This window comes from Rhinoraja longicauda, chromosome 9 (assembly GCF_053455715.1).
Source record: "Rhinoraja longicauda isolate Sanriku21f chromosome 9, sRhiLon1.1, whole genome shotgun sequence".
In the NCBI taxonomy this organism is placed as follows: Eukaryota; Metazoa; Chordata; class Chondrichthyes; order Rajiformes; family Arhynchobatidae; genus Rhinoraja; species Rhinoraja longicauda.
Window position 1 is genome coordinate 29,847,421 of NC_135961.1, and position 60,948 is coordinate 29,908,368.

At 43.8% G+C, this 60,948-nt stretch overlaps 2 protein-coding genes across 3 annotated transcripts; one reads left to right on the forward strand and one right to left on the reverse strand.

Moving 5' to 3' along the window:
* Positions 1 to 10,326: 10,326 nt before the first annotated feature.
* LOC144597050 (uncharacterized) lies at positions 10,327 to 10,928 on the reverse strand. The gene is made up of 2 exons (XM_078405964.1): positions 10,785 to 10,928; positions 10,327 to 10,671 (listed from the first exon to the last, which is right to left on the reverse strand). The coding sequence occupies exons 1-2, from the start codon at positions 10,926 to 10,928 to the stop codon at positions 10,456 to 10,458; spliced, it is 360 nt and encodes a 119-aa protein (XP_078262090.1). The 3' UTR covers positions 10,327 to 10,455.
* Positions 10,929 to 19,961: 9,033 nt separating this feature from the next.
* Positions 19,962 to 59,551, forward strand: msh2 (mutS homolog 2 (E. coli)). Of its 2 annotated transcripts, XM_078405018.1 has the most exons (16): positions 19,962 to 20,276; positions 24,559 to 24,713; positions 25,314 to 25,592; positions 28,686 to 28,832; positions 29,821 to 29,970; positions 32,342 to 32,475; positions 38,211 to 38,410; positions 41,081 to 41,190; positions 43,178 to 43,301; positions 43,692 to 43,842; positions 45,702 to 45,799; positions 49,300 to 49,545; positions 50,670 to 50,874; positions 52,123 to 52,370; positions 56,663 to 56,835; positions 59,026 to 59,551. In XM_078405018.1, exons 1-16 carry the CDS (start codon positions 20,063 to 20,065, stop codon positions 59,200 to 59,202), a joined length of 2,811 nt encoding a protein of 936 aa, XP_078261144.1. In that variant the 5' UTR covers positions 19,962 to 20,062; the 3' UTR covers positions 59,203 to 59,551. The 2 variants fall into 2 exon arrangements, with proteins under 2 accessions (XP_078261144.1, XP_078261145.1); XM_078405019.1 differs by lacking the exon at positions 24,559 to 24,713 and having other exon boundaries at positions 19,984 to 20,276.
* Positions 59,552 to 60,948: the final 1,397 nt, after the last annotated feature.

Sequence of the window (60,948 nt, forward strand, 5' to 3'; positions counted from 1 at the left end):
ATGAAAAGCGCTATATAAATGTAATGTATTATTATTATTATTATAAAAACATGTCAGAGAATCCCTGAAGACCTCATGAACATAATCAGGAAGAAAGGTATTCTAATATAAATATTGTACAAATTCTGGGAAGTTCAACTTTTGACCTTGTCAGCTGACAAGGATTTTGAGGGTTCCTCTGGTTCCCTTCAAAAGATTATTAGCATCCTCCATCAGCTTGTCAGAGACATGCAAGTAGTAATCCTCGCCTACAGATTCACCTCCAACCTACATTTCAGTGCAGATCTGAGTCGAGCTAGATTGTGTCATTGCTTCTACCCTCTCAAAACCTTGTGAACAACTTCACCTCACCCCCACCAAGCTCCCTGCTGGTGTGAAATTATCCTAAAGAACAAATGGGTAAACTATCCAACGTTGGTCACCTCAACTTCAGAACCAAGAACTTCATATACAAAATCATGAGAGGAGTAGATCGAGTAGACATAGTTTCTTGCCCAGAGTAGTGGAATCATGAACCAGTGGACATAGGTTTAAGGTGAGGGGGGGAAAGATTTAATAAGAACCTGAGGGGTAACTTTTTCACACAAAGGGTGGTGGGTGTATGGAACGAGCTGCCAGTGGGGGTAGTTGAGGCAGGTACCATCTCAACATTTAAAGATACATTTAGACAGGTACATGGATAGGACAGGTTTAGAGGGATATGGGCCAAAAGCAGGCAGATGGGACTAGTGGAGATGGCACATGTTGGTTGGTGTGGCCAGGTTCAGCTGAAGGGCCTGTTCCCACGCTGTATGACTTATAAATCTGTAAAGATTTATTTTTACGTTAGATGCATGTGTGTTCTTTTTAAGGCTCCAAGGCAAAGATCTACGATGGTCGATATGAATCACTTTCCCTTTCCTAGGAGCCACCTCTGAGACAGGCACCAAAATCCATAATGTTGGCTACATGGGAGCAACGTGAGGAGAATGTTTAATAATTGTTCTTCCGTACCTATGGCAGAGTGTACAAATCCCACAACAGGCCCATCAGCTCAGAACCTACAGAGCTGGAGTGAATGCTACATCGACGACTCCCTCAGGGCTGTCTCCTGCACCCTTACAAAACTCATAGATCTCATTAGCCTCACCACTAACTTCTGCCCTGTCCTCAAATTCACCTGGACTATCCCTGACACCCGTTCTTGATCTCTCTGTCGCCATCAAAGGGGACAGACTATCGACTGGCGTCTACTGGAAAACCTACCGACTCCCAGTTATCTAGACTACACCTCCTCCCACCATGCCTTTTGCAAATATGCTGTCCCCTGCAATCAATTCCCCTGTCTCCATCACATCTGCCTCCAAGATGAGACTTTCCATGCATATTCACATCCAGCTGGTTGCTGCCTGACCTGCTGAGTTACTCCAGCATTTTGTGAATAAATACCTTCGATTTGTACCAGCATCTGCAGTTATTTTCTTACTCCAGCTGGTTTGTCAAAGTATCTGAAGAATTTCAGTGATTAAGGGAGGACATGATTAAGGTATATAAAAATACAAGGGCCACAGATAGAGTAGACAGCAGAAAATTTGCTCCCTTAGAAAGAGAGGGATATGGGCCAAACATGGGCAAGTGGGACTTGCATAAATGGGGCATTTTAGTCAGCAGGGGCAAGTTGGATCAAAGGGCCTTTTTCTCGTGCTGCATGGCTTTATGATTCTATATCAGAGGTCACGACACACGAGGACATTAATTTAGGGAAAGGGATGAGAGATTTAGAAGGGAGAGTGGTAAGTACCTGGGATGCATAGAAGGACAGAATGGTGGAAGCAGTGTTGCTGACAGCATTTAAGAAGTGTCCACACAAGCACCTGAATCACTTAGGTATATAGGCAACAGGTCAAGTGTTCGTTGGCATGGACATGGTAGGCTGAATGTCCCATTGTCATGCTGTCTGGCAATATCACTCTGTCTACATGGTCTCTCATTATTCTTTCTGCCACAATACCTCACATTGCTTGAATTAAATTTTGGTTGCGAATTGTTTGGCCATTCAGTCAACTTACCTATATCATTTGAAAGTCAATTACCAGCCTCACTACTTACCACAATTTCACCCATTATCAAAAACATGGGACCAGAAAGGTGGACAACGCATGTCGTAAACTGTAGACACAAGGAACTGCAAATGCTGGTTCTGAAGAGGAGTCCCGAGCCTTAACTTCATCTTTTTTTTTCAGAAGTGCTGCCTGATCCGCTGAGTTACTCCAGCACTGTGAGTCTTTTGTCATGCCATTAACTGTTGGTTGCGATTTAAACCAGCATCTGCTGTTCTTTCCTACACAACTGTTGGTTGTGAATGTTTAAAGTGAGTTAATAGTGAACATAACAGGCCCTTTGGCCCACTATATCTATGCTGAACATGATACCAAATTAAACCAATCCCTTTTGCCTGTACCTGATTCATATCCCTCCATTCCACACATATCCATGTGCCTGTCTAACAGCCTATTATATATCACTTTTGCATCTACTTCCATCACGTTCCAGTATGTTCCAGGCACTTGCCACTCTCTGTGTATAAAAAAATTGCTCCATACGTCACCAACCAAGTGCTTATTCAGCACCTTATATTTTGCTTTGTCACCTTACACCCCAGAGGTATGAATATTGACTTCTCTAACTTCAAGTAACCCTTGCTTTCCCTCTCTCCATCCCTCCTCCTTCCCAATTCTCTAACCTATCTGACTGTCACCGATGTTTGCTTTGTTGTCACCTTATCCTAGCTAACAATGATCTATTCTACATCTTCCTTGACCTGCATCTCTTTTGATGTCTCATTTTCACACCTTACCCTTCCTTACCTCTGTGTCTCCCTCTCCCCTGACTCAGTCTGAGGAAGGGTCTCGACCCGAAATGTTACTCATTCCTTCTATCTCGAGATGCTGCCTGTCCCGCTGAGTTACTCCAGCATTCGCCAAGTCTGTCGCATCCTTTTCTTTCTTTGTTGTTTTTAGTATGTTGTTAAATGTATGCTTTAGTGTATCTTTAGCTTTGTCTTATGTGGGGCGTGGGGTTTGGGGAAACTTTTTAAAATCTCTTTCCTCGACGGAGATGCGTTTTTTTACCATATCGTATCTCCGTCCGCGCTGCGGCCTAACATTGAGGAGCTGGCGGCCTCTTGCTGGGTATCGACATTGGGAGCTCCAACAGTGGGAGCCTGTGGACAACATCATGGAGCTGGCAGTCCCTTTTTCAGGGATCGACCTCGGGAGCTCCAACCCCAGGAACCAGCGGACTTAACATCGTGGAACTCATGGTTTCTTGGTTAGGGACCGACTTCGGGAGCTCCAAGCCGCAGGAGCTTCGACCACCCCGATCAATCTTCGATCGCCCTGACGCGGGAACTTTGATCGCCGGCTGTGGGAGCTTCAATCGCCCCAACTGCGGATGGTTCGACTGCCCTAATTGCGGAAGAATAAGGAGGAAAGAAGATAAGACTTTATTGCTTTCCATCACAGTGAGGAATGTGGGGAAGCCGCTGTGGTGGATGTTTATGTCAACTTTTATGTAATTGTGTGGCTTGTTGCTTTTTTCTGATATGACTATGGTAAATCAAATTGCACTGTACCTTAAATGGTACATGTGACAATAAAGGACCATTGAACCATTTTGTGTCTATCTTCAGTGTAAACCAGCATCTGCAGTGCCTTCTTGCACATACTGCTTATTTTCTTTCTATTTTTAAAGCTGCTGATGAAAAGTTAATTATTAATGTTCTGTGCATGAATGCAGTATATAGAGAGATCACAATGTTTCCTGCCTGAATTTTACTTTAGCTTAAGCTGAATTATTTTGCAATATTGAATTTTCTGGTACAAAATACCATCAGTTATTATTTTTACCTTTCAACCTACTGGTTAAATAAGGTGTTCTGAATAGTTTGTAGATCAATTAGTTAATCCGTTATCAAGAATAAACCAAGATATTGTTTCAGCTCCAAGTTTTGCTTTCAACAAACATTTGACCACTCAGGAAGGAAATTCATGGGACATTGAGCATCTGTAAAGATGAGTTAAATATTGCCTGGACATCCTTCAACTCCAAAGGTAAATGGAGGCTAAATGAAATCCTGAATAGGGAAGTACAAACATTAGTGGGGGGATGGGGCAGGAGGGGGGAAGGGAAGAGAACTAAAGAATCATGAATGTTGACTTCGCTCACACAGTGGGTATTGGTGGATTAAACAGGCTGCAGGTAGGTTTCTTTTGAAAAACTAGAAAGAGATGAAAACTGGATTTGAAAATTTGTCCTTGCAGAAAAAATGAAAATAATGAAGGCAAATTAAATAAGGCAGTGTTGGGCAAGGGAAGAATATGCTTGCCGTAAGGAAGGGTGAGGAAAAGTAAAAAGGTACAACATTTAAAATCAAGAAATGCGGCAGTGCTTCCACTTCCCCTTTTCATGTCTATTGTGTGTTTCTAGCATTTGCTGCTTTTATTTTAGGTTATCCTCCCCTCCACCTTTCCCCTCTTCCCACCAGCCCATTTTTAAGTTTATTCAATTTAATTTGTTGGTGCCACAGGGAGTAGGAGAAGCTGGGAGACAGTTTACGGCTTAGCACTGTGAGAGTCACCGTCTGCATCAACTTATTATACCACAACGGACACAGGAACAGGCAGTAAATTTGAGGGATATAGATTGATTACAGGCATGCGTGCAGTTTAAATTGGCATCATGTTCAGCAAGGAACCTATGGGCTGAAGGGCCTGTTCCTGTGCTTAACTGTCCTATGCAACAGTTGAGGTTGACTTTTTGTCTTTTGTCCCTTGCCATTACATCAAGTCAAGTCAAGTCAAGTCAATTTTATTTGTATAGCACATTTAAAAACAACCCACGTTGACCAAAGTGCTGTACATCTGATTAGGTACTAAGGAAAAAAAAGAAACATACAGTAGCACGCAAACATAACAGCACATACAAAACAGTTCACAGCGCCTCCTCAATGAGCCTCAAACGCTAGGGAGTAGAAATAGGTTTTGAGCCTGGACTTAAAGGAGTCGATGGAGGGGGCAGTTCTGATGGGGAGAGGGATGCTGTTCCACAGTCTAGGAGCTGCAACCGCAAAAGCGCGGTCACCCCTGAGCTTAAGCCTAGACCGCGGGATAGTGAGTAGCCCCAAGTCGGCCGACCTGAGGGACCTGGAGTTAGAGAGGTGGGTTAGAAGATTTTTGATGTAGGGGGGGGAATGTCCATTTAGGGCTTTATACGTGAATAGGAGGAGCTTGAAGTTGATTCTGTACCGTACAGGGAGCCAGTGGAGAGAGACCAGAATCGGCGTGATGTGGTCCCTTTTAAGGGTACCCGTCAGGAGTCTCGTTGCGGCGTTTTGGACCAGTTGCAGGCGGGACAGGGAAGATTGGCTGATCCCAGTGTATAGGGAGTTGCAGTAGTCTAGGCGGGAGGAAATGAAAGCATGAATGATTTTTTCAGTGTCGTCGAATTGGAGGAAAGGTTTGATTTTAGCTATGGTACGAAGTTGGAAGAAGCTGGCTTTTACCACAGCGTTGACTTGCTTGTCAAATTTTAATGCAGAGTCAAATATCACGCCGAGGTTTTTGACATGCGGTTTGACTAGGCAGGATAGGCTTCCAAGACTGCCTGTTATCAATTTGATGGAGTCGGGGGGGCCGAATAGGATGACCTCAGACTTGCTCTCGTTTAATTGGAGGAAGTTCTGTGCCATCCAACATTTTATGTCCTCAAGGCAGTGTAAGAGGCTGTTTAAATTTGACTGGTTGTTGGGTTTCAGGGGGAGGTAAAGCTGAGTGTCATCGGCATAGCAGTGGAAAGAAATGCCGTGCCTTTGAATGATTTGGCCAAGGGGGAGCATGTATAGAGAGAAGAGAATGGGGCCTAGGATGGAGCCTTGTGGAACTCCGCAGGAGAGGCTAGCTGGAGCAGAGGAATAACTGCCTATGTTGATGGCGAAACTCCTATCTTTGAGGTAGGAAGCGAACCAGCTCAGGGCAGTGCCATCAATGCCAACTGCGTACCGGAGACGGTCAATAAGGATGGTGTGGTCCACTGTATCGAACGCTGCGCTGAGGTCGAGAACTCAAGAACTCCGTTTGACAAGACCATATGGTGGCTGGTGAGCAACCGTCAACCCGCATTAAAAAAGCTCACATAGAGACATCATCCTATCCTCAGACTGCGGTAGACGCACACATTCCTCAATCCTGAGTGATGGAAGAAGAATCCAGTTCAATTTCTAGGTGAAGAAACCGAGCAAAGGTTTCAACATTGGCTCAGGCTGCTTGAGAGTGGTCACAAGGAATTCAATGGGAACTTTTCCTTAGTTTAGTTTAGAAATACAGTGTGGAAACAGGCCCTTCGGCCCACTGTGTCCATGCGGACCAATGATCATCTGTACACTAATACTATCCTACACACTAGGGGCAATTTACATATGTCAATAAACCTACAAACCTGCCCGTCCTTGGAATGTGGGAGGAAACCAAAACACCTGGAGAAAACCCACGCGGTCATAGGCACGTACAAACCTTGTACAGACGGCACCAGTAGTCAAGATCGAACCTATGTCTCAAGCACTATAAGGCAACAACTCTACCGCTGTACCACTGTGCCGCCAGAGAGTAGAGAATCTCTGGAATCCTCTACCCTGTTGTGGAGGTAGATCATTTGGGAATGTTTAAAGAGGAAGTAGATAAATGAAATATCTGAGAATGGAAAGTTCGGGGTTAGTAGCACGGAAGAGGGAGATGGTTCCTGGGGCAGGCCAGATAATACTGTGTGGTCACACTAAATGGTGAGGCAGGATTGAAGGGGGCAAGTGATCTATCCCTGCTCCTATTTTCTTGTGTTTTTATGAATTACTGAATAAGTGTGGAGTAAGAGGTGCCGGACTATTGCAAAATGGTTGCATTTCCTCGAGTGCACTTGTCACATTTCTACAATTCCCAACTGCAGTTTATTGATGCATCTAAAGAGATTCCATTAAACAAATTGGCAATCACAAAAAGCTGAAGTAACTCAGCAGGTCAGGCAGCATCTCAGGAGAGAAGGAATGGGTGACGTTTCAGGTCGAGACCCTTCTTCAGACAAACAAATTGGCAAAGTAGTTCTCAGCTAAGATAAACAGAAATTAAATAAATGTCCACAGAGGAGGTTTCTGAAACTCACCATAACCATTGTGCTGTGTACAGATATTTTCTGCTTATGATGCTGGTGTGCACCTCACTACAGCAACTTCCTAATGTCAGCACAATAATTCCCAGCAGCAACTTCTCTTTGAGGTTGGTCACCACTCAGTGAACAGTTCCCTTGTGTTGCAGTCCCAGTATCTTTACAATGAGCCAAGTCAAGTCAAGTCAAGTCAAATTTATTTGTCACATACACATACACGAAATGAAAATGGCAATGCCTGCGGATTGTGCACAAAAAAAGAATTGCAGTTACAGCATATAAATAAAGTTAATAAGTTACTATAGTGTAGACAAAAATTTAGTCTCTGGAGTTATAAAAGTTGACAGTCCTGATGGCCTGTGGGAAGAAACTCCGTCTCATCCTCTCCGTTTTCACAGCGTGACAGTGGAGGCGTTTGCCTGACCGTAGCATCTGGAACAGTCCGTTACTGGGGTGGCAGGGGTCCCTCATGATCTTGCTTGCTCTGGATCTGCACCTCCTGATATATAGGTCCTGCAGGGGGACGAGTGTAGTTCCCATGGTGCGTTCTGCCGAACGCACTACTCTCTGCAGGGCCATCCTGTCCTGGGCAGAGCTGTTCCCAAACCAGACTGTAATGTTGCCGGACAGGATGCTCTCTACAGCCCCAGAGTAGAAGCAATGAAGGATCCTCAGAGACACTCTGAATTTCCTCAGTTGTCTAAGGTGGTAAAGGCGCTGCTTTGCCTTACCCACCAGTGCGGCAATGTGCGTTGCCCTCGTCAGATCCTCTGTGATGCGGACTCCCAAGTATTTAAAACTGCTCACCCTATCCACAGTAGACCCATTTATCTCCAGTGGCGTGTACGTCCTTGGATGTTTAGCCCTTCTGAAGTCCACAATCAGCTCCTTCGTTTTAGTGACATTCAAGAGGAGGCTATTGTCCTGACACCAGAGTGCCAGATCAGCCACCTCCTCCCGGTAGGCCTTCTCATCGTTGTTGGAGATCCGGCCCACCACCACAGTGTCATCAGCAAACGTGATGATGGAGTTTGAGCTGAACCTGGCCCCACAGTCATGTGTGTACAGGGAGTACAGTAGGGGGCTAAGGACGCAACCCTGCGGGGATCCTATGTTCAGGATGAGGGAGCTAGATGTGTGTTCCCCCATCCTGACCACTTGGGGCCTGACGGTGAGAAAGTCCAGGACCCAGGCACAAAGAGGGGTGCTAAGCCCCAGTTCCAGCAGCTTCTCAACCAGTCTGCTGGGGACTATTGTGTTGAATGCTGAACTAAAGTCAATGAACAGCATCCTCACATAGCCCCCCTGGCTGTCCAGATGAGAGAGAGCGGTGTGCAGAACCTGGGAGACCGCATCATCCGTGGACCTGTTCGGACGGTATGCGAACTGCAGTGGGTCCATGTTGCGAGGAAGGACAAACTTTATTCACAAACTATTTTTGTAATAAAAATCTTTCTACCTTTCCCATTCATTCATTCTGATGGGTACATCATCACGTTTTAAATTTATTCGCTGGGATTTAGTTGCCATTGGCAATGCATTGCCGAGACCCTTTGTAAGATAAAGAATTTCACTGTGTTAGCACTTTGCACATGTGACAATAAAAGCATCATTGGACCATTGAGACTAAATTGACCTTGAGTAAGCCCCGGATCTCTCTACCGAGAGGCACTATGGATAGTTCATGATCCTGAGATGGTTGATAGTAAGACAACAGCCTCTCCCTCAATGTCAGCAAGACAAAGGAGATCAACTTCAGGAAGTGAAGTGGCATACAAATCCCAATATTCGTTGATGGTGCCGGTAGAGATGGTTGATAGGTTCAAGTTCTTCGGAATAAATATCACCAGCAATTTGTCCAAGACTAAGTTTTTAGTTCTGCTGAAGATTAGCTTTATTTCCATGGGATGAACATGAGATAGAGAGAAACGTTTGCAGGGCGTCAAATTGAAGGAGTGCGCTTCACAGTCCCTCCTGGTTAATGGTGCTGAAGGTTTAGCAAGGTCAATAAAGGTCATGTGTGGTGGCTTCTTCTTGCAGTTTGGGGGGAATTGTGTGATAAATATCAAGACCATTGTGCATCAAGTTAGGCATAATCCACACAGTGATTCGGGAAAGAGCCCATCAGTAATGGAGGAGTGTTACCGAACTTCTAAATTCATTGGGGTGGAACACTCCAAGGCAGATGTAAAGCCCACCGTTTGACCTGTTTTTACAAAATGTTAAATGGTCAGCTCGACATAGATTAGCACATCTACACCAAACCCAAACTTATCAGGAGTAGACGAGGGCATTCGATTCAATTTGAGGTACCAGCTATCAAGGCAGATGTGTGTAGCAATTCATTCTTCCCTCACACAATTAAAGCATGGAATAGTCTTCACCCTATTATAGTTATTCAACCAGACGCAACTAAATTTAAGGCAGCTCTTCTCCAAGAAGCCCTCCTTGCTTAAGTCCATACCCTACCACCTCCAGTTTAAATTCCATTTGGAATATTTTGGAGGACCAAGAACCAAGAGGAGACACTTGAAAATTCAGATGTTGACTTTCTGAGTGACAGATTCAAGGGGAACCTCTGTAGTTGGTTTGATGACTGAACCTCACTACCAGCAAATTTTCGAACTGCAGTGGGATATCTACCGTCTGCTCCCAAAACCTTGTTTATTCAGTTGGGATACAGTCTTTCAAGTTATTGTTAGCCAGGAATGGCAGCAAAGGTGGATTAAAGAGTTAGCTGTGGCATGGAGTTAAGGCCGATCACATCAAGGACAGAGCCAAGGTGGTGGAGTTCTGTGGTGTTTCTTCCATTGACCTTTGAATACGTTCTGTCCTTGATGAGTTCACCTCTGTTCTTGGCTTCCGTGGAGTGGAGCTTGAGTAGATGATCAGTGCATGTCCTAGCTGCCAGTGTGTTGCTGGTTCTCCTGCACTCCTTTCATCCACTATCTGTTCATTAGGTCACACATTCTCTTCGGGTCCTCTGCTTTCAGGTGTCCACAGAGCTGCACAATAGAAGAATCTACTTGTAAACTGGTAGGATCTCTCTCTGCTTTGGAATGTTTGTGCGCACCATTTACACAACTCTGTTGAAACTTGTTTCAAGGGAGTGTGATCACCAGCATTCAGTGTTCTCTTTGACTTTTGCAGGATTGTGATATCATCCAATAAGTGAGTGAAGAATGAAAAAAAAAATTATGAATTGGTTGCAGAAAACCTCTTGGTTCCCTTGGTGCTTCCATTTTAGGATCACATTTTCTGAGCTCAACGGTCAGCATCAAGTGTGAGGTGTTCCAACAACTGCCACTCTTTCTCTTCTTTTGTAAATTCATTTTCAGCTTTGCCTTTTCTGGTTCTTTCCTCCTTGTGGATTTGACAATGTGGTGGTCCTGTCAGTGGCGTCTGTTGTGGTGGTCCCATCAGTCCCATCTGTGCCTGTCCCATCTGCTGTTGCCCTATGTATCCCATCTGCTGCAGAGTCTGCAACACACATGAATTCATTGTGAATATTTCATACAAAAATATAAATTTTAAGGTCAAATATTAAAGTCAAATGTCCCCAAAATTCCACACAAATTACTTAAAATATTTACCGGCTGGGAGAAGTTATGGGCCATCATCATGGCAGCGACGGTGTAGTTGAACCACACGTTCTCTGGAATCTTGAGCAGCTCATTCTTTAAGAATCCCAGGAAGGTGTCAACAGCCCTCTCATGTGGTATCTGGGGCTGTGTCATGGCCTGCCTGAACTCCCTGGCCTATGTTGCATGAGCTGCAACATAAATAAGTATGATACAGGTAAGTAAATTTGGAATAAAAAAGAAGTTGGATGGATCGATGAGAAGAGAAATCTGCCAAAAATGTCCCCAAAAGTACTTGCCTCTCTCTCCTCAACCTCAATTGCTGTTGTGGTGGAGCCTGCAGTGGAGCTGGCAGTGGTCCTGCTCCTCTTGCTGTGCTGCTGACTGGTGGAGGGAGTGGATTCAAAGGTTCCCTCAAGTGGATCAAACACCTCTTCACTCGACATACTGGGCAGTGGCTTCTTGTCAAACTCGAAGAAAATAAATGTGTTTCACAAACTTTCAAGACCATCGGGACATGGCAAGCAAGATGACAATCAAAATATCAATTTCACAATAACTGTTTTGTAATAATTACCTTAGTGTTCCGTCTACTCTCAACTCATACTATATGTGAATTGATAAAGGCCCATTTGTCGATGATCCACTGCTGTCTCTGGGTCAATTTTTTGCCACCAGACCCTTTGTTCGCACTCTGAGACAGCTTGCCATATCTTGTTCTCTGGCTTTTGAACCACATACAGAGTTGGGCATCTGTAAAAAATAAATAAATAAAGACCAGTGTGAATTGCCTGCCCGCAAGAGAATGGAAGAGCTACTGTTAGAAACTTGCTAGTTTTTACAGACTGTACATGTTACCAAATATGAAAAAAATACACAGAAAAAAAATAACCCCCAAATATACAAAATGCAACAGGTAGGCAAAATGTACAGGCAAACTTGCTGGCGGCTTATGGCACTATTATGGCGCATAGTATAAAAAATAAAGTGGATGAGCTTGAGGCTCAGTTAGTCATGGGCAAGTATGATGTTGTAGGGATCACTGAGACATGGCTACAAGAGGACCAGGGATGGGAACTGAATATTCAGGGGTACACAACGTATAGAAAAGACAGACAGGTGGGCAGAGGGGGTGGGGTTGCTCTGCTGGTAAGGAATTATATTCATTCCCTTGCAAGGGGTGACATAGAATCAGGAGATGTTGAATCAGTATGGATAGAAATGAGGAATTGTAAGGGTAAAAAGACCCTAATGGGAATTATCTATAGGCCCCCAAACAGTAGCCTCGTCATAGGGTGCAAGTTGAATCAGGAGATAAAATTGGCGTGTCACAAATGTAATGCTACGGTGGTTATGGGAGATTTCAACATGCAGGTAGACTGGGAAAATCAGGCTGGAAATGGACCCCAGGAAAGAGAGTTTGTAGAGTGCCTTCGAGATGGATTCTTAGAACAGCTTGTACTGGAGCCTACCAGGGAGAAGGCAATTCTGGATTTAGTGTTGTGTAATGATCCTGATCTGATAAGGGGACTAGAGGTAAAAGAGCCATTAGGAGGCAGTGATCACAACATGATAAGTTTTACTCTGCAAATGGAAAGGCAGAAGGGAAAATCGGAAGTGTCAGTATTACAGTATAGCAAAGGGGATTACAGAGGCATGAGGCAGGAGCAGGCCAAAATTGACTGGAAGGAGGCCCTAGCAGGGAAGACGGTAGAACAGCAATGGCAGGTATTCCTGGGAATAATGCAGAGGTTGCAGGATCAATTTATCCCAAAGAGGCGGAAAGACTCTAAGGGGAGTAAGAGACACCTGTGGCTGACAAGGGAAGTCAAGGACAGCATAAAAATTAAGGAGAGGAAGTATAACATAGCAAAGAAGAGTGGGAAGACAGAGGATTGGGACTCTTTTAAAGAGCAACAAAAGTTAACTAAAAAGGCAATACGGGGAGAAAAGATGAGGTACGAGGGTAAACTAGCCAATAATATAAAGGAGGATAGCAAAAGTTTTTTTAGGTACATGAAGAGGAAAAAAATAGTCAAGGCAAATGTGGGTCCCTTGAAGACAGAAGCTGGGGAATTTATTATGGGGAACAAAGAAATGGCAGACGAGTTAAACCGTTACTTTGGATCTGTCTTCACTGAGGAAGATACACACAATCTCCCAAATGTTCTAGGGGCCAGAGAACCCAGGGTGATGGAAGAACTGAAGGAAATCCACATTAGGCAGGATATGGTTTTGGGTAGACTGATGGGACTGAAGGCTGATAAATCCCCAGGGCCTGATGGTCTGCATCCCAGAGTACTTAAGGAGGTGGCTCTAGAAATAGTGGAAGCATTGGAGATCATTTTTCAATGTTCTATAGATTCAGGATCAGTTCCTGTGGATTGGAGGGTAGCTAATGTTATCCCACTTTTTAAGAAAGGAGGGAGAGAGAAAACGGGTAATTATAGACCAGTTAGTCTGACATCAGTGGTGGGGAAGATGCTGGAGTCAATTATAAAAGACGAAATTGCTGAGCATTTGGATAGCAGTAACAGGATCATTCCGAGTCAGCATGGATTTACGAAGGGGAAATCATGCTTGACAAATCTACTGGAATTTTTTGAGGATGTAACTAGGAAAATTGACAGGGGAGAGTCGGTGGATGTGGTGTACCTCGACTTTCAGAAAGCCTTCGACAAGGTCCCACATAGGAGATTAGTGGGCAAAATTAGAGCACATGGTATTGGGGGTAGGGTACTGACATGGATAGAAAATTGGTTGACAGACAGAAAGCAAAGAGTGGGGATAAATGGGTCCCTTTCGGAATGGCAGGCAGTGACCAGTGGGGTACTGCAAGGTTCGGTGCTGGGACCCCAGCTATTTACGATATACATTAATGACTTAGATGAAGGGATTAAAAGTACCATTAGCAAATTTGCAGATGATACTAAGTTGGGGGGTAGTGTGAATTGTGAGGAAGATGCAATAAGGCTGCAGGGTGACTTGGACAGGTTGTGTGAGTGGGCGGATACATGGCAGATGCAGTTTAATGTAGATAAGTGTGAGGTTATTCACTTTGGAAGTAAGAATAGAAAGGCAGATTATTATCTGAATGGTGTCAAGTTAGGAAGAGGGGATGTTCAACGAGATCTGGGTGTCCTAGTGCATCAGTCACTGAAAGGAAGCATGCAGGTACAGCAGGCAGTGAAGAAAGCCAATGGAATGTTGGCCTTCATAACAAGAGGAGTTGAGTATAGGAGCAAAGAGGTCCTTCTAGAGTTGTACCGGGTCCTGGTGAGACCGCACCTGGAGTACTGTGTGCAGTTTTGGTCTCCAAATTTGAGGAAGGATATTCTTGCTATTGAGGGCGTGCAGCGTAGGTTCACTAGGTTAATTCCCGGAATGGCGGGACTGTCGTATGTTGAAAGGCTGGAGCAATTAGGCTTGTATACACTGGAATTTAGAAGGATGTAAGGGGTTTCTGCGCCGACCTTTCGCCCGACCTAAGGTCCCCGTGCCTTCCTCTGATCCCTTGACCAGGCCGTGCACACTGGTTCCCCGTGAGTGGTTCGACCCACTCACCCCTTACGGTTCTAGACACTGGACTTAGATACAGGAGCTCTTATAGTGCAGAAAAATTCCACCAGACCAGATTTGAAAACCAGGGTTTAAATGAAAAGGCTTTTATTCAGCACTTGGGACTATTGTCCTTGAATATTTATACATTGCTATATGACATACCTATTAAACACGTACCGAATCACACGAATACTTATAACTATGAATCATTAAACACACACAGTTCCACAGGACATATACCCGAATACCTTTTACTTATGAATTCTTAAACACACAGTTCCACAAGACATATACACGAATACCCTTTACTTATGAATTCTTAAACACACAGTTCTACAAGACATATACACGACTGTAAGATGGGAAACGTTCGACGCATCGCAACATTGACCAACACATATTTCAATACACACCCAACGTTTATTAACAACCACCCTCCCCTCTACACTAAACTATGTCCAGGATATGCAGGATTTGGAGTACATGCTCACCATGGGGCTATTACGGGGGTTACTGGCTGTTCGTTTTGCAGTATTTCTTCTCGAGTTGCGTGCCTGTTCCTCTCTCTTGCATCCGTTCTTCTTGCCTGTCGTTTCTTCCTCCTGCATTCGTTTGACTTCCTTCTGACTCTCTTCTTGACTTCAGTTGACTTAACTTCCAGTATTTCTTCTTCCAGTATTTCTTCTTGAGTTTAAAACCCAAAAGTCGTGGCCAGTTATACTATTCTGACCCGTCCTATCTCCTGCCAGATCTTGGAATCTCTTTGTTTAAAAAGATATGTATGAGTTTTCTCTCTGATCTGCGCTTATGTCCGGGGATACCGGGGATGGCCAGACGGTGTATTTCGTTGCAAGGTGATGGGTTTAACTGGTTTCCCATCACCTACCAGGTAGTTTTCTATGGGCTATTGTGCCCCCTTAACGAGATTAACTGTGTAGGTTGGCTTGGGTCATTGTGAGTATGCTGATGTCAGTGCCCCAGTGTCTGGACTTCGACCTGGTTTCGCAAGCTTCTGCATGGCCAATACCCATCCATTGTTCTGGCCGTGGCTTTGCAGAAACCTAGAGACTGGGTTGTAAGGTTTTTGCTTTTGTGGCTGGTCCCTTGGAAAAAACCGACCGCAGCCTTTCTCCGCTATCAGCCCCAGTCTCCCGTTTAAAATGTCCAAACTGCAGCTCTTTGGTTTTGTGTTGCTTTCAGAATGAGGGAAAACTTCTCAAATCTTACAAGGATGAGGGGGAATCTTATTGAAACATATAAGATAATTAGGGGATTGGACACATTAGAGGCAGGAAACATGTTCCCAATGTTGGGGGAGTCCAGAACAAGGGGCCACAGTTTAAGAATAAGGGGTAGGCCATTTAGAGCGGAGATGAGGAAGAACTTTTTCAGTCAGAGAGTGGTGAAGGTGTGGAATTCTCTGCCTCAGAGGGCAGTGGAGGCCAGTTCGTTGGATGCTTTCAAGAGAGAGTTGGATAGAGCTCTTAAGGATAGCGGAGTGAGGGGGTATGGGGAGAAGGCAGGAACGGGGTACTGATTGAGAGTGATCAGCCATGATCGCATTGAATGGCGGTGCTGGCTCGAAGGGCTGAATGGCCTACTCCTGCACCTATTGTCTATTGTCTATTGTCTATTATCTGTCCACAATTTAATGTCGTGGCAAACAAGATGACAAAACAAATTTTTGTTTTCATTATATTTATTCTGGATAAGAAGTCAGTAGCCACACAACATGAAGTTGGTACTCACAGATGCAGTCAGGGAACTCCTTGGCCTTGGTGTCAAATAGTTTGTTCTTCCTGTCCTTGTTCCTGTACTGTTGGTGGTACTTGTCATACAACTATGGATATGACTGATACCACTCGACCAGCTCTCCTTCTTGTTCATTGCTGAACTCGTAAGGAGCTACCTTGGGTCTCCTGACAATTGAGGCATCAGTGTCCTGAGCATTATCTGATGCTGACTCTGCGCCTGTGCTGCCCTAGCAGCTGCGGCCTACCTGCAGTCCGTCTGTCTTTGTGTTTTTATGTTGTTTTTTTGTCTTAATTGTACTGTAAATTTGATGTAGTTTTTTTTGGGTTGTGTACTATGGGGGGGGAGTGGCGGGAACTGTTTCCGGGTCGTGTCTCCGTTCCCACTGCGGCCTACCATCGGCCAAACCCCTGGAGCTGGCGGCCTCCACCTGGGACTCGCCTGTGGAGGCTCCGGCCGCGTGGACGTCGGAAGCCCGCACCCTGGGTGGGGGCCGACATCGGGAGCTCCGGCAGCGGCAGCGTCTTCGCCCGCCCCAAATCGCGGGGCTTGGGTCGGCCTGCCGCAGACCTTTCACCGTCCGGTGCGGCCTGAAATAGGTCGCGGGATTTTCTCCGCCCGGCGGGGGCTTCAATGTCGGGAACCACGACCGCCCCGACAAGCAGCGGCAGCGTCTTCGCCCGCCTTGAGTCGCGGAGCTTGGATTGGCTCGTTGCGGACCTTTCACCATCTAGCGCGGCCTGGAACGTGGCAAATTCAACAGCCTGACCGCGGGAGAAGACGGCAGGGGAAGAGAAAAGACATTCTGGCCTTCCATCACCGTGAGGAGATGACTGGAGGAGACTCACTGTGATGGATGTTTCTTTTTGTTTGATTGTGTGTGTTATTGCTTATTTTTATTGCTCTTATTGTTGGACTGTGTGTAATCTTTCATTTCACTGCACATTTATGTGTATGTGTCAAATAAACTTGACTTGACTTGGGTCAGCAGCAGCAGCAGTACCTGTAGTCTTGGCAGGGAAGCCAGTCTGGGCTGGGGTAGTGGTGGGGACAAGGGCCACCTCCCTGGTCTCCTCCTGGGCCTCCTCCTCCTGGTTCCCCTCAGTCTCCACTTGCCTGGTGGGTGAGTATGGGGGTTGGACCCTGCCCTTGGGTTGCCCCGTCCTTCTCCTTGGAGCCATGTTGCATTACTCGATGTCCAATATCCACAACATAAAACGCACAATGTCCATGCACTATAGTCGCATGATCACGGGCGATTCCCACGGAGGTGCCACTGACGTAGCCTGGCGTTGCTAGTCGCGTCAACTGTCACCGATGGTAGCCAGGTCTCGTAGGTTGTCGCCGGTATGGTCGTAGCTTGTCGTCGGTATGGTCGTACATTGTCGTAGAATGTCGCTGATATAGGCGTACATGGACTTCATTCATCAGCATCGCGACTGGCTGTTGTAGCTTGACTTCTGTGGACTTGGGTTTTCCCAATGCCTGTCGCAACTTGACTTCTCTTGACGCTGGTACCTGTCGCCGGTTGACTTAGGTAGTCGCCAATAGAATTCACCGAAGTCAGCACCGGCGACAACCTACGTCACGTGGTGACAACCTATGACAGCAACTACGTCAGGAGATGTCAAGCTACGTTCATTGGCGTCAAACCCACTGTCGCCGAAAAAATTACAACATTCTGAAACTCCAGCTGCGACCAGAAAGACGCTTCGACTCTTTGGGCGACTGAGGAGACTACTCACGACCATACAGGCGACACCCCCATGATGACGGTGCACCCCGGCTCCACCTTCCAGGGTGACGATAGGATGAGTTGTGACCACAGGGTGAGTTGTGTAGGAAAATAACTGCAGATACTGGTACAAATCGAAGGTATCGCAAAATGCTGGAGTAACTCAGCAGGTCAGGCAGCATCTAGGAGAGAAGGAATGGGTTTTTTATTCACAAAATGCTGGAGTAACTCAGCAGGTCAGGCAGCATCTCGGGAGTGAAGGAACGGGTGACGTTTTGGGTCGAGACCCTTCTTCAGACTGATGTCAGGGGGGCGGGACAAAGGAAGGATATAGGTGGAGACAGGAAGATAGAGGGAGATCTGGGAAGGAGGAGGGAAAGGAGGGACAGAGGAACTATCTAAAGTTGGAGAAGTCGATGTTCATACCACTGGGCAGCAAACTGCCCAGGCGAAATATGAGGTGCTGTTCCTCCAATTTCCGGTGGGCCTCACTATGGCATTGGAGGAGGCCCATGACGGAAAGGTCAGACCGGGAATGGGAGGGGGAGTTGAAGTGCTCGGCCATCAGGAGATCAGTTTGGTCAATGCGGACCGAGCGCAGGTGTTCAGCGAAGCGATCGCCGAGCCTGCGCTTGGTTTCGCCGATGTAAATAAGTTGACATCTAGAGCAGCGGATGCAATAGATGAGTTTGGAGGAGGTGCAGGTGAACCTTTGTCTCACCCGGAAAGACTGTTTAGGTCCTTGGATGGAGTTGAGGGGGGAGGTAAAGGGACAGGTGGTGCATCTCGTGCGGTTGCAGGGGAAAGTGCCTGGGGTTGGGGTGGTTTGGATAGGAAGGGACGAGTGGACCAGGGAGTTATGGAGGGAACGGTCTCTGCGGAACGCAGTGAGGGGAGGGGATGGGAAGATATGGCCAGTGGTGGGGTCCCGTTGTAGGTGACGGAAATGTTGGTGGATGATTTGTTGGATCCGCTGGCTGGTGGGGTGGAAGGTGAGAACGAGGGGGATTCTGTCCATGTTGCGAGTGGGGTAGGGGGAGCAAGAGCGGAGCTGCGGGATGTAGAAGAGACCCTAGTCTCTATAATGGAGGAGGGAAAGCCCCGTTTCCTGAAGAACGAGGACATCTCTGAAGCCCTAGTGTGAAACACCTCATCCCGGGCGCATATGCGGCGTAGACGGAGGAATTGGGAGATGGGGATAGACTTTTTGCAGGGGACCGGGTGGGAAGAAGTGTAGTCCAGATAGCTGTGCGAGTCAGTGGGTTTATAGTAAATGTCCGTCACTAGTCTGTCTCCTGTGATGGCGATGGTGAGGGAGGGAGATGTCGGAGATAGTCCAGGTATATTTAAGGGCAGGATGGAAATTGGAGGTGAAGTGTATGAAGTCAGTGAGTTCTGCATGGGTACAAGAGGTAGCACCAATGCAGTCGTCGATGTAGCGGAGGTAGAGTTCGGGGATGGGGCCGGTGTACGTCCGGAACAGGGATTGTTCGACGTACCCGACAAAGAGGCAGGCGTAGCTAGGGCCCATGCGAGTGCCCATAGCTACGCCTCTGGTTTGGAGGAAGTGGGAGGAGTCAAAGGAGAAGTTGTTGAGGCTAAGAACCAGCTCTGCTAGGCGGAGGAGAGTGTTAGTAGATGGGGATTGGCTGGTTCTACGGTCGAGGAAGAAACGGAGGGCTTCGAGACCATCCTTGTGGGGGATGGAAGTGTAGAGTGACTGGACATCCATGGTAAAGATGAGGGAGTGCGGGCCTGGAAACCGGAGGTTATCGAGGAGATGGAGAGCGTGTGAGGTGTCATGGACGTAGGTGGGGAGGGATTTAACCAGGGGGGGATAGGATGGAGTCGAGGTAGGTGGAGATAAGTTCGGTGGGACATGAGTTCGGTGGGGAATGGGTGACGTTTCAGGTCGAGACCCTTCTTCAGACGTGGGTGAGTGCTGGACTCCGCCCCCATAGTGACGACACGACATAGGCCCTGCCTCCAGGGGAGGGGAAGATTGAACCCTGGCCCCACCTCCTGGTGGACGGCAGGATCTAGACCCCGCCCCCACGATGACGCCTGTACCTGAGGCCCCGCCCACAGGGTGGCGGCGGGACCGAGTTCCGCCCCCGAGGGGGAGGGGCGGTCGGACACAGCGCATCTCCATGATGCCGAGGTCCCGCCCCCCGCTGGATCTCCCGCGCTGCGGCCGCTGACCCGCTCGCGCTCTGTGACCGCGCAGCAAAGCCGCGAGAAGATGGCGGTGCAGCCGCGCGATCGGCTAGGCGGTGCGGACGGCGGACAGGATGGCGGCGCCTTCGTGGCCTTTTACAGATCCATGCCCGAGCAGCCTGCCACCACGTTCCGCGTCTTCGACCGCAACGACTATTACACGGTGCACGGGAAGGACGCACTGTTCGCCGCCAAAGAAGTCTTCAAAACCAACGGTGTCATCAAGAACCTGGGCTCAGGTGAGACCGTGGGCAGGGTCCAGGGACGAAGTCGGGGCCGCTGCCCGGCTGGGAGCAGTGTTTATGGGGCTGCATTTCATTCATTGCAACCCGGTGGAGATTCCAGCCGGCTGAATTGGCGGGTTCGAACATGACCTGGAATCAATCACTGCCGTTTGTTGCTTCACCTGCAGAGATGCACATACACAAGTTGCTTTATATATTTGTAGCCCCTATTATTGAGGCAAACATTTTCAATCTGCTGTCATTGCCATCTGCATCGTGACTTAACCTTATACACACGCTGCTCAATCGGGAATCCGTTTCTAAAATCCGCCTCTTCCTGTTTATTGGAGGCACGAGGAGCCGTGTCTTGAGCAAAGTGCTGGAGTTACTCAGCGGGTCAGGCAACATCTGTTTCGGGAATGGACAGGCATCGTTTCGGATCGAGATCCTTCAGCACAGAAATAAACATGCGGGTCATAAGTATTCAGTGTCAATCCTATTCCCCAACCTCGACCTTAGAAATGTCTTAGACAATAGGTACAGGAGGAGGCCATTCGGCCCTTCGAGCCAGCACCACCATTCATAATAATAATAATAATAATATTCATTTATTGTCATTGCAACGAGTACAACGAAATTAAAAAAACAGCCAATCCTGACGGTGCGTACAAACATATATGCAATAATGCAAAAACAAATAAATACATAAATACAATTAAATTAAGTACAAGATTTTTTAACGGTGTTGCCTAGTGCACAGGTAGTGTTCAGTTCTCGTATGGCCCTGGGGTAAAAACTGTTCTTAAGTCTGTTTGTTCGGGATTTGATTGACCTGAAACGTCGACCAGAGGGCAGATGAACAAACAGACGGTGGCCGGGGTGGGATGGATCTTTTATTATTTTGCCTGCTCTACTGAGGCAGCGCAGGCTGAACAGGTGCTCCAGGGAGGGCAGTGAGCAGCCGATGATTTTCTGGGCCGTCGTGATGACCCTCTGAAGGGCCTTCCTGTCCTTTTCTGAGCAGCTGGCATACCATGTGGTTATACAGTATGCCAGCACACTCTCGATGGAGCAGCGATAGAAGGACAACATGAGCTTCTCCTGCAGGTTGGTTTTCCTGAGGATCCTCAGGAAGTGGAGTCTCTGCTGTGCCTTCTTTACTGTGGTGATGGTGTTGGTAGACCAGGTGAGATCCTCTGCGATGTGCGTACCCAGGAACCTGAAAGCTGGTACCCTTTCCACGCAGACCCCATTGATGTAGAGTGGGTCGTAATCTCCACTGGTTTTTCTAAAGTCAATTATAAGTTCCTTTGTTTTGGAGGAGTTCAGGACCAGATTGTTCACTGAACACCATGCTGCCAGCCTTTGGATTTCATCCCTATAGGCTGTCTCATCTCCTTCTGAGATAAGTCCAACCACAGTCGTGTCATCCGCGAACTTGATGATGGTGTTGGTGGGATGGGTGGGGGCGCAGTCGTGAGTGTAGAGGGAGTAAAGGATGGGGCTCAACACACAGCCCTGTGGTGAGCCGGTGCTCAGTGTAATGGTGGAGGAGAGGTGAGGGCCTATTTTGACTGTCTGGGGGCGGTTGGTCAGGAAGTCCTTGATCCATTTGCAGATGGTTAGGGAAAATCCAAGGTCGGAAAGTTTGGTGACCAGTCTGCTCGGGATGACCGTGTTAAAGGCAGAGCTGAAGTCGAGAAAGAGCATCCTCACATAGCTCCCCTGGTGTTCAAGGTGGGTCAGTGCAGTGTGAAGAGCAGTGTCGATGGCATCCCCTGTAGACCTATTTGCTCTGTAGGCAAACTGGTATGGGTCGAAGGTGGGTGGGAGGCTGGCTTTGATGTGCTGCAGGACCAGTCTCTCGAAGCACTTTGTGATGACCGGTGTGAGTGCTACCGGACGGTAGTCGTTAAGACCGCTGATGACAGGCTTTTTCGGCAGTGGGATGATTATGGCGGACTTCAGGCAGGGAGGGATGGTGGATTTTAAAAGGGACAGGTTGAAGATTTTTGTGAAGACCTCAGATAATTGGTCTGCACATTCCCTCAGCACTCTGCCCGTCACACCATCGGGGCCTGCAGCTTTCCTGGGATTCACTGCTCTGAGCACTCGCTTAACGTCATACTCCTGCACAGTGAAGGTGTTGCTCTCAGGTGCTGGAGAGGGTGTAATGTCTGCCACTGTAGCTTTCACCTCGAAACGAGCAAAGAAACAGTTAAGTTCCTCAGCCAACGAGGCGTCGCCGTCGGCAGTCGTGCGGTTGCTGGTCTTGTAATTGGTGATGTGCTGGATGCCTTGCCATACCCGCCGTGGGTCATTGTTGGAAAAGTGGTCCTCAATCTTCCTCTTGTAGGACGCTTTGGCATCCTTGATGCCTCTCTTCAGGTTGGTTCTAGCAGCACTGTATAGAGCTCTGTCACTAGACCTGAAGGCGGTGTTACGGTCCTTGAGGAGAGACCTGACATCCTTTGTCATCCAGGGTTTTTGATTGGGGTACAACCGGATGCGTTTGTCGACGGTGACATTGTCAACGCAGTTTTTGATGTAGCAAAGTACAGTTGATGTGTACTCCTCCAAGTCCTGATCCTCAAAAATATCCCAGTTGGTCCTTTCGAAGCAATCCTGCAGCTGCGAGGAAGCTCCTTCAGGCCATGTCTTCACAGTCTTTATGGTGACTGGAGCTTTCCTCCTGAGTGGGGTGTATGCTGGGGTTAGGAATATGGACAGGTGATCTGACTGCCCCAGGTGTGGTAGTGGTGCTGACCTGAACCCCTTCTTAATATTTGAGTAAACCTTGTCTAGTGTGTTTTTCCCCCTGGTAGCACATCTTATGTGTTGTTCAAGTTTCGGGAGAACTGACTTTAGGTCTGCATGGTTGAAGTCCCCGGCTATGATGTGGGCTGCTTCTGGATATGTGCTCTGTTGTGAGTTTATTGCACCTAGCAGGTAGCCTAAAGCTGTGCTAGCGTTAGCATTCGGTGGGATGTAGACTGCTGTTACTATAACCCCTGTAAATTCGCGAGGAAGGTAAAAAGGCCTGCATTTAACTGTTAGGGACTCCAGATCAGGAGAACAGTGGCTATCTATGGTTTGGATATTAGTGCACCAGCTGTTGTGCACATAAATGCATAACCCCCCCCCCTTGCTCTTACCGGAGTCGATGTTTCTGTCCCAACGAAACGCTGTGCGCCCGGCTAGCTCAATGGCTCCGTCTGGGATAAGTGGATGAAGCCATGTCTCTGTTACTAAGAGAATGCAACAGTCCTCCACGAGTTTGTTTGCTGATATCTGTAGTTTAAGTTCGTCCATTTTGTTGATGATGGATCTGGCGTTGGTGAGGAACATGCTAGGTAGCGGTGGTTTGTGTGGCTGTCTCTTTAGCTTGGCAAGTATACCGGACCGGCATCCTCGCTTTTGCTTCCTGTTTCTCCTCCGTCTGCGACGCCTGTTCGCGCCGACAACTATCCACGGAGCGCCCGGTGTCCTGGCAATCTCTTCCGGTATATTTCGCGGGTGTGGAAATTCGCGCACAAGGTCCCGATTGCACTGGAATCCGATGATCAGAAGGTCCTTTCGGTTGTAGGTAGGATTTGCCTGATTTTCCTGGTTTGAATGACTAAATTTGACTAACAGACATAACACAGATAACACACATAAAACGCACCGAAAGGGAGAGCTGTGAGCCGCTGCGTCCGTGCGCGCCGCCATCATGGCTGATCATTCTCAATCAGTACCCCGTTCCTGCCTTCTCCCCATACCCCCCGCTATCCCTGAGAGCTCTATCTAACTCTCTTGAATGCATTCAGAGAATTGGCGTCCACTGCTTTCTGAGGCAGAGAATTCCACAGATTCACAACTCTCTGACTGAAAAAGTTTTTCCCTCATCGCCTGTAGCCTTTTCTTGCATTGCGTTTCAATCTCATGTAAATATGTCTCCACATGTCGCCACCACCCTTTCAGCGATTTCCCTCTTAAGTACAATAACCATCTCGGTGACAAAATTACTCTTCCAGTTTTCACCCCCCCCCCAAAAAAAAATCAGTCTGATGAAGGGACATGCCCCAAAGCATCACCTATCCATGTCCTCCAGAGATGCTGCCTAACCTGCTCAATTACTCCAGCATAGACACAAAGTGCTGGAGTAACGCAGCTGGACAGGCAGCATTTCTGGAGAGAAGGAATGGGTGATGTTTTGGGTTGAGACCCTTTTCTCTGCCAGAACTGCTACTTGGGTTGAAAACAAAGTGTGAAATGAATAAATCAGATTGGTCATTATCACTCCTTCATTTTGCAGGAAGCAATAAGCTGGAAAGTGTGGTGCTGAGCAAAATGAACTTTGAATCTGTGGTCAGGGATCTTCTGTTAGTCCGGCAATACCGTGTGGAGGTTTATAGAAACAAAGCTGCTGGTAAATGCTCAAAGGAGAATGATTGGCACTTGGCCTGTAAGGTGAGTGTTGGTGATCAATATACACATACTCAGCTCCAAGTCAGGCTGGAGTTTTTAATGCATAATGTTAAAAAACAGGGTTGGCGTGAGAAAGAAATATTCAATACATACGTTAAAAACAATGCATTGGACAGAGCTGTTGGAGGTGTCCAAAGAAAGATTTATTAATGTGTTGAGTGAAGTTCAAACAGTACCACGAAAACAATTGTGGAATAACGTTGATGAAAATAATATTGATGGTTATGGCTGATTCCATCTGATTAGAGCTTCTCTAATTTCAGAAGGTGTCAATGGGAGAATACAAAATTGGAAATGTATGAGAGGGGCATATCATTTTAGTCTTGTGGGTAAATAGCACATTTTTCAAGAAAGGATACACTGGAGGTGCAAAGAGATTGATTATATGCAGGATAGATATCTTGAATGTATCAAATTCTCTTTTGATGCACACTTGTCGTGAAAACATTAAGCACATCTATTCCCATTGAAATTATTGTTGACTGAACAGACAGAGGAATAATTGCAATTTACTTGTAATTTGAAAATATCTAGAATTGTCTGCTTGGTAAAAATCCAAATTTTCTCTCTCTCCCTCTCCAGGCTTCTCCAGGTAACCTCACACAGTTTGAAGAGATTCTTTTTGGCACCAATGATATGTCTACGGCAGCTGGTATAGTTGGCGTTAGACTGGGCACTGCAGATGGGCAGAGGTTAGTTGGTGTTGGCTACGTCGAATCCACACTCCGGAAGCTTGGTGTGTGCGAGTTCCCGGACAATGATCAGTTTTCTAATCTGGAAGCCCTGCTGGTGCAGATTGGGCCCAAGGAATGTGTGCTTTCAGGTGGCGAGACTCCAGGAGATGGCACAAAACTCAGACAGGTGAATCTCTGGCTTTATACCTTTTGTATTTCGTGAGTAGATGAACACATTGTTAATTTTAATTGCAATTCAGACTCAATAAAGATGGTCTGGATTAGTCAGCCACTCTACTTTGCACTTCAGGAAAGAGTGCAGAGAAGATTTACAAGGATATTGCCAGGACTTGGGGTCAGCTTCAGGGAGAAATTGGTTGGGCAGGCTAGGACTTTATCCCTTGGAGCACAGGAGGATGAAGGGTGATCTTACAGGGGTGTATAAAATCACAAGGGGAATTAATGGGGTGAATTCCTTTGCCCAGGGTAGGGGATTTAAAAAAAGGGAAGACATATGTTTAAGGTGAGAGGGGCAAGATTTAATACGAACCTGAGGGGCAACATTATTACTGAGGGTGGAGGGTATATGGAATGAGCTGCCATAGGAGAGTGTTGAGGCAGGTACTATAAGAGCATTTAAAAGGCATTTGGACAGGTACATAGATTAGAAAGATATAGAGTGATATATATGGGCCAAACGGGGGCAAATGGGACTAGTGTCGATGAGGCATCGTGGCCTGCGTAGACGAGTTGTGCCTTAGGGCCTGTTTCCGTGCTGTATGACTATGACATCCAAATGCAATCCTGGTCAATGCTATGAGGCAAAATGAATTTGTCATATGTGTTCAAGCTGAGACTTAGCTGTGACCAGCGTAATGGCCTTCTAGTTCCTCGTGCTGTTCATGTGAGGGTTTATAGAAACAAAATAGTAAGTCTTGTTTCTATAAACAAGAAATAATTTATAGATCTCAAAGGCCTTTCATATGTTTTCTGCATGCTTCTCATCAGTTTAATTTACAAGCTGTTTGAAAAAAAGAGTGAATAATTAAAACATTGCAAATTAGAATGAATGTTAAAAAAAATTAAATAGTAATTTCACTTGCCTCTAGTAATGAAGTTTTGTGACCCCATTCAGATGAACCCATTCATGTGAATGTGATCAAAGTGTATCTGTCCCCTAGCTAGGTTATTGCAGAATCCCCCAGGAATCTGATACGTCTGGGGATATGATGTGTCCACATCTGACCTCTCAATGCAAATGTGAAGTCTGGAAGGTGTTGATGCTTTTGGAGCTAGTTATAGTCACATTAGGCTCCAATATTTACTCTTTTGCCACGTTATGATTGAACCTCGTCGCTCCATTCACCTTGTTGATGTGCTGTGTAAATGATCTTGGCTGTGAAATGTCTGATTTCAGCTCTACCATGAACATGGAGCAGAATTTGATAGTAGCCATCAAGATTTGGAAAGATAGACAAAATGCTGGAGTGACTTTGTAGGACAGACAGTATGTCTGGAGACTGAAGAAGGGTCTCGACCCGAAGCGTCACCCATTCTGCCCATCTCGGTGCTGCCTGTCCCGCTGAGTTACTCCAGCATTTTGTGTCTATCTTCGGTTTAAACCAGCATCTGCAGTTCCTTCCTACACAAGATTTTGAAAGAATTGAGTTTGGAACAGAGAATGGGATAGGGACAATGCCTGAGAGAAATGATGCTGTAACAATGTTGGGAGGCTTGCAATTGCAAAGTCAGGCGTGTTTTTCTTATAAATGTAATTAAAATAAGACAAAAAGAAGTTTAGTTGAATAGAACTTTGAGTATGCATAACGCTTAATAAATTACAAATGATAGCACGAACTGCTTGACCAACAGTAACCTTTGCCATGCAAGGTAACAATGGCCTTTATGGTTGATCTAAAATGACACAAGCCTGAGCATAAAATCCAATCATTTGTAAATCATTATCTACAGGACAATGTTAGCATCTGGAATATTGAGTTGAATGTTTAGTTCATCTTTTTTGTTTTAACTCCTATTTATCTAAAGGCAGTCACCCATGATTGGATGAGGCTTTGAGCATTTCAGTTTTTGTTTAATTGCCTTAACGGAAGTGGTCATTAGTCTGGACACTGAAGATTAGCAGATTGCATAAACATGGCAGAACTTAACTCTAGTCTTTGCTAACCTCCATTTTGGTTAGAGCACAATTATGGCACTGTGAACAGTTCTGGTCTCCCATATTCCATAAAGAATATAGAAGTGGCACGGTGGCGCAGCGGTAGAGTTGCTGCCTTACAACGCCAGAGACCAAGGTTCAATGCTGACTACGGGTGCTATCTGCAGAGTTTGTATGTTCTCCCCTTGACCTGCGTGGGTTTTCTCCGAGATCTTTGGTTTCCTCCCACACTCCACAGACGTAAAGGTTTGCAGGTTAATTAGCTTGTAGTGTGTGTAAGATAGTGTTAATGTGCGGGAATCGCTAGTAGGCACGGACTGGCTGGGCCGAAGGGTCTGTTTCCGCGCTGTATCTAAACTAAGCTAAAAGCATTAAAGAATAAAGCACAGATTGTGTTCAATGGTTGATTTCCCTGCTGTTTGTTTCTGGGTATTGAACATAATACACAACTGGCTCCACACCACAAACCTGTTTATTAATTGGCAAGGGTGATTGCTGCATGTAATTTGTTGCCAGAAATTCCCATTATTTCCCTCTTCCTCTCTTTCACCCCCCTCCTCCCGCCCCAACTTCTAATGAATTTTCTTTCCTTGCTTACATTCCTGCTGTAATGTAAGGCATTCTTCTCACTAACAATGTGGTATTCCATTTATCTTTGTGTTAATCCTCCACTCTTGGTGTTTTGTCCAGCCTGACTGTTGCTGTATGTTCTTTAACATTCTGCCCTAATTGAAAGTGCTGGAGTAACCTGGCTAGTCAGGAGGCATCTCTGGGAGTGGCAGTCTGAAGAAGGGTCCTGACCCAAAACATCACCTATCTATGTTCTCCAGAGATGCTGCCTAACCTGCTGAGTTATTCCAGCACATTGTGTCTGCTCTGTCAAAAGCTTGGTGCGTTGGATTTATGACATGGACATGGGAATCATTGACCGTTTGGTAGTGGAGATTGGGAGCTATTGACTGTTTTCACAAGGTAGCATGAAAACAGTCAATGATGGTGAAGAAAGAATGCCGCACTTCCATTACTGATGCTGATCAATATGTTGTTTGTTTTGAACTATGCTGCTGTTGTCTGAGCCAGTGTTTCTATTGATTTTTGATATAGATAGTGCAGCGAGGAGGCATTTTGATTACAGATAGGAAGAAGAGTGAGTTTACAAATAAAGACATTGTGCAGGATCTGAACCGGCTGCTGAAAGGAAAGAAAGGAGAACAGGTATCAAGTGCAGCTCTGCCAGAAATGGAAAAACAAGTAAGTAAAGTCTTTCATTGATGGTTCAGTTGAATCAAGGTCTTCTGATTTTGCTGCCACAAGAGATGCATGTACTTTGTTATAACATCCTGTCCTAAGCAGGAGAAGGAGATGCTTCATCCGAACAGTGTTAAATTGTTTCACTCATCTGTTTTATCTCTTTATTGTACTATTAACCAGTGTCACCTGTTCATATTCTCCGGGAATGCTGCCTGATCAGCTGAGCTACTCCGGCACTTTGTGGCATTCTTTAGTATAAACCTGATAAATTTGCATCTGTAGTTCCTACATGATAAACTTGTGATCCCTGACTTGGTTATTGTGTTAACATGCATGATCAATCACATGATGAATCATGGAGCAGGCAGCTAATTGAACCTGAGGAATTAAATATGAAGCTTGGGATTCTATTCAGGAAATCCTAGCAACAATGCCCCTGGGAGAGCAGATGGCAGGAGGCTTTCACTAAATAGCTGTGTATACTGTTCCAGTTTTTTTTAAAATTTGCCCAACATCAGACAAACAGAAATTATAAATATATAGATATTTTTTGCAAGGTTGGAGATTCGTGGTTATCTATATGTCAGCTGCCCAGTTGCAGAAATAGGTGTAGTCCTTTTGGCGCTTTGGACCTGATTCTCCATTCATTAATATCATACCTTTTATGTCCCTTGCTGCTTTTCTGTATGTGCACTGTATTGCTTGATCCACTTAACACCTAATGATTTGTCAACCCATTGATTTAGCAATCTGACCCCAAAAATATAGTTGATTAAACTCGGCTTAATTTTATTATATTGTGAGGACAAATGCATAATCGTGAAAAAGCCTGCAGTCTGCATGCTACTAATTTGCAAATAATGTACTCTTTCAAGAATCGCTCTTGAACATGAATGTGCATTATTTTCGTCTTGCTGTCTATAGCTTTATGTAGATTGAAAGTGACCAGACAACTGATTAAACACTTTTCGCTTTTTTTGTTTTAAAGGTTGCCATGTCTTCTGTATCTGCTGTGATCAAGTATTTGGAGCTCTTGTCAGATAGCACTAACTTTGGTCAATATGACCTGATCACCTTTGATCTGAACCAGTACATGAAGCTGGACAATGCAGCAGTCAGCGCACTCAATCTTTTCCAGGTGAGCTGCAGTGCCTGACCCAATCTGAAGACAACAGGTGGCACAGTGGGGACAGCTGGTAGAGCTGCTGTCTCATAGCACCAGAGAACCGAGTTTGATCCTGACCTCGGGTGTTGTCTGTGTGGAGTTTATACATTCTCTCTGTGATCGTGTGGTTCTCCTCTGGGTGCTCTGGTTTCCTCCCACATCCCAAAGATGTGTGACTTGTAGGTTAATTGGCCTCTGTAAATTGCCCCCAGTGTGTAGGGAGAGGATGTGCCCCAAGTTTAGAGATAGAGCCAGCCAGCAATGTGTTTTAGTGGTCAACTTCACAGGTAACAAAGGCAAAAATGAGGACTTGAAGACAGGTTCTGAGTCAGACTGTGTTATGAAGAAAAGGCAACTCTAATGAGTTGGGAGTTGGGAGTTGGTAAGCGACCATAGTTGTGAACAATTTGGTTCAATTGCTGGATCGGAGTTTGTGTCTGGGACGGAGGAGGATAGCTTTAGTCATCTAAATATTTAACTGGAGGGTATTTCTGCTCATCCATTCAAGAATGTTAGCATGGTTGAAAAGCATTGAGTGCTATAAAAAAACAAAGTGATGGAAACGCTTGCCATCTGTAAAAAGGGAAATAGTGTTAGTTTTTCAGACCCAAGACCTTTCATCAGAACTGGGAAAGGAAAAAGCAGGTTGGATTTTGGTTGCAGAGAGGTGGGGGAAAGTCAGGTAGAACAAAGTGAATAACTGTTTTATGGAAGAAGGTAGGAATTCGACTTATGTTTCCTAAGGTATGTTTCCACCAGATACACTGTGTGCCCCTATCTCATTGAATTTCCTTCCGTGTACATCCTATGACCAAATGCACGGTTTATCACTGGCCTGAGTTTAAACTCTCCTTAATAGGGAAAAATTGCCAATGCACAATTGCTGTGGTGGAGAGGAAAGGTAAGACCAAGAAGTACATGATTATGGATGTCTGAAGGTGACAGATAATAAAATTGTTAAGCAGCCATATGGTTTACCTGTTTAATCTCTACAGCACAAAATAAAAGAATAGAAAGAAGAAAGCTAACCATTTTTACTCTTTTAATTCCCACACTGACCTTTCTGTTCTGGGCCTCCTCCATTGTCAGAGTGAGGCCACACGCAAAATGGCACTTCATGTTAGGCTTGGGTAGCTTAAAACCCAATAGCACCCAACCCAACATTCTCCAATGTTAGGTAACCTCTAACTGGCTCCCCCCAAACCTCCCACACCCCCCCCCTTCTCTCCCCTGTGCCCAACCTGGATTTCCACTTATTTCTCCCCCTGTTACTTTCCTCCCTCTGTCTTCATAATCCTCAACTCTTCAAACCTGTCTCACACCTTCTGTTCTTATATCTGGCAATTTCCAACCTTCTTCCTATCAAAACCCCACCTTCGCCTCTGCCCACCTGCTGCACTTTATCTTGCCGCTCCTCTTTTCTAGCTTTCCCCCACCCCCCTATAATCAGTCTGAAGAAGGGTCTTGACCTGAAACCTCACCTATCCATGTTCTTCAAACATGCTGCCTGACCTTGCTACTCCAGGACCTTGCCTCCTACAGGAAAACAGACATTGTGCTTTAGCTGTAAAGTATTAGTTAGAACGCTACTAGATTATTGGATACATTTATGACCACCATAGTATGGGAAGGATGTGATAGCACAAGGAGTAAGAACTTTTAGCTATATGTCCAGGAGTGGAAAAGTTTAATTGTGAGGAAGGCTATTATTCTGCGTTCACTTTCAATGATTCTGCGTTGAATACTTTGGAATATGTGGGAGCTGTATGAGTAATGTTGAAACTTAGGAGTCTAGTGTTTTCTGCCATTAACCAATAATGCCTCCCTCTTGTGGTTGTGATTATGACATGACAGAATTGGGGCAAAAAAGTGTAAAATAATAATAGGTCGTCATGTTTTCACTGGGACCCACCAAATCATGCATTTCTGGATCCTACATTTTGATCAAGAAAGATATTAGGCCTTTGTCTTTAAAGTTGCATTTCTTGAGAAATATAACTGCTAGATCAAAGAACATTGATAAAACCATATCAATTTAGTTTTGATTAATCAAATGTTAACAAATTTGTCAAGGTCCACTTAAAACAATAGTTCTGTGACATACATTGAGTTGGAGATATGTTACCTTCTGGAACAATAAGGCAACACATGATGTGTTGGATGCCTTGTGATTTTCTATCTTTCATATTTTTGCCTTGCCTTCCGCTGACATCATTATATTACACGTGATCCAAAATAGCTTAATTCCGTGTTTAATGTTGTACTGTTGCTGTTCTGAATATAACATGATGGTGAGGAGCTGTCACGCAATACAGTGGATAACTTGCAGTATTTTTAATCCAAGGGCTCATCAGAAGATGCAAGCAATACCCAGTCACTAGCTGGTTTATTGAATAAGTGTAAGACTTCTCAGGGACAACGCCTTGTCAACCAATGGATCAAACAGCCAATGATGGACAAGAACAGGATTGAGGAGAGGTAAGATTATTTTTATTTGGAGATAAACACAAAATGCTGTAGTAACTCAGCGGTTCAGGCAGCATCTCTGGAGGAAATGCATAGGTGACATATGCATTTTTGTCCAGAGATGCTGCCTGACCGGGAAGAAGCCTCCCAACCCGAAACATCACATCTATTTTCTCCAGAGAAGCTGCCTGACCTGCTGCGTTACTCCAGCATTTTGTGTTTAGGGTATAAACTAGCTTCTGCAGTTCCTTTTTATTATATTTTATTTGGTCTGTACTTTCAAACCTTTTTAGTTCCCTGTTAGCCAAGCTGTTGCACAGAGGGAAATCTTGATTTTCTCTAAGAAATGTTGAGTCCAGTTACAGTGTGTGACTGCTCTTCTTACAGAAACTTAACTTGACCATCAGTGACCTATCTTCTCTGCACTGTCTGATTAATTAAGATACTTACATATAATACATCAAACCCACACCCACAAACCAATGGTAGAAATCGTAAATGTAGTAGTTTAGAAAGGAAATTGGAAAGAATAAATATCACAAAATAGGGGATTATTACAGTTCTCTGTTGTTCAGATATTGGCTGTATATTTATGCATTGAAGTGATTTATTATTCCTTCTTATTCCTCCCATGTTCAGTTGCTGAAGTGATTATTTGTGTTCTCCGTTTGTTTTTGATTTTGTGGTCTACCATTAAAAACAATCGCCCTGAACAGTCTCTTTAACTGAAGAAACATGTGCGGGTGGTGCAGTTGGTAGAGCTGCTGCTTCACACTGCCTGAGACCCAATCCTGATCTTGGGTGCTGTCTATGTGGAGTTTGCATGTTCTCCCAGCCCGCGTAATTTTCTATGAGTGCTCCGGTTTCCCACTGCATCCTAAAGACATTTAGTTTATTTGTGTACAAAGGAACTGCAGATGCTGGTTTATACCGAAGATGGACATAAAGTCTATTCAGAGTAAAGAAGGGTTCCGACCCAAAATGTCACCCATCCATTTTCTCCAGAGCTGCTGCCTGACCCACTGAGTTACTGCAACATTTTGTGTCTGCGTTTAGTTTATTATTGTCGTGTGTACCGAGGTACAGTGAAAAGCTTTTTGTTGCATGCTATCAGTAAAAAGACTATTCATGATTATAATCGATTATAGCCGTCCACAGTGTACAGATAAAGGATATAATGTTTAGTGCAAATAACGTCCAGTTAAGGATAGTTATGGATGAGAAAGTGGGATAACATCGTACTAGTGTAAACAGTTATTTGATAATTGGGATGGACTCGGTGGGCTGAAAGGCCTGTTTCTATGCTGTATCTTTTTTTAAAAACTGCATATTCATGGGGACGCAGCTTTTCAATACAGGTTCAAACGCTTTTAATATCTGGAACAAATCTAGATCATTCAGGCACAAACGGCTTCATCCATATTTTGTGTCATGTCTTTTTTTGCAACAATGTCTATTTGCTAAAAAATATTCTTGCATGCCCTTTTGAATGAGGAATTATAATTAAAACATTCAAAATTATTTGTCATGGAAATTTTTGAGATGTCTTGTTTTTCTGGATGGGGTGTTGGAAGGTGATAATTAGTCTGATTAAACTGACTGAAGTCTTTTATTTCTATGTTTAGACCAAAGCATTTCACTCAGTTAATTCAACAGCAGTGAGTAGGTTCCTGTAGAAACAAGGAACTGCAAATGCTGGTTTACAAAACATAAAGGTTATTTTGTCAGTTCCTGTAATCATTTTGCAAAAAGCAGCATTGCCTGAAGGGATGTGAGAGTATACCTTGAAAAGGCACTCCCAATTTATCCTGTAAGGCAAGTCCTAGCAGGAGAAAAGGGGGGTATTTTTAGTGGTGTTAAATACTTGTGCAAATTGGTAAGCAATAAGTTGATAAGCTGGCAAGTTCCAGCACAGTTTTCTTTTAAAACAGTTAACTCTAAATATACCCCCCAGTCTCAACGAGTTGTTAGAATTCCTGACAATGAAGTTTGTTTTATACCATATACAATGGGCTGAATAACTTGTACACCCTTGAATGAATGAATACAACAATCTCTGATCATCTGCTACCTGACTGTTTGGAACCTGATGGTTTGACATCCAGCTCACCAAGTGATGTTTCCCATGCTCCCCGTAGAAACACCAGGGTAAGATTCCCATTCACCCATGAGCATGGAAAGTTTATTATGGCACTTTGTAACATCTAAAATAGCAAACTAAGTGTTAACATTCAATGGCCCAGAAAGTAAACCAATATGACACTGCTAAAGTCTTGAGTGTACCAGCTTATCAGCGTTTTACTATAAATAACTAGGTCACTTCTCTTTAAATTGTGGCTTCATTTTGACTGCGAAAATTGGCTTTCGGTGTCTTAAATGCTGCAGCGGTTCTATGGTATAAATATTTAGATACAGATTCCGATGAGTTTATTATTATATATACCAGGGAGCAATGAAATTCCTTATTCATATCAAGCTCACAAACAGTACACATAGCAATAAAACGATGAGTACAAGATTACAGCGCAAATCGATTTAGTAAAAAAAGAAGAGAATACAATAACAGAGTAATGAAATGAGGTAAAGAGTACATGGTAGCAGCACCAGGAAGGGAGTGTGAACAGTGTGATTGTTTCAGGGGAATGTGATGGCATTGGGGAAGAGGCTGTTCTTAAATTTGGACATCAGAGAGTTTAAGCTCCTGTATCCTCTCGCAGAAGGCAGAAGAGAGAAAAGGGAATGACCTGGGTGACAGGCATCCTTGACGATACTTCCAGTCTTCCTGATGTAACACACTATGAAAATAGACTGGGCGGCAGAAAGTGACGCGCCTGTGATGGACTGGACAGTGTTCATACTCAAGTCAAGAGCAGAATAATTGCCATACCTGGCTGAGTGAGATGCATTCTGTCAGAATACTTTCTATAGCGCCTCTGCTGAGGTTTGAGAGAACCTTTGTCTTGCTGATGTTAAGGGCTAGGTTGTTGAGCAGACACCATGTTACAAAGTTCTCGATCTCTTTACGGTACTTGGTCTCATTATAGATCTGGCCGACTGTAGTTGTCTGATCAACAAGCTTAAAAGTAGGAACAAGGAACTGCAGATGCTGGTTTATACCAAAGATAGACACAAAGTGATGGAGTAACTCAGCGAGTCAGGCAGCATCTCTGGAGAAAAAGGATAGGTGACGTTTTTGGGGAACACTGAAGAAGGGTCCCGACCCAAAATGTCACCCATCCTTTTTGTTTTACCAGAGATGCTGCTTGAATTGCTGTTACTCTGTATTTCTGTTACTTTGCATCTATCTTCAACAAACAAAGATTGAGTTGGCTTTGTACTTGGCCATGTAGCCATGGATGCACAGAGAGAACAAGATTGAACACAATCCTGAGGAGTACCTGTGTTGAGTGTTAGTCTGGAGGAAATGTTACGACAATTATAACAGACTAATAGACTGAGTTCTGCTAATAAAGGAGTCCAGAAGCCTGTTGCAGACACTTGCACAAATTGCTGTGCCTAACGTTTCTCATGTAAACTTCCCATTTTTAAAGTTCTATAATAGGTAAATTTTTATAGCTGGATTATGTTCCCTCTTGTAGCCTGCAAAATAGTTGTGGCTTGACTGTGGGTGTGTGTTGTCTATATTCTGATCGAAACACCACTTGTTTATTGTCACCTTTCCATAACTCTTTGGCATGGCAGCCATTTTAACCCCCCTGTATCAAAGTACCTTGATGATTACTATATAGTAAAGGTACATTTATTATTTAAATGCAGTTTGTTATTTCTTGTCTAGCTCTCAAAATGGAGAATAGAGAGAGGGAATCTAGAAAATTGATTTTGCTGCCTCCTGCTGACTGCATTCAGTTAACATCCCTTTGTCCTCTGTTTTAGCAGGTAATAACGTACAAAAGCTGGCACATATGGACTGCCTTTATATGGCAAAACATTCCATGGAGCTTTATCAAGCAAAATGTGATACCAAGTCACAGGGAAATATTAGGACAGTTGAACTAAGGCTTGGTCAAAGGGAACAATAAGAGGAAAGTTAATGGCAAAAATTAGGATTGGATAGTTGATGACTGCCTGTGGAATATACAAGAGACAAGAAATGGTGTAGGTATCTGAGGACTGGAGTATCAACTAGATTAAGGTGCAATTTGAATTTGAGTTCAATCTACACTGCAGGTCAGCATGCACAGGGGTAATGCATTGCTGCACAGTGCAAGTTAAGGTAGGGGAATGAACGTGATCAGTTTGAGAGCATATACAAGTACTAAAATCATCCATCAATCTTCCATTAGTTTTAGTGATGCAGGCCCATCGCGTTCGTCGACCAGCGATCCCTTTACGTTAATTCTACGGTACACACACTAAGGACAATTTTTACATTCATACCAAGCCTATTACCCTACAAACCTGCACGACTTTGGAGTGTGGAAAAAAAACCCGAAGATCTTGGAGAAAACCTATGCAAGTCACGGGGAAACGGTACAAACTCAGTACAGCATCGAACCCAGTTTTCTGGCGCTGTAAAACAGTAGCTTGAAGGCATAGCAGTAAATTTCTTGAATCTCTTCTGCACACTCTCCAGTGCAATGACTCTTTTTCCTGTGACGTGGAGACCACAGTCAACCATGTTGATCACAGGAGTATCATTGTGAAATATGTAGCGCATTTAGATGTCCTTTTTAAATGAGGTGCAGGGGAACAGAAAGAGGAACAAATTAATTTTTCTATTAGGATGTTTCATTTTATTTTTCATCTGTACTACACCAATACAGCCACACAGTGGCAGAATAATACCCAAGAATCTGATTTATTTGGAAGTTGCAATATTGGCTTTTTAAATTTGATGATGGAGCAACACTGTGGGAAGATTTAAAACCTAGAATACAAGATGTTGAAATTTTAGTAGGAGGATTTTTCATAACTTTCAAGCTAGGTTGTTTGACCATGAATGAAAGCTACAAGCAGAGCAGAAATGAATCACAGTCAGCAACGTGCTCCCGGGTACCTACCAATACTAAAATGAACAAAACCAAAAGGTAGTATGTAGGGAGTCGCAAATCTTTCCTTATTTCATTTGGGTCAGACCTGGTTCACTGACTTGGACTGCCACAACGATACAGATAAAATGGGGGAAAGTTGGAAAATATCTAATTGAGGCTGGGCAATAGTCCTTCAGATTGGCATACATTTCTTGTGTCAGGCTGCTGGATCATAGGCTTGTATCTGTTGGAATTTAGAAGGATGAGAGGAGATCTTATTGAAACATATAAGATTATTAAGGGATTGGACACATTAGAGGCAGGAAACATGTTCCCAATGTTGGGGGAGTCCAGAACCAGGGGCCACAGTTTAAGAATAAGGGGTAGGCCATTTAGAACAGAGATGAGGAAAAACATTTTCAGTCAGAGAGTTGTAAATCTCTGCCTCAGAAGGCAGTGAAGGCCAATTCTCTGGATGCTTTCAAGAGAGAGCTTGATAGAGCTCTTAAAGATAGCAAAGTCGGGGGGTATGGGGAGAAGGCAGGAACAGGGTACTGATTGTGAATGATCACATTGAATGGCGGTGCTGGCTCGAAGGGCTGAATGGCCTACTGCATCTATTGTCTATTGAAATAGTTATTTCCATATAAAGTTGTTCTGTGAATTTCTGATTTGAAATTAAATTTATTTAAGTAATTTGTACTCTGATCTATTAAAGCAAATGTTTAATGATTTCTTGTCATTTGCTTTGACCAGACTTAACCTGGTGGAGGCTTTCGTGGAAGACACGGAGCTTCGGCAGAATTTACAGGAGGATCTTCTTCGGCGCTTTCCTGACCTCAATCGCCTGGCGAAGAAGTTCCAGCGTCATGCGGCTGTCCTGCAGGACTGCTACCGGATTTACCAGGCTGTCAACCATCTCCCAAATGTAGTGCAGGTGTTGGATAGGTACCAAGGTAAAAAATACAATACTTGTATATTCAGCATAGTGTGCAGAGTATTTGGCATTGAAAGTTAAAACAAATCTGCAGATGCTGGAAGTCTGATATTAAAATAGAAAATGTTGGAAAAGCTGAACAGGTTGGGAAGTATCTGTAAGACGAGAAATAGGGTTATTGTTTCAGGTCAAAGACCCCCTTTGCAGAACTGGAAGAGAAAATAAATTAGTTTTAAGTTGTAGAAAAGGTCAGAGAGAAATAGGATCTCTTGCATTAAAGTATTGAGGCTGGGATGATTGATTCCACCAATTATGTACCTTTGTGGAAGATACGGCTCCAATTATTGGAACGTTTTCCCCCTCATTCCCATTGAATCAAGACTAGATTCTAGATAACGAGTCCTGGAGTACAATGCACAGCTGGAACTTGTTTAATCCCACAGTCATGGCTGTATCTCATTTTTTAATGTCACATGGAGTGAATCAAGAAACATTGAGGGGAGCTGAGAAAGACACTGATAGATCTTCCACACTGACTGAAGATGGTTGCAAATGCTTCATCCCTGTCTTTGGCATTTGCTGATGTGTGTAATTGTTGAGGCTGGGGATGTCCATGGAGTCTCCTCATTAACTGTTTAATTGTCCTCCAACAAATTATTGTCACATGTACTGTGGTACAGAGAAAAGCTTTTTGTTGTGTGTTATCCAGTCAGCGAAAGGGCTATACATGATTACAATCAAGACGTCCATAGTGTACAGATACAGGATAGAGGGGATAATGTTTAGTGCAAGCTAAAGTCGATTAAAGATAGTTCAAAGGTCTCCAATGAGGTAGATGGAATGTCAAGACCACACACTAGCTGGTGAGAGGATGGTTCAGTTGCTTGATAACAGGGACGAAAAAACTTCATTCTTATCCATTTGTTGCGGGATCATTTAGCCCTGTCTATTCCGTGTCACTTTTGCTGTTCAGTGTATGTGCACCAGTCGCAAAAGCTCTCCTGAAGCTCTCCTGAACTTTTCATTGAAGCCTTGAGTATTGGTCCTCGCTTAATCATGCAGTTCCATTTTATACTGGAACACATATCTGTTGATGTTGGCCCCAAATAACTTATGGATATTGAAAATGGGAACCACATCTGTCCATGTCTCCTTCATATAGTACGATGATCATGGCAACAATGTAAGGAGAGAGTCATAAAGCATGGAAGCAGAGCCTTGGGCCCAACTTGCCCACGCCGATCAACATGCTCCATCTACATTAGTCTCACCTGCCTGAGTTTGGCCCATTTCCTTCCAAACCTATCGTATCCATGTGCCTGTCCAGATGTCTCCTCACCATTGTGATGGTGCCTGCCTCAACTACTTCCTTTGGCAGCTCGTTCTGTATACCCACCATCCTTTGTGTAAAAAAAAAGTTGCCTCTCAGATTCGTATTAAATCTTTTCCCCCTCACCTTAAACCTGTGGCTCTTGATAAGTAAAAGACTTACACACCCTTATAAGATCACCCCTCATCCTCCTGCGCTTCAAGGAATAACGTCCTTGCATGCTCAACTTCTGCTATCGATCAAGACCTTGATTACTGGCAACATCCCCGTATAAGTCCTCAGTATAAAATTGGTTGTTTGTTTTACAAGAATTAACTCTGTAGTCACACCTAGCAATACTGTAATACAAAGGTGTATCAGTAATAGATGAAATAGTGAGGATGACATTGGGCAGATTAATGCTTGTGTTGCTTCACAACCTGCTGCAAACCTAGTCAGTCAGCCATGCCTTTCAGGAGTCCCACAGCCATGTCAGTGACGAGGCTACCAGTCTTTGCCAGTCTTAGATATGGACACTGAATAACACCTGGAGGCATGTGATCATGTATTTGAACCAAATAACAAAGTGTTCCGGTCCATTCAGTCATAATTCTTTCCGCCAGGTGATTGCGCACCTGACAATGTTGGTTGCTCAAGCTTTATTTTTTGTGCATGGCAGAGTGCTGGAAGTGCAAGGACAAAATCCTCAGGGAAAACTGGACTATGGGTGAGCAGGGAGCTGTGTTTCCTTAACCAGCAAATTGAACGATTTTAACTTTTAACAGTCCCAAGCACTGAGAAGGAGTTGTATAGATGGATGAATTTGGGTACAGAAAGAAAAGTAATTGAAGGGGAGAGGACAAAGTGAGTATGGAGAGAGAAGAGACCTGGAGAATTAAAAAATAAAGATTTAAAATCATCATGACTAACGCCCCAAAGGAATGATGTTCCTCACCTAATTAACTTTCATACTCTGGGTTGATGGACAATTGTTAAATGGGTGCTTTGCATTAAATGGAGAAGTCTGTGGAAAACGTGCATTGTATTTATCACAACAATTTCAATGGTCAGTCAGATGGTGTTTATGTAAAGCTAATGCTGAAGTGGCATAAATTGGAGAGAAAATATAGATTTCTCTATTTAACCTCGCATCTGCCTTCATGTTATATTGCTGTGATAATTACACATAAATAAATATCTTTGCTCATACCCTCATTGTTAGTTTACATAATAATTGGCCCATATTAAGTCATTCAATGAAATGCTGGTATCTTGCCTAATAGAATGCTCGTTAATATATTGTTCACTGAGATAAATCTTTCTTCTCGTATGTTAAAGCCTTGGCTTATCCAATGTAATCGATGCTAATTGTTTCCACAGGAGCACACCAGATGTTACTGAAAGCTGTCTTTATCTCCCCACTGACTGACCTCATCACCGATTTTGCCAAGTTTCAGGAGTTGATTGAGACCACATTGGATCTGAATCAGGTATGTGGCTGAGTTGAGGCAGCTAATGTACAAAACTGTTGGAGGTGTAATCAAAAGGTGTGAGGTTAAAAACGAGAGTCTGTGTTGATTAAGGAGAAAAACATGCATATTATGCAAAAACATTGAACGTAATTAAGAATCCGGTCATTGTGGAGATTAAAAAAGGAAATCATTCTCTTTCAGCATTTTTAAAGTAAATAAACTAATTTATTTCTCAAAAGATTAGATGAAATTTGGGAGGCGAATTAAATTATTCTCATGCAGTAGAACTATAATATTTAATTTCTGTATTATGCATGGTAAACATTTCAAATTTAGAAAGATGTTATCAAAATATTGCTTGGATATGTCTAAGGTCATATCCAAATGGCAGTAATAGAACTGCCGTGACGATCAGAACGTGCTCTAACTTTGCTGCAAATGCCTGACATGGAATTGGTTTTATGTTAATTAGAAAGTCCCAGCTCCTGAGTGCTTGTTTTCCCAGAAGGGCTATTGATAACACTAATTGGACTTATGGAAGCAAGTCAGTGTGGAAAGTGCTTGCATGAAGTGGCTGTGTGGATGGTGCATTATCACTGTCATCTTTGTATTATGGTTGAGTGAACCAAACTCCCATTTTTAGTTTGGTACTGTAGGATGAAAGGAAATGGCCTTCATTAGTCTGGTATGAGACATTGCACACTCATGTCTAAGAGGTGAGCTGATGCTTTTAAAGTGAAGCCAAACGAAAGTTTAATTGTTGGTGTGATGGTAGATATTTATTGCAGGAAAAAAATATTGCAATTTCTCTCTCATAAAACCACACGATTGTCTTCATTAATGGAGATCCCAGTAAACAAAACATTATTTGATGCTGGTTGGGGGAAATACTAGAATAATTTCACACTTGTCTTCAATGCAGTGCTATGGGTCTTTTTCTTCCATCTAAAAGAGCAGATGGACCCTCTTTCATTTAATTCCTTAGAAGCCACCTTCAACTATGCAATGTCACCTTGGTGCTGTATCAATCCAGTCCTATTTGTTTATTTATTTGAAGTCATAGAGCACAGAAACAAGCGTTTCAGCCAACTCTTCCAAGATGCTCCATCTAAGTTAGTTCCATTTTCCTGTGTTTGACCCAGATCCCTCTAAACCTTTCCTATCCATGTACCTGTCCAAGTGACTTTTAAATGCTGTTGTTCCTGCCTCAACAGGCTCATCTGGCAGCTTGCCCCATATACCCACCACCATCTGAGTTAAACAGTTGTCATTCGGGTTCCTATTTCCTGAAGGTTATTAGGTTTTGATGTATTTGTTAGTGGTTTTAGTTTCTGCCAGTGAATACCTGAAATGTTAATCATCCCATGACAGGTACAGAGATTTGTTCTCGTTTCTGGTACTTTTGTCTTGTAATGCAAGGCGATAGATTCTTCCCGGTTAAGAACCTGCTGATCTTTTCCAAAAACAGAAAATGCTGTAAATGCTCATATCAGGCATCAGTGGAGAGAGAAACATTGTAGGCATTACTTGTCAATGGCCTTTCATCAGAGGAAAAATCATCACCCTGAATTATGAACAGTTTCTCTCCACAGAAGCTCTTGAATGCTGCAAAGACCAACTAAACAATGAATTGCCTTGGACCCACAGGGAACGACTTGCTTTTTGTTTTGCACTAGCATTGTTTTTTAAAAAGCTAAAAAAAAAAATCGCACTTTTTTTTTGTTTATTTTATCTATGCATACTGTGCAGAGCTGTTACTGAGCTGTTAATAAGAATTACATTGTTCTGTTTTCAGTACATATGACAATTAAGCTCTTAACTATTGACACTGCTTGATCTGCTGAGTCTTTCCAGAATCTGTTTTTGCCATTTTTTCCTTCCTCTCCCAAACTCCCTCAAAAATGGACACTAGCTCACCAGTGTACTGAATTACCTTCCTTTCTGGTGATAAATTAATTAATGGCTTTTTTATAGTTACCTTAATGTTAATGTTAATGTTTGACAGGTGGAAAATCATGAGTACCTGGTAAAACCATCATTTGACCCAAATCTAACTGAACTGAGAGAAAAGATGGATGGCCTGGAGAAAAGCATGCAGTCAGCTCTCAACCAAGCTGCCAGAGAGTTAGGTACAAAATAGCTATATGACTTTTTTTTCTGTGTTTGTTTAAACAACCATGGTATTGTGGCTTTAACATAATAAAAAACAGCAAGATATTTCACATGAGTATCAATCCATCAGTGGTCGATATCAGTCACTTTCCATTTGAATACTAAATCAAAATTTAATAATATTGAATCCTGGTTGGCAACTACAAATCTGAGTTCTACATCTGGGTAGCAGATTTGGCGAGCCATAGGTAACACCAGAAACACTGACCTTTGGAGTGTTAATAAATGGGATTAAGATTGAGAAAGGTGGTTTTGGGAGTGGAGAAGAGAAATGAATCAAAAGTGAACACTTTGTAATTGTATATCTGTGAGATAGTTACCTATGATTATCTTGTTGATTTATGTAGGTCTTGAAGCTGGAAAGACTGTGAAACTGGAGTCAAATGCTCAATTGGGTTATTACTTCCGCGTCACCTGCAAGGAGGAAAAGACTCTTCGCAACAATAAGAAATTTAATACTATAGATATCCAGAAGAATGGAGTCCGGTTCGCAAATAGGTTAGAATTTTATTTTGTTTACCTACTGTGAGTACTTGGAACGCGCTGCCAGGGTTGGTTGTTGAGGCAGATGCAATAGTGGCTTTTAATAGGCTTTTGGATAGGAATATCGATATGCAGAGTACGGAGGAATATGAAATAGGTGCAGTTAGATAAGAGATGATCTTGGTGTTATGTTCGGCACAGCCATTTTGGGCAGAAGGGCCTGCTCTTGTACTGTGCTGTTCTAAGTTCTTTGTTATCACTGATGTCCATGGAATGCCCCATCCTTCAGATATTGGTTTCACAGTCATTCCTCATGCGTCATTCTACCTCTTTCAGCCTAGTTATACCTTTGCTTTTAAGCCTAAAATAGAATAAACTATTTTATTCTTTAAGGTGTTGTACTGCCTGGTATCATTATGTTTTTCCATTTTTTGAGTTGGGGAAGGAAGGATGTTATCTTTGAATTCCAAAAAATAAATATGTATTATTGCTATTTATGAGCATAGTAGGATGCGACCTCTAATTAATCCACAGTCAATTTAACTACTGAGGATGTTATTTTTTGCATTTGGGACAGGGAGCTGAGAATTAGAGCACAACTTCAAGTATTGCTTCTCCATTATTAATGCTTCATTAGTCTACAGGACACGGTTTTAATTGGGTAATGTTTTGAGAAACCAGTTGCACAGCATTATGATGATTTATGCAGAGGAAAAGTCAGTTGGAGCTGGATGACCATTAATCTCGTGATGTAGGACAGAGTACAAAAATCAAATAGACCATTTGTGTTGTTTTTCCACAAAATCAATGTAATATACTTACTGGAACAACTGGAGTTAAAGTTGAAGGTTATTGAAAAACTTTTCCCATTTTGATGAGAGGTCACTAAATTGAAGCGATAACTTCCTCCAACATGTTTTATTTGTGTGTTCGTCTTAGCTATTTCCACTGTCGAGGTCATATCCTCTTTCTGTGTCTCCAAATCCTTGAGTACTTTCTGAAATTATTTAACAACCATGAATTTGATGCAGCTAGTTCCCACTATTTTACTTATTTTCTCTATTGCACAATCTGAGTAGTTAATCCCATTCCCATACTGACCTTTCTGTCCTGGGCCTGCTCTACTGCCAGAATGAAGTCACACACAACTTGGAAGAAATGCACCTCATATTTCACTTGGGTAGCTTACAACCTAGCAGTGTGACCTTTGAATTTGCTAATTTTAAATAACCTACTTGCACTCCCCTGCCCCCTTCCACACCCTAGTTGTTTTAACCAATTCCACAGTTCTCTACATTGTTCCCCTCTTGAGATCACACCATCCGTGGCCAACAATGGGCCGACCAGGCACACTGTGCCTGAGGTCATTTGTGGCCTGCCCTGAATGGTCCTGGTTTTCTTCTCGCCTCCAGCTCTTCACCCCCCCACCCCCTATTTTCAGTCTGAGGAAGAGTCTCAACTTGAAACTTCACCCATCCATTGTATCTGCTGATTTCTCCACACATTGAGTCTGTAAATGAAAACCTTGTTTTATTCTATGTTCTCTCTGAATCCCTTTTGTCAAAATTTGAACTTGTATGGTAGATTACGTACCTTGTCACAAATTTGGAAGAACTCTACCATAAATATTCCAATTTGCATCCGTCATGGACATCATTTTCCTGCAAGTACAAAAGTGAAATGTTGTCCCTACCTCTTTCCCTTCAGTATTGCAATTCCAAACAGCCACCTGCTTTCAAGCTGCCTTGGTGTTTTGCTTGATCAAATGCAAAGATGCACTGTCCTTTCCAAATGCATTGCTTATTTCAGAAATGAGAAGCTGTTTATTTGAAGAAAAGAGTTTGTGAAACTTTATTTTGTGGATCTTTCTCTAGTAAGCTGAGCTCCTACAATGAGGAATACATGAAGAACAGAGGAGAGTATGAAGAAGCGCAGAATGCAATTGTTAAAGAAATCATTAATATCTCTGCAGGTAAAATGTTCTGGAAGAAATTTCACTTTTTAAGGCATTGAAGTCTGGTTGGTCTGTTCGCTTGTGTGCAATGATACGCTTCAATATTTAAAGGAAAGACAGCTCATTTCTAGGTGCCTTGGCTGGCATTGATCAATTAAGAAAATATCTTCTTCCTCTGCTTGTTGCTGCCATAAATTATTTGGAGTCACCCACAAAACCATTTCTTGGTTCGTTGTAGAGTGGCCTTTATTAGTCCTAAACCCGAAACTTTGACAATATCTTTCTTCCCACAGATGAATGAATGAATAAGTTTTTTTTGGCCAAGTATGTGCATATACAAGGAATGTGCCTTGGTGCTCCGCTCCCAACACAAACATACTGTTAACAATTAAGAATAAAGCATAACCACATCAAAACAATAAGGATACAACATTATGGTCTAAACATGTGGGTGAAAATAAACCGGAGCAAAAAAGAGACTACAGACTTTGGTTATTGAGTAGAACTACTACTCGTGGGAAAAAAAAACAGTTTTTATGCCTGGCTGTGGCTGCTTTGACAGTCCAGAATCGCCTTCCAGAGGGAAGTGCTTCAAAGATTTTGTGGCCAGGGTGAGAGGGATCAGAGATGATCTTGCCCGCTCGCTTCCTGGCCGTGTACAGTTCGTCAATGGGGGGAAGGTTGCAGCCAACAATCTTCTCAGCTGATCGAACGATCTGTTGCAACCTCCGGATGTCATGCTTGGTGGCTGAGCCAAACCAGACCATGATGGAGAAGGTGAGGACGGACTCAATGATAGCAGTGTAGAATTGGACCATCATTGCCTGTGGCAGATTGTGTTTCCTCAGTTGCCGCAGGAAGTGCATCCTCTGTTGGGCCTTTTTAACTGGAGTCGATGGTGGCCCCCCATTTAAGGTCCCTGGAGATGATGGTTCCAAGGAACTTAAATGACTCCACAGATGTGACTATAGTGTTATTGGTGGGGAGGGGGAGTTCTTCGAAAGTCTACAATTAGTTCCACTGTCTTAAGAGCATTGAGCTCCAGGTTGTTGTGATGGCATCAGGACACCAGCTGTGCCACTTCCCGTCTGTAGGCTGATTCCTCCCCATCCTGGATCAGTCCAATCAGGGTTGTGTCATCTGCAAATTTGAGGAGCTTGACAGAGGAGTCTGGAGGTGCAGTCGTTGGTGTAGAGAGAGTAAAGGAGAGGGGAGAGTACGCAGCCTTGCGATGCTCCTATGCTGACGGTTTCCGGGTCCGAGATGTGCTTTCCCAGCCTCACATGCTGCTTCCTGTCCGTCAGGAAGTTGATGATCCACTGACAGAGGGGTTCAGGCATAGTCAACTGGGAGAGTTTGGAGTGCAGTAGCTCTGGCACAATGGTGCTGGAGGATGAAGTGCAGGCCTAGGTTGACTGCGTCATCCACCGATCTATTGGCCCTGCAAGCAAACTGAAGAGGGTCCAGCACAAGTCTTTCAAAGGTCTTCATGACTACAGTGCGACAGGTCTGTTGTCATTAAGACCAGTGATCCTTGTCTGTTTGGGTACAGGGACAATAGTGGAGAACTTGAAGCAGGCAGGGACAGTGCAGGTTTGCTGGGACTGGTTGAAAATGTATGTGTAGATCGGTGCCAGTTGTTCGGCACAGAGCTTGAGGGTAGAGGGGGAAACATTGTCATGGTCCTGGAGATTTCCGGCTTTTCTATTTCCTGAATAGCCTCTGCACCTCTGCAATTTCCATTGTTGGAGATGGAGAATTGGCCAGACTGATGTTGGGCAGTGAATGAGGCTGTGAGTATGTGGGAATTGGTGATAGCAGAGGGGTGGGGGGAGAAGGGGCCAGTCTTTGCAAACTGTAGTCAGTCTGTGAATAGGTGTGAATTACTGCTTGGGGAGGAATGGGTGGGGAAGGGTCCAGTCTTTTCAGAGCGTGGTCAGACTGTGAGTACGTGTGAAATGCTGCTTGGGGAGGAGTGGGTGGGAAAGGGTCCAGTCTTTGCAAACTAGCGTCAGTCTGTGAGTACGTGTGAAGTGATGATTGGGGGGGGGGGGGGGGGGGGGGGGGGAGGGGATCCCAGGATTATGTTTCTGTTTCTCGAACCGGCAGTGAAACTCGTTCAGGTTGTTGGTCAGCTGACGATTGTCCAAGGAGATTTCCTTTTGTAGCTGGTGATTTCTTGCAAGCCCTTCCAAACTGAAGAAGATGCTGCTTGACCCCTGAGTTCCTCCAGCAGTGTGTTTTATTTTGTGCTTTTGAGATATTTAACTTGATCAGGCCTACTGCAAATGAAGGTCTTATTTATTTAGCAACATTTACACGGATCAATTTGTTTGCAAATTATCAGTAGTTTCAATGACTGGACACGTGTCATTTTTGGCTCCACATGCCAACAGTGCTATCTTAAATTCCTCACCTATGCTCACTTCCATCGTTACTCCGCAGTAAATAATTTGAACCACTAATATCTTATCCTGATAATATCCTGAATATATCTGTCTCCAGTTATAAGGTAGACACAAAATGCTGGAGTAACTCAGTGGGATAGGCAGCATCGCTGGAGAGAAGGAATGGGTGAAGTTTCGGGCCGAGACCCTTCAGACTGATCAGCCAGACAGTCGCCAGTTATAGTCCAACTTTGGTAACTCAAGTGGATGTAATATAACATTGCAGAATGAACCCTCTACTTTTCTGAAATATGAGTGAAAATTAACATTTTGAGCACCATTTGGAAAACTTCTGAGCTTCAATTTTAACTCCCCAGGCGGGTACAGACTATGGGTCAGGTAGCTTTAGGTGCCAAATGCTATAACAACAACTGGAAATTTCAGAATTGGGTCTAGCATGGGTTAAATAAAGGCACAAAATATTGAAAAAGTTCAGTGAGTCAGGCTGTATTTGTGGTCGGAAATAGAATTAATTAACAATTCAATTTGATGTCCTATCAAAATTTGGTTTCAAAAGTTATTTTTGTTATGGGATCAGAGTGCTTCTCCAGACCACACCAAGAAGTCACAGACTTTCTTCCCCATTGTGGTAAGATGCTGTGACCAGACCCCCTGCCATCACCCCCCACCTCAATTAGCCAGACTGTCAATTTATCTGTCCTGTGGGTAGGGTGAGATTGTACTGTTTTATATAACTATGCCTCCGTATTCTCCAGTACCTTTCCCCCCAGCCCACCCCAAATCTCCATTAAAAGTATATTTCCAGACCCAGATATTAAAAGTAAACACTAAATCTAAAGTAAAACAAAATGTTGAAAATGCGTGGCAGGCCAGGCAGCATCTGCAAAGAGAAAGAGTAAAGTAACGTTTTGAGTCTTTGGTGCCTCATGTGAATTAATGATAAGAAGGTATTGAGCTAAAAACACTACTTCTCTCTCCGTCTGTGCTGCTTAACCTGCTGAGTATTTAGAGCATTCTCTGTTTTATTTCCATTGTTTCTTTGCTGAAGCTATCCAAAATCTCTCGCAAAAGGTTTGTGGTTTACCATAATATCTCTTTTTTTTAAAACAGGGTATGTGGAACCTCAACAGACTCTAAATGACGTGATTGCACAACTGGATGCGGTGGTCAGCTTTGCCCATGTAGCCAATGGAGCCCCTGTGCCATATGTGAGGCCGGTGATCCTTGAAAAAGGTCAAGGTCGGATTGTCTTGAAGGCTTCCAGGCATCCATGTATTGAGATCCAAGATGATGTGGCCTTCATACCCAATGATGTTACATTTGAAAAAGATAAACAGATGTTCCAGATAATAACAGGTAAATGTTGATGATCTTACTGGGTAAAACAGTAAGATAAGTTAACAGTTCATCTAATTGTGATTTTGCCACATACATCCCTGCTCTGATCGTCATGCTGTTGTGTTCTTCCTAGAAAGTTCATTGAGAGTTATTGTCCTCATAAATTAGGCCTATGACAATTTTGTCACGGTATCTAATATCCTGTTTTTCATCCAAGCCAATGGAGGATTAAAATGGCCCTGAGCTGTCCACTGTGCAATAATTTCCAAACTAGGAGGAAATTGTTTGGTGCCTGAAGAATGGTTGACCTAACTTAGTAAGAGAGCAATTGAATCAACTTTGTTTATGCAGAGGTGTGAAGGTCCTTGTCTACTGTGGAGTCCTTGCTAGTTTCTTGTAACTGGAGCGAAAACGAAATACAGCAGATGCTGGAAATCTGAAACTGAAAATATTATAAAAGTAGGAAATGCTAAAAACAGTAAAGTCAGATAATATCCTTGGAGAGAGGAACGAAGCCGACGTTAAAGGTTAATGACCTTTCATCAAAAGTAGTTCTCAGCATTTTCTATTTCATATTTAGTCACAGAGTATTAGAGAAATAAGGCACAGTAAGAGGCCATTCGACCTACCTTGTCCGTACCAACGAAGTTAATGTACTGGGCTAGTCCCATTTGCCTGCATTTGGCCCATTGCCCCCCAAACCCTACCAAATGTCTTTTAATATAATTTGCCATGTTTGGCTCTTGTAGCAGCTGCTGACTCAATCACAGTTGCTTTGTCCATTGATCATTTCAACCCACTTTATATGACATTACATTTTCCATGTTTCTTCCCTCGTTTTTTAGGAAGTTTATGGAAACCAAATGTAACTTAACTTGACCGACAGCAATTGACTGCAAGACATGGATATTCCAGCTTTGTAACCTGTCCATACGAGTCCATAAGGGTTTGACAAAATAAAAACCCTGAAGACTCTGGGTCAGAACAAAGTAAGCACATAGGTGCTCCAAAGCAGTACAGCAAATATGGTCAAAGTTGTGCAAACAAGTGGTTGCTTAGAAATGTGATTCACCATCTTGACTTTGTATCTTCTTTTCTTGATGATGCCGATCTGGTTGTTCTTGCTTGTACCTATTTTGTAGGTCCCAATATGGGTGGTAAATCAACATATATCCGGCAGACTGGTGTGGTGGTTTTGATGGCCCAGATTGGTTGTTTTGTACCCTGTGATTCTGCGGAGATAAGTATTGTTGACTGCATCCTTGCTCGGGTTGGCGCTGGTGACAGTCAACTCAAAGGGGTTTCAACATTCATGGCGGAAATGTTGGAAACTGCAGCTATCTTGAGGTAAGAATGCTTCTCATAGCTACCATGTGCTCCACCCTAAAACCGAGTGACGTTTTAACTGAAAATGGTTATAAATCAGTCAGCAATTGTTGAATCTGATTTTAGGTCGTACCCTTAGAAAGGTTATGAGGAGAAGGCAAGAGAATGGTGTTGCGAGGGAAAAATAGATCGGCCATGATTAAACAGTGGAGTAGACTCTAGGCTGAATGGCCTAATCTGTTCCTAAGACTTAACAACTTTAGTTTTTAAGTTGTGAGTTCTGAAAATGGCTTCCATAGAAAAGAGCTAAAAAAAGGGAAGTGTTACTAATGTGGAACTTAATTATTTTAGCAGCAGAGGGCCTCCTACACTGACGGATAATTTAGAATCTTAGAATTCTGTAATTTAGAATAAACATTCAGCTGCGGCTCAGTGTTTAGCTTTTTATTGATCTTTCTAATCACTCAATCAAATTTCCAGCATGTCTGGATAAGACCCACATGTTTTTTTTCTTATGTATTAAACAATTGTCAACAGCTCAATTCATGCTGAATGAAATGCTGGCTCTAGAAACCTGACTCATGAGTTCCAATAAAGTGAGAGCAGGTGCAATCGTGCAGCTCTTCCAGCCTGCTTGACCAGTCCATAAAATCAGTGCAGTGAAGTCAATAAATTGGAGGGCTCAGTTGAACAGGTGGCGAGACACATCAACTGATATTCCTCTTCCTTCAGTTTCCTACCAGATATTTATCCCCCAAACAAATAGGCACTGTTGTTCCAGTATGAGGAGCTTTGGAAATTGAACATTCTCATGTTAATCCCCTCTGCACGTTGTAAGAGAGAAATCGTCTAATAAATGTTAAAAAAATGCCCACTCATTTTATTTTGCTGTGAGCAATACAGTTAAAAAAGCAACAGGTTGGTGTATTGAAGAGAGGAGGGAAAGAAATGGTCATGATTTATTCCAAGTCTCCAATTTAAAGAGCGTTAAATAAAGGAGGAAACAGTAATAATTCAGATCCTGAACACAAAAAATCAAAAATAGGTCACATTAATCGGGTTTTTGATTTCACCACAGTGAGTTATGGGAACGACAGTGTGCACTATGGACCGTGTAACCAAAGTTCAGTTTTATATCAATTTGAGTTGAAAAGAGGACAAGCTTTTGTATGCCATCAAGGATAATGCAGATGTTTAATGGGGGATGGAAATCAATGAGGTCTGACAATTCTTTAGATCATTAACTTTAAACTGTTCTTTCTTTCCCAGATCGGCAACTGAACACTCATTGATCATTATTGATGAATTGGGAAGAGGAACCTCTACCTATGATGGTTTTGGCCTGGCCTGGGCCATATCAGAATATATTTCCACCAAGATTTGTGCATTTTGTATGTTTGCCACCCATTTCCACGAGTTGACTGCCCTGGCTGATCAAGTACCAACAGTGAATAACTTGCATGTGACTGCCCTCACCACAGATGAAACACTAACCATGTTGTACCGTGTGAAGAAAGGTAAGGTATAAACATACAGTGGCATTAGTTTAATTTGAAATGTTATCTGCTCTGTTCATTCAATGGCACAAACAAATTAATGGTACAGGTCCACCACCATTTTAACGGCTGGTAGTCCGGCACCTCCTTTAATCTGGACAAAATTACAAGAGTACACTTGAAATGCCCCCCTTGTGGCACCAATGCCAGGTGAGGCAGCTGATCTCAACCTCACCGGGACTTCTGCGCCGATCGGCGGGTCGTATTTTCTCCCTGCGGCTAGGGGTCTGGCACTCTGGCCCGGTCGGAGCCGGCAGATCCATTCCCGTAGCCAACCGCAGCAGATCGGCAGGTTGAATTTGCCACCCGCAGCCAGGGCTCTGGAGCTCCAGCCCAGTCAGAGCCAGCAGATCCGTTACCATAGACGGCTTTGCGGGCCATTATCGTGGCCCCTGGGTGGCCGAGGCAGTCTGTTCCGGTACTGTTGGACTACCTCTGGTCAGGCACAACGGGTAAACCAGAAAAGGGCAGGAACCAGAAAAGGGTGCTGGAAAATCTGTGATAGATTGTTTTATTATTGTCACATGTGCTGCAATACAGTGAAATGCGTTGTCTCATGTGCTCTATGGGTAAATCATGATTTGATTACAATCAAACCATACAACAGGTAGTGCAAAAAGAAAATAAATAATGCAGAATATAGTGTCACAGCTATGCAGAAGGTGAGATAAAAAAGCGCACGGGCTGCAATGTAGATTGAGATATCAGGTATACACCGATCAGCCAAAACATTATGACCACCTGCCTAATATGCTGTTGGTCCTCGTTGTGCTGCCAAAATAGCTCCGACCCGCCGAGGCATGGACTCTACAAGACCCCTGAAGGTGTCCTGTAGTATCTGGCACCAAAACATTAGCAGCAGATCCTTCAAGTCCAGTAAGTTGCGAGGTGGAGCTGCCGTGCATCCGACTTGTCGATCCAGCACATCCCACAGATGCTCAATCGAATTGAGATCTGGAGAATTTGGAGGCCAGGGCAACCGTGAACACCATTATGTTCCTCAAACCATTCCTGAACAATGTGTGCAGTGTGGCAGGGCGCATTATCCTGCTGAAAGAGGCCACTGCCATCAGGGAATACCATTGCCATGAAGGGGTGTGACTGGTCAGCAATGATGTTTAGGTAGGTGACACGTGTTATATTGACGTCCACATGAATGGCCGGACCCAGGTTTTCCCAGCAGAACATTGCCCAGAGCATCACACTCCGTCCACCGGCTTGTCGTCTTCCCACAGTCGGTTCGGACCAGACGGGATAGACTTGCGCATCGTTGAGCCTTGGGCACCCAACACCCTGTCGCTGGTTTGCGGTTTGTCCCTCCTTGGATTACTCTCGGTAGGTACTCACCACTGCTGACCGGGAGCACTCCACAAGCCTTGCCTTTACAGAGATGCTCTGACCCACCCCTCCCAATCCTTCCGAATGTAGCGGAAAGTGTCCGCTTTCTTCATTGCAGTCATTCCGATTTTGCCTCACTTTTTTCCACAAAACAGTTGGTAATTGCAATTTGTCAATTCGGCCGCTAGAGGTCGCCAGGGGGTTCCTCGCCCCTGGCCTGGCCTCGCCCCTGGCCTGGCCTCGCCGCCGAGGGAGTGGGGGTGGAGAGGAGTGTGGGGGTGGGAGGGGTAGAGGTTGGGTAGGGGGAGGGGAGGGGTGGAGGAGGGGAGGGGGAGTGGAGTAGGGGGGGAGGGGTGGAGGGGAGGTGGGGGGGGTGACATGGACCGTTGTGATTTGCTGTTGAAGACCACTGGAGCAAGTATGTCTTCAGTGAAATTAGGTATGTGCAGTTTTAAATGAAACTCTTCATAACGTAGCCATACATTTTATGACCATTGTTCTTTTATTCAATACCAAGATAATTGGGATGTGTAAGGAAAAAGCAAAATAGAAAAAACAAAACCATTTTTTCTTTGTGTTGTAAAAAGTATTTCTGTTCAATAACCTTTCTATAAATAGCAGAATATACTCGTGATAGGCATGACATTGTACAATTAGTCCAAGAACTACAGACTGTAGGAAATAATATTTGTTTTTCACACATGAATGTAGTGCAATGCGTATACGCATTTGGCGTGCATACTTTTTTTTGCTGAAAAGTTGCATTACTTGCCATATTATGAATTTTGATGTAAAATTATGAATTTTGGACATCAAAATTATGAATTTGTAAAATCAAATGTTGGGAGGTCTGATTGCATAAATGCTTCCGTTTTTGGGTATGGCTTGCCATCCAAACAACCTTTGATTGTGCATCGAATACCCATGTTTGAAAACATGGCCCTGACTCAACCTTTGTTCTGAAAGATTTACCAGCTCAGTAGAAAGCAACTTGCATGATATCCCCATCAACAGGTAGCATTATTACTTATTGTTTAGCTTTCCATCTCAAATAGATTTGACAACCTATGCCCGATTGTCTTTCTTGGATCTGAGGCAACAAGATAGATTTGAATTCTGCAAGTTACTGTTTTTGTACGTTTGATCATCTTTTTTAATCCTATTTAAAAATTAATTATGCCGATAAAATATGCATGAGTCAGTGCAAGCTTTAAAAGGTTTACAAGTGTCTAGTGAATTCCTGATGAGAGAAGCAGCATAGTCATCCCATGGATATGTGAGTTATTTGCCTCATCGATCGAAATTTTTCAAAATTTCTATTTTAACTGCTTCACTGCTTAACTCCCACAATTCATTCTGTTTACAAGCCTGATCTGTCCTACAGTTCCACTTTTGATCTCAATTTAACATCAGCAGGATTTGCATGCTTCCATATTTAATTTATTTTGAATGTCTGTAATTAATGTTCTTTTGCAGTATTGCAGGGAGACTCGTGTGGATGAGCAATTACTGCTCTTGCACATCAACCGTTTTATTGCTTAGTGTCTGTAATGATCTTAATGCACCAAAGGATCATTGTCCTAAATTTGATTGTTTTCACTGTGTATTGCCTTAAAGAAAAGGTCTCTAACTGCACGCATTTTCCTGTAACATCCATTCATGATTAGATGACAATTAATGACAGTGAATATGATATCTCTTGCTACAATCTCAATCTACTACCAGCTCAGTAGCTCTAAAATATTGAAGTGCTTTGAAAGAGTCGTAATGCCCACATCTCCTCCAGTTTCCTGGACAATCTAGACCTCTTGCATACAAAGAAAAATAGGTCTATGGAGCTTGCCATCTTCCTTGCACTAAATTGAACTTGGAATCACTTTGACCATAAATACATCAATGTCAGGATGCTATTCATTGACTATATAGTTCACCCTTTAATTCCATAATACCAAATAAGCTCATCTCTAAACTTCTGGACTTTGGCCTTGGAGCCTCCACCTGCAATTGGCTTCTGGACATCTTGGCCGGCTGACCTCCGTCAGATAGTGTGTCATAACATTTCCTCCACTCCGACCGTCAACACTGATGTTCCTCAGGGTTGTGTCCTCAGTCCCTTGCTCTACTCCCTTTACACCCCTTGCTGTGTGGCCATATCATCATATCATATATATACAGCCGGAAACAGGCCTTTTCGGCCCTCCAAGTCCGTGCCGCCCAGCGATCCCCGTACATTAACACTATCCTACACCCACTAGGGACAATTTTTACATTTACCCAGCCAATTAACCTACATACCTGTACGTCTTTGGAGTACAAGTACAACGTCATCAACGAGCCATGTACAACGTCAACTCAATTTTTATGTTCACCAATGATACCGCTGTTTTTGGCCAGATCAATGGTGAGACTGAGTTCAGAAAGGAGATAGAGAACCTTGCGTGATGGTGTCAGGACAGCAACCTAGACTTCAAAAGAGTTGACCGTTGGTAGGAGGTTTGTAAACACCCCGGTCCTTCCCAACGGAGCTGCTGAAGAGATGGTCGACAGTTTCAAGTTCCTAGAAATTCATACCACCAGCAACCGAACTTGGTCCCTTCACACAAATGCATCAGTGTATTTACTTTCTTGGACGTCTGCGAAAAGCAGCATGTCCACAAGTGATTCTCTAGAAGTACTGCAGATGCGCCGCCGAATGTGTTCTGATGGGATGCAGCTTAGCCAGGTTAGGGTGCTAATGATGTGGATTCCTCGGAACTTGAAACTGTCATTCATCTCTGCAGCACCTACTCTGCAGGTAACAAGATGAGTTGGACTGTTAGCTGCTTTAAATCGTCATATTGATATTACTTCCCAAGCTTGCAGTAACTGGATGAATTGTATCTTTGTAAACGTTCTATAATGTTGTTTGCTTGTAGGTGTTTGTGATCAGAGTTTTGGAATTCATGTGGCAGAGCTTGCTCAGTTTCCCAGACATGTCATTCAAAGTGCCAAAGACAAAGCCCTGGAGCTTGAGGAGTTCCAGAACACAGGGAGCACTGAAGATTCTGATGATGGGCCAATGGCCAAGAAATCTCGTCAAGAAAAGCAGGTTTGTGACTGAAGCTAATCTGTTTTAATTTAACAGAACAGGCTAGACCCCCCCCCCCCCCCCCCCCCCCATCCACCAAGATTTCAAACTGCATACACGTTTTGCAATGGAGGAAAGAGGAATTATTTTTATGTTTTAGTATTACCGGTATTGGAGATGTGCATAGGTAGAGTGGAAGCTGAAACCAGAAACCCCACAGCTCATATGCAATTAAACAAATAGCAATACCGAAGAATGTACATTGCAGCCGTTTATAATATTTTTATCTTAGAAAGTAAAAAATAAAAACTGCAGATGCTGGAATCTTGAGGGAAAGACAAGTGCTGGACTATAAAAGGGAAAAGGGGGATTGGAATATGGAGGTGAGCAAAATGAGGAGGGGGTAGAGTCCTCAAAAACAGCGAGCCGGCCACAGTGGCGCACCAGTAGAGTTGCTGCCTTACAGCGAATGAGTCGTCGGAGAACTGGGTTCGATCCCGACTACTGATTTTCTGGCACTCTTGGTTTCAGAAAATCAGAAAATAGTTTATCCATTTTACCTGACCAAAGGAGGTCACGGCCTCCGATAGGGGGTGCAACAGTACCGGAACGGTCCACCTAGGCTGCTGGGGGGGGGGGGGGGGCGAGATACTGGCCTGCAAAGCCGGCTATGGGGATAGATGTGCTGGCTCCAGCTGGGCTGGAGTTCCAGAGCCCTGGCCGCAGGTTGCAAATTCAACCCACCGATCGGCCGTGGAAGTCCCGATGAGGTCGAGATTGGCTGCCTTGCCCAGGCTAGGTGCCACATTTTCGGGGAGACCTCCAGGGCTTGGGAATTTCTTGCGGAACCCCTAGCGACCTCTAACGGAACCCTAGTGTTCCAGGGAACCCCGGTTGAGAAACGCTGGTATAAAGAGTGAATTCTCCAATCTGAAATGAACGTCCTTACGCCAGTTGTGCACACCTTATCCCATCACCCCTGTCACCATGTTCCTTTACCCACCACCTTCTACTCATCACCCACTCTGCCCTACTTTGAGTCCCACATTTTCCTTTTGTTCCCCTTCTTTCCCCATCCCCACCCCCTTCCATCCATAGCTCTCCCTTCAGCTTTACATTTCACTTGTTCTTCCTTATCTGAAACCCATTTGTTTCCATTTTACTTTCTCACCATCTCTTTCGGTGTGCCAATGTCCCTTCCTCACATGTAGCCACCTATCACTTTGCCCACCCCTACCTCACTTTTTAAGCTTTCTCTCTCCTACTCTATCAGCTTGTAGAAGGGTCCTGACTGTCGATATCATTTGTCCATTTCCCTTGATAAATGTTGCTTGACCTGCTAAGTTACTTCAGGACTTTGTTTTTTATTGCAGATGTTAGAGATCTGAAATAAAAGTAGAACAAAAACAGTTTTACCGTTTCAGGTCCAAAATCCTACTACAGTCAAAGGGTTTTGAACCTGAAGCGCTAATTCTTTCTTCACACATGCTGCTCGATCTACCATGCATTCACAAAATTTAGTTTTTACGATCTTGGTAAATTATGCCTTCGGGCTCTTTTTTCCAATTTTTAAATCTGAAGATTCCTCCGTGGTATTAGGTACAAGATGAGACATGTTTCCCTATAATTTAAGAATGTCAATGGGTATTTCCGCTAAGTATCAGACCATTGAATGTGCTGGAGGTTAGGCGACTGCTTATTTTCTGTAGGATTTCCAAGATTATGCAACACTTTAACTATTTGATTAAATTTAATAGAGCAATATCCTCACGTGGAAAATAATTCACTGGAATGTCTAACGCCTCTGGTGATTACAGAGACTGAAACATCACAACCAAAGATAATAGAACAGAGCAAGATAAACCACTCGACCCTAAAAACCATAGTATGTCATGACGTCACTTTAGTAGGCTGAAACTTGCAGAAACATTTTAAAAGAAAAATAACAAAAATCTGTGAATTGAGAGATGAGCATTTTTATGGTATCATCACACATACTGTTCCCCCAAGTCACTGATTACACTGTGAGAGGCATATGGAACGGCGGGTTTTGCCTACTAAAATGGCGGACGTTACGCTCCTTTGTGTACTACACTTCAGTATAGGCGATTTCGGCGGAGTGGTTCATCTTGCGCCTCTAGTATCTTTGATCATAATATTTATAAGAAATGTTTGCAATTGTAGAATAATATTTCCCTTCCATTTCTGTAGGATGGTGAAAGAATCATTGCTGATTTTCTGTCAAGCATCAAAGCTTTGCCCATTTCTGACCTTTCTGAGGAAGAGGTAAAGCAGAGGTTGGTGATGCTGAAATCTAAGGTGCTGGCACAGAATAACAGTTTCGTCAATGAGATGATTGCAAAGTCCACGGTCATGGCTTCAAAGTGAAAGAATTTATAAGCTGAAATCAAGCCAAATAACATGGACAATCATGGGAAGAAGACATAAATAGTTTCTTCACATTGAATGCAGGCTAACGTATAAAACTGTCAGGTTCATAAACTACCCGAGGGCATTATTCTTGGCAGTGGCTAAGTCGGTCATGTTATGAAGAGTTTGAGGGGTGCATCACCCATGCAGAAGGCAAGTGTAAAACTGGAGTCTGCATAGTGTGCTATTGCTTGCTTTTTTTTTTGCTTCATTTATTCTGCATACTGTATCTGCAATGCGAGTCACATTACACTTAATTTTGTAATGGTTTTCTTTTCTGTAGATGACATTTATAATAAAATTATTAAAAAATCCCGATTGTTTCTTGTTCGATGTTACTATCAAATTGTAGCTGTAAAAAAAACAAATTTTCCTGATTTAAAAAAAAGTAAATTCTGTAAAGAAAATAACTTGCAGTTATATATTGCTTTGAATGTGGAAATATGTCCCAGGTTAGTCCAAATAAAACTAAGCAAATGGAGTATGTAGATCATTGCTGCTTTGATCAGAGGTAGAGTTTTGAGAAAAAGGATTGAGGTTTAATTTAAATTCGGTGGCCAACCCTAGCAATGCAAAACATGATTACTGCTTCTTGTTGGAAAACAAATGCAGATAAGGTCAAGGAGCTGTGGATGCCTAGAAGGGGACCCTTAAGTGGAAATGAAAGTATAATGGGATTTCAATGAACGAGAATTTAAAATTGAGATCTTGGCTAATTGGTAATCATTGGGCAGAATCACACCCACCTGGGATGTGAGAACCGTGGGATGTCATTTCATGCCTCAGGAAGTCTTTGAATACCATGTTCAGAGTTAAATGTGAGATGTTAGATGTCTGAGGGTTAGATCCTACTCACCTGACTGACTGATCACCACTAGACTTGCCATGTGGTACACTCTGAAGAAAGAGTCTGGATGCAAAGTGTATCCGACCCTCAACTTTACATCAGCAAGAATCATGAGGGGAATACATAGGGTGAATGTGCAGTTTTTTACCCAGGGTAGGGCCATAAAGAACCAGAAGATATGGGTTTAAGGTGAGGAGAGATTTAATAGTAACCTGAGGGACAACTCTTCACTCGGAGGTGTGGGTATGTAGAATGAGCTGCCATATGACGCAGTTGAGGCCGGTACAATCACAACGTTTAAAAGACACTTGGACCGGTACATGGATAGAAAGGCTTAGAGGGACACAGGCCAAATGCAGGTAAATGGAACGTTTAGATGGGCATCTAATGGAAGAGTTAGAATGAAGGGCCTTTCCATGCTGTATGACTGACCAGTGCTGGAACAGTAAACCTATATTTGAATCAGAGCAGAACAAACGGGACCGCGCCTGCGCACTTGGGGCTCGTTGATCTAATACTTATGTAAGATGGCCTCCGGATCCGCGCGTGCGCAGTTGGGGGAGGGTTACTGCTCGGAGGGGGGGGTGGGAACCGCCCGAGTTACGGGTGTGGCGGCCAATGGGGGGGTTGAGGAGAGCTCTCCTGCTGCTGGCCACCGAGATGGCCGCACGGGGCTGGAGTGAGTGGCTCAGTCTCCCCTTCCCTCTCCCCGCGGCACTGGGGGAGACTCCCCGGCTGGCAACAGGTCCACGGGTCGTCAGGGGAGGGTTGCCAGGCCCACAGGAGAGGTTTGAACCCAACGGGGGTGGCCGTGCCCACAGGAGAGGTTTGGACTCAACGAGGGTTGTCGGGTTTGC

Coding starts and splice junctions, on each gene's coding strand:
- LOC144597050 (XM_078405964.1), bottom strand. CDS start 10,928: ATGACACAGCCCCAGATACCACATGAGAGGGCTGTTGACACCTTCCTG. Junction 10,672..10,784: donor CCCATAACTTCTCCCAGCCG/GTAAATATTTTA, acceptor TGTGTGTTGCAG/ACTCTGCAGCAGATGGGATA.
- msh2 (XM_078405018.1), top strand. CDS start 20,063: ATGGCGGTGCAGCCGCGCGATCGGCTAGGCGGTGCGGACGGCGGACAG. Junction 29,971..32,341: donor GCGCACTCAATCTTTTCCAG/GTGAGCTGCAGT, acceptor TTTTAATCCAAG/GGCTCATCAGAAGATGCAAG. Junction 32,476..38,210: donor AAGAACAGGATTGAGGAGAG/GTAAGATTATTT, acceptor TGCTTTGACCAG/ACTTAACCTGGTGGAGGCTT.